Source organism: Plectropomus leopardus, chromosome 5, assembly GCF_008729295.1.
Source record: "Plectropomus leopardus isolate mb chromosome 5, YSFRI_Pleo_2.0, whole genome shotgun sequence".
In the NCBI taxonomy this organism is placed as follows: Eukaryota; Metazoa; Chordata; class Actinopteri; order Perciformes; family Serranidae; genus Plectropomus; species Plectropomus leopardus.
The window spans coordinates 12,971,461-13,043,549 of record NC_056467.1 but is presented as its reverse complement, the minus strand read 5'-3'; the positions used below and the strand labels follow the sequence as shown (position 1 = coordinate 13,043,549).

Here is a 72,089-nt window from a genome sequence, read left to right as displayed (position 1 = left end):
CACATAATTATTCTCTCTGTACTTTAATGATACAAATGAATAAAACACGAGCTACCTCCTTAATTATAATTTTCCTTATTTTCATGTGTGTGAGCATTGCTGCTACGTGTTGCACCTCTGGCCACGCTTCAACTATGATGTCAGAATAGGTGTTTCACCCGCTGCTGTCAGAGGGCAAACTGGGACTTGTTTAACCTAATTTGTTGTTCCTGACCACATTGCCAAATGAGGGACTCCCTAAAACTTGGTATTTCCTTGGAAAAGTGAGGTTTTGCAGGTCAGAGCAGTACACGCTTTGGCAAGCTCTGTGAACACCTGAACACGGGCACGTTCACACTTCATATGATAACCTCTGTGTGCACCTTTGTACGAATACAGAGCAAAAATCTTTTCGGTTTGATGAAAATGAGAAGTTGGACTGACTGTCAAAACTCCTACAAAAATGAGATCAGTTTATTTGATACATGTCAAGTATGAAGGCATACAGAATGCACTGTTCATGTTTCCTATAATTTGTATATTTAGTGTCACATCTATGTGCACTGACATTAATAGTCTGCTTTGTAAACCTGTTTGGGTATCTATTAATGCTACATTAGATACTACATTAATATCAGATACAGATCCCCAAACTAAGAAGATTTTTGTTTTGAGACATAATTTAGTCCATCTAAATGTCAATATGAGCCTGTTTATACCTGGTTTTAGCATGCATTAGCGTAGTGACCTCAACATAACAGACCTGTTTTCCTCCACTGGCTCCTCCCTGTTGGTTTTATGATTGATTTTAAGATTTTACTGATCACTTTTGAAGCTCGTCTGGGTCTGAGCCCAAGCTACATTACAGAAATGCTCACCTCATATGAGCCATCTCTCGGGTTTGGAACGACCTGCCCGATGATGAAATAAGGCTGGCAGATGTGACTTCTTTTAAATCACCCATTTTTATAGACTTGCTTTAATGTGATGTATATTTGAATTCATTCATTTTAGTTTGTCTTTCAATTAATTTTTTAATTTATTCTGTCTCAATCTTGTTTAATTCTATTATTAGTTCTATTATTTCCGTGTTTACTGCTAATATTCTTTGAATTGTATTTACTCCTATTGGTATGTTTTTTTTTTATTTTGTAATTTTTCCCCCTACTACTTTAATTTTTTTTGGCCTTAGTTTGGAATTACTGTTTGGCTCTAATAGTTATGTTGACCCTGCAAGAAGCTCTTTTTGCTTTGTAAACTCTGTTTTAAGGGTGTTCTATGAATAAAGTTTTTATTATTATTATTATTATTACAAGCGGACAGCCGAGAAACATCACCATTTTGTCACCAGTAGAGAAGATCAACTATGGCACAAGTCGTTCTTCTCGTGATTGTTCTGTCTGCTGTGATGTGACCACATTAATATAATGATCTGTGTCTTCTTACCCACATCCTGCTCATATCAGTTAGATCAGCCTTGTTCCTCATGGAGTCCTTTATCACCTGGAGGGACGGCACACAGAGGACAGAAAGAGTTAACGAACTGGACTCATCACGAATAATTACCTAAATGCAGATGAGATGTTACATAAAACAAAGGATGAATCATTAGCAAAAATTAACTGTGTAGGACAGACTTTCAATACAAGAGAAACAGACGAGAGATCAGGTCTGTTTCGTGATATGAGTGGAAATGGTTACAGCATTACTGCCATCTCTACGTACGTTTGGATGGCCGTCTCTCGCAGCAGCTTGTGGAAGACGTGGCAGAACTTCCAGCAGAGCACGGCGTTGCTGGAGAGAGGGAGCCGGTTGACCGCCGCCCAGAAGGTGTGGGCGCCTTTCTCATGATGGGTCCCCAGGATGCAGGGTGACGGGGCCGGTCAAGGGTTAATGTCTTATTAACGTGTGTGACATTTCTTTGTCTGACATTAGTCTGGCTCATGACTCATGTTACAATTGATCATCTTGTCTTTTTTATTCTTTTCCTAGTTCAAATTTATCTTTGCCAATCCTCATCCAGAAAAAAACATGTTTTCACAATCAGTTTAAAGTGATTTTTACTGAATTTTTATGTCCTAACGTAGTAGTTTCTCTTGGTGCAAGAAGACAGAGATTACCAGGTTACATTTTAACTTATTATAACGTTGACAGCTCAGACAATGCTGTTACGTAATTGAAAATAAAGATAAAAAACATAAACGAGCTGCTGATGATGTGCAAGAATCTGTTACGATAAAAACAAACATGATTAAACTAGTGTTTGCTCTGCAGATTATATTTTTAAAAGCAAAATTGCATGTTTTTAATATTCAAAATAAGCAAAAAAAAAAAAAAAAAAAAAAAACAGAAACCAGAAAACCAAAAATAATGAACCCTAGATATTTTGTATTTACTTTTTCCTCACCCTGGGACTCTACTGACTCCAGACAGCACTCCTCTCTGTCTGTGCAGCTTTGTGTTTTGTCTCACACATGACTAAATTAGCTCTGCAGCAGGACCACATGTAGACGATGGGGTTACACTAAGTTTGTTGTTTTGATCTTGCACTAACGTAACCCTGCAGCCGCAAAAGAACAGACACAACACACACACACACACACACACACACACAGAAATCAGGATAAACACACTTCCTCTCCTCACACACACACAGACAATATGAGGATATTCCTGGCATGCTTTTCTTTGACAGCGACCTCCTGTGTGTTGATGGCCTTATTGATGCTGACAGCCTGTGAAGAGGAGGAGAGGAAGGGCAGAGGAGAACAGAGGAAAGAAACAAAGAAACAGAGAACACAAATCAGCTTTTTTCAAACTGCTTACAAAAAAAATATAGATTCAAAAACGGTTTCATTTTAAAACTTGACACCCCTCCAACTTTCAGGAAGTTACTTTCTCCTTTTCTAACCACCTGGGGAACTGGAAACAGCAGTGTTTTAAAATAAAGGGTGATTGACCCATTTTCTGCAGCGTTAGTATTCAAGGCAGCAGCTGAGAAGCCCGAGTGCTTTTGAGGAGCTCTGCAGACGCACACATCTGTCTCATCAAGTGACACCTATGCCATCACATCTCTCCCTACGTGTCCCACCTGCAGAGCAGTCACTTGTTTCAATCAGGGAGAAACGACAGATAATGTTAAAGGGGAGACTTCAATATTTTACAAACTGGGCCACTCTCTCTCTTTAGAAATGGTACAATCGCAGTGGAGGTAGTAACAGCACTGAATGTACAGCTGTTGGGATGTGTGTGAGATTTTGATGTGTTATAGGTGCAACCCACCGCTGGAGATTTAAAAGCAGCTAGCTCAAAGAAGAACAGCTGCCTTAAATGTCCACAAATTAGGAAAACAATGAGGTCAGGAAGCTCCTCCCAAATGACAGGGAGTTGTATGTCACACGAGAGGCCAACGGTCATTTTTTACGTGTCGTGCCTGTCACGCCTCTTGTTCCAACAGCGTTCTGTCTGAAATCCATGGCTGTAGCTCACTTCAACTTATGTCCTTTGAATCAGATGCGGCCGTTAAATACAAAAATTCTCTTTCTTTAATATAAAGTTTTATAGTTTAAACAGGGCTCAGTGGGACGTTCAGTGGCAGCGCTAAAAACAGGTCACGAATGTGCAACATGTTTTGCCGACACTAGATATCAAATAAAAGCCAGAGACTGTATCGTATTAAGTTGCTGTGAGCTGTAAATTCACCACCTCTAAGCAAAAGATAGAAGATTATGTTATTTCGGAGCCTTACAGTGCAGAGTGTCTCTTCCACTGTGAACGAAGAAAAGCCTGACAGTCAAGAGCTCTCACCCCGCAGCAAAGTCTGGGGACCAAAATGTCCTCAAGGGCACACTGCACAGCACACTGACTAGCAAAAAACCCAAGTAAATGACTTGACTTGACTTGAAGCTATTTCAGTTAACTGAGGGGTCTCTGACTGATGATTCGAGTTTCCTACTTTCAGGGGCAGCCCCACTAAAATCCCACACTGGAGAGGAAAGATGTCGCTGTTGTTTGGTTCTCTGTAATATTTCAAATACAACTTTGTAGCAGTCCTATCGTGCGATTTCTGTGTAAAAAGGGCTTAAGTGACTAATAGAGACAACAATTTTTGAAACTGGTCCAGCATTGAGCAAGAGCGCTGCAGCAGGAAACTGTGAAACAGGCTGCAATGCAACTACTCGGTGCATTTGTGCACCATCAATTTACATCCAATAAAAGTTGTTGTTTTAGATAACACTAAGGCAAGCTTTCCAAACTCCAACACAACAAAATGTTCATTTCACTGTTCTCTCCAGTCCCACCAACCCCAGCTTACTGTTGTTTTCCTGCATCAAGTCACCTCTTGCAAGAGTCCAGCGTTTATTTATTAGTGCCAAGGGGTAAATTTGATATGCTAATAGGAAATTCAACATTCCAAAACAAGACATCGGAGCATAAAAAATTAAAGGACATTAAAACTAAATACATCAAAACAAGTATTATCTAGTAACAAAGTTTAAGAACTCCAACGGACGAAACTTGTGCGAGACTTTGTTGGACACAATAAGAAACAGACCCAGTGAAAAGTGAGAAAAACGGTGAATATCTCTGTAAGGTTATTTCCATCATGCTGTCAGACACTTTAAATAACAATCTGAGCTTGTCAGTGGCAAAAACAAGCACTTTGAGTGAATGTAAACGAATAGTACCAAATGCCACAAGTGGTTACATTGCATTGTTTTGCAGCTGCTGGCTACAGCGGTCTCTCTCAGTCCTGGACTAATTTCAAGAGTTGTTGTCTCTATTAGTCACTTAGACACAGAAATGTGGGAAAATAGGGTCCAGGTTGAAAAATACCCAGTGTAAGAGGGCAAGGGTTCAAAATAATGTTTATGATTCCTCTTCCTCTGTTACCATAAAAACCCACTTCCTGTTCCAGGCTGAATTACAGGATTTGGGATCATAAAATAAAAAAGAATAGAAACAATCATCATCTCTATAGAGAGCATGAACAAGAAGCAGTCACTGAAACCAACAGACCTGAGCCACTTCCAAACCAGAAGCCTGCCTTCACATTTACGAGGAACGAGTTTGGACTGTGAGCAGGCAGAATAAATGAGACAGCACCAGCACTCACGTGTGGATGATCAGGGGAGTATCTGTCTGTGCTGTGAAATCTACTGAGGAATGTGGGCCAGGCTAAAAATGAACCCCGTCCAACTTCAGCTCAAATTAAAGTATCATCTAACTTGTCTTACAGAAACATTCGAGACTGGAGTTAAAGATGCATCCTAGAGGCTGAAGAATTCCTGCTGATATATGCAGTTAGACAGCAATCATGACAATTACAAAGTTGTTTTGGTGCTGGTTTTTTATCTCAACAGGCTGAAATACAACAGGCTAGTTGGTTTTGATGGCTGCGTTTGCTGCTGTAGAGCAGGTAGCGTTGACAGTGATTTTCCTCAACAGGCATTAGTGTCAGTTGCTGGTTATAACCCCCCGTCTTTTTATTCATTCATTAGATAGAAAGAAAGGAAAACTGTCTGGTATTAAATATCACAAACAAACAATCTAAATAGGAGGATGAATGTATTTATAAAAACTGCAACACTGCCACAAATATTTGATGCACATCGTTCATAGCTGGACTTTGAACGGTATTAACTTCGTCTGTAGGCTAAAGCTCAACAAAATATTAATACTAAATATTACATAGCCTGCTGACGTATAGATTATAGAAGCACAAATACCAATTATCAAAATCTACAAATTTGGGCACGCAAAATGCTTCGTTTCTGAACTTGCACCTCTTAACAGCCAAGCTTGGGAGCGAGGAGTCAGCAGTTAATATTTTTATTACACTAAAATGGGTGTGTGACTGTACTAGAGGACGTTAAGACTGCGACTCTGCCCCCTGGTCCCAACTCTGGTTCGTCATGGCTTTGAGCCTCTAAAAAACTCGGCCAGATTCCCAGAGAGGAAAGCGGCTCCATCCAAAGTGGGATGGATGCCATCCCTCATGATAAACCAGGTTTTCCCCAGAAAGTATGCCAACTATCGAAGCCCACATCGTTTGCTGGACACCACCTCGACAGCCAGCGGTTGAATGATGACACGAATGATGTCATCACTGGTCAGATCGGGGATGGGTCCAGAGAAAATAACGTACACACCAACTATATGTTAATTTTGGTAACTTTAGATTGGTGTAACCGGATGTCATTACCACCGACGTGAATAACAATCTAACAAAATCTACTCTTAGCCAGAGTCAGCCGTTTCAAATTTGACTTGATGTCGCCCGCTCCCCCAGGGATACATTTGACTATGGCCGCTGGTGTCACTAACTTCATGTTTCGCAAAACAGAGCTACCAGTTACCAAAGTTGTGTCCTCAGCGAGTGTGTCGCTGAGCGGGGAGAACTTATTTGAAACGTGAAGGGGGGGTGGGTGGTAAACTATACTTATTACAAGTACTCCTAACGCTAAAGGAGGTCGAAGAGTAACTAAACATCTGACACACCGAGCAGGAGAGAGCAGCAGAGGAGGGAGAAGAGGAGGAAGAAGAGGAGGGAGAAGGCATCGCTAACCAGAGAGAGGAGAAGGATTTGTCCATCCAATAGTTCTTCTGACAATTTCACTAAAACCACAAGTATTAACCTCATGGAGGTACTGAGGTAAAAGGCATTCTCTGGGGATTATAAATATTTGTACAACTTTTCAATGCAATCAGTCTAAAAGTTGTTGAGATTTCTCAGAGTGGACTGAAGTGGTGGGACGACCAGCTGACAGACACTGCCATCCGTTGAGCCATGTTGCTAACATGCTTAAAAATCCTGTCCTCCTTCTTTCTTTTTTCTCTGTGTCCCATCAAAGTTACGTTAGGCAGCCAAACAGGAAAGCTGTATGATGAAAAAATGTTCCTGCTATAAGTTCCAGGCCCACGCTGTTTGAGTTAAAGCCATTTCAGATGCTTTTCAAAACAAGGTGTTCTGGATCGGCATCTGGCTGACACATCAGTTGCACATGAGGGGGAAATCAAGCCAAGAAAACGCCTCTCAAAGCAAAACCTGCTCCTAAAATACTGTCTTTAAAACAAAATCAAGCCAAACATGCACTTTGTCACTATGATTTGAGTGGTAGGTGAGTGCGGTGTCTGGGGTCAGGGGAGGACTTAAGGCCTGTTTCATAATCTCACTTCCCACAGATGTCCTGAGTCTGCTCCTCCTCTTCCAGTATGCGAGCTGTCAGGACTGGAAGTTCACCATGATGAATCATTGGAGGAGGAGGAGCAGGTCAGGAGGGGTGGGGAGAAAAGGAGGCAGGAATGAAGGAGAGAGCATTAAGGGAGCACTAGTAGATATCAGTGTCCCTTGGCTGAGACAAACCCAACACACTCTGCTAAAATCATTAGTTAAATCTCTGAACCAGAACATCAGCACCCCTCTGGATCTTTAAGTATGCCACCAGCCAGGTGTCGCCAACTGTTTTAAATCTAAAATGTCTAGAGAACATTTTATTTATAACTATAATCCCTTCAAATGCACAGCTCAAAACAAAAAACTAAACTGGGATTAGAGGAAAAACAATCTGCTCAAACTTCAGCTGCTGAACAACAACAGAGGATAGACTGCAGCAGCATCCACACATCACATCTGAATGACATATTATCACTCGCTCGAGTGAGCTGACAAACACAACTATTGTTTACTCTGAAATCTAATTTACGAGTAAAATTCAGATGAAGTCACGGGAGAGGTTCACTAAAACAAACTGAGGGCTGGTGGAGGAATGTGGAGCTGCTGTTTCAACGTCATCCACCCTTCTGCGTTCAGCTCGTAATCCTGCCAATGACGAAGAGAAGCCGCAGCGTGCGCCGTAAACACAGCGACGGACCACGCTTCCACTCCTGTCATTAAACATGCACGATGTTGATTAAACATGAGCACCGGCTACAAGTGCAACACCTGTCCTGTTGCATCAGCAGCACAACCTGAGCCAAGACTCTGCTGGCTGTGTGTGTGTGTGTGTGTGTGTGTGTGTGTGTGTGTGTGTGTGTGTGTGTGTGTGTGTGTGTGTGTGTGTCAGTCTTGTAAAGGTCAAAAACAGCAGGGCTTACGCTGCCCTGTCCAGGCTGTGCAGAGAAGAGCAAGAAATAAGACTGCCACGGTTGAACTTACAGTCTGTTTCCTCTGATCGAGACCACAGGGGAAAGGTCACTGAGCTAAATTTGAGCATCTGCTTCATGAGATGTCACACTTCCTGTTTACAAATAAACTGCAGAGTTCGTCAATATAGAGCACAAACTCACATGTACTTTTTTTTTATCTTCACAGCTGAAGAGCACATAAAACAACACCTGCTTCCTTAAAAAAAAAAAAGTCTTTTGCATTAAATGGACCTAAATTAAAGACTTAAGGTCCAGTTGCTATTTTTTTTTCTGGCGATTTCAACCTAATTATGTCACCAATGTACTATAGTTGATCTGATATCAATTTCAATAACGGAAATACCTGTGATAAAATGCCTAAAATGCTGTATCAGGTATCAAGGCTATGTGAGATTCGATAAAGAAGTTTCACACCCAATTACAACATCACTGGTAATTATTCTTCGTTACTCTAAAACAGCAGCCTGTGCAGCTACTGACAATTACTGTTTAAGAGCAGAATAATAATTGATTAGCTACGTGTACAATACACAAGGCTTTAGTTTAAAAGGTGGTATCAGCGTTGCCAATTTCAACACCAGCAATCTTATACAGCACATACATCAGAGTTAGTAGTATAGAGCTGTTAAATTATTATTTGTTTTTTATGCAGTGGTATTGGATTGGTCCTCTGTAACAGCTGATAAGTAATTTCAGATACTGGAATCCCTATTGGGAAAGAAAATCTGAACATCTCTACTAAGTAAAGAACTTTGACCATGAGATGTTGAAAGATTTAAATAAAGTAAGTGGACCTGGACTTAAAATAATTTTGCCATACTTGTATTTCTAACGTCAAGAACACAGACAACATTTAACACTCTGTTGGTTTCCAAGCATGAAACACGAATGTCTTTTTAAAATCAACATAATGTTTCCATTAACTCATAAAACTGCATATTTTAGAGCTGGTTTCTGTCCAAGTTTTGCTCTCATTGTCAATAAAAACTATAAGTTTGATGATGGTGTAGAGGCCCACATTTAGCATGATGCAATCATTTCAACATACTGGCTTCTTTTCCTCCACAAGCATTCAGCCAAACATTTTTTCAGTGTGAGGGCTGCATATTTCCTCCCAGACACTGCCTCTCTATCAGAGGTTGTATTTCCAAAATCAAATCCATTATACGGCCAAGACATTTTGTTCATACTCTGGTCACATCTGCCCTGCATTAGTAAAAAAAACAAGGCCTTTGTGTCATTTCCTGTCACTTTCCTGGTTGCTAATCTGTCAAAAAAAAATCCAGCATTATCTTGTATTGTAATCAGTATGAGGGTCTCACAGTAAAAATGACACCAGTCTTTAACTAGAACATTTTCATGATTGATATCAGCTGTCAAAGTCACTTTTAAATCACAATAAAAGCAATTTCATCCCTGATTCTTCCAGTGTCATGTCATTTCAGCTTCCTTTTTCCTCTCTGTCACTCACACCCAAAAATCAAGGGATGATTGAGAAACTCCCAGTGCAACTGGTTCCCACATGAGGATGACCCAATTAGCCCACAGTGAGACTTTGTACTTTGTGTTTGGGTTGAATGAGGGTGCCAGCTGCCTGGGACTCCTGGCATTGGCTGCTGGCATCGATGCATCATTGACCTATCAGCTCCTCGCAGCGCAGCCGCGCAGACCAGCTGACGGAGTGAAACCGTGAGAAATGAAATCAGAGGTGAGAAGCAGACGATTACGAGGATGAAGGGCAAACATCAGCCCTGAGGGAGTCCTCTTTAAATCAGAAACCTACGCAACTGCATCCACAGGGGGCCAACTTTGACTCTTTTACTTCCTTTCATCCTTCCTTCATTTTTAACCGCAAAACACAGAACTCTTTTTTGCATCCCGGTATCTACAGAATTATCTTTTTTTCTCTCTGCAGCTTTGCTTTCGAACAAAGTGTTATTGATACAGTGTTGAAAGCATGTTAAGTTGAGTCTGGCAAACCCCAATCAGCCCTTCTGCAGAAAGCAGGGCATTGATATGCTGATCGCAGCCTGGCCGTGTCCACTGAGGGGTCAGTGCACACAGAGCCCAGAGAGAGGAAGCATCTTATGCTTGCTAAATCAAACAACCCTCGCTCATTGACTCATTTCCCCACCCCGACTCCTCTGACGGATTCACGAGCGCATGTGACTAATGCATGCCTCGGCAATTCAATGTCCACGTTAGTCCTGGAGATATGTCATCGTATCGTGGTCACCCCATGGTGGTAGCGGAGAAAAGACAGCGCTCTTGGTTATTTTTGTCTTTGCTGTGGCACATTTCATGTCAACATTAATGATGAGAGGAACCCGCAGCCGGTGTTCAATCATGAGAAAATGACTGTGGAAAACCTCTCCAGGGCCAAATGATAGGGGGCAGAGTAAATTCAGAAACACTTGCTCTCAGTGGGTTTAAATTCTCATGGTCGAGGAGGTGGAGGAGGTATGTGTGACCTCCATGATTTAGTGTGGGAGTGAAGAGAGAATAATCAGAGTTACAGCGCTGTGATTATATGATCATTTAGGTCTAGAGGGAAGACGACACAGAGCAGGAAGCACACATGATAGACTGAGCAGTCGTGTTATCAGATCATCATTTCTGACTGTCCTGTCTTCACGAGAGAAAAACTCAAAATTAGGTCCAATGCAGGTATTGGCTAGGTAACGCACTCCACACATTTATCCCCAGTATTTTTGCACCATTTTCTTCCCCTGATTTATCTTCAGTTTTTGTGATGTGCTGTGATTAGTCCATGAATCGATTAAACAGTTGACAGAAAATTGAAGAGCAACCATTTTGGTAACAGGCAATCACTGTAGTCATTTTTCAAGCAAAACAGTATAAATTATTCAGTGGTTCCAGTGTCTAGAGGATCCTTTGATGATTTGCTGCTTTTCTCTGATTTAGATTATTGTAAATCAATATGTTTTAAATAAACAAGTCATTTGAAGATATCACCTTGGGCACTGAGAATGGTGGATGGACATGTTTTGAACAATTTTATCTGAGGTTTTTACTTACACTGCCAAAAAAGAAAAGAAAAAAAACAAAACAAAACAAAGTAAGATAGTTGCAACCTTTGTTTAGACCTTGGAAACTCTGCATGCATTTCCCAAGTGTACTTAAAAGAAAAGGTTAGCATGCACAAACATCCAGGAAAAAAAGTGCATTACCAAGTCATTGTTATGCAAGTCAAAAGTAGGTCTCAAGTCTTTGCGGTCAAGTCCCAAGTCAAGTCCTGGCTCAGGGCTGACAATTCCTTGAAGCCTTAAACATGTCTTAATGTGCTCTTTACCAAATGCAATGTCACTTTAACAAAAGAGTAGTAATACATCAAATTTACAAAAATCATCAATGCTTTTTAAACAAGTTTACTGGAAGTTGTGTCTTCGTTTCAATTCAATTTTTTCAATTTTCGACCTGCACATTTTATATGGATTAAAAATTATCTGTTGCATCATTTTTTCAAACTGACGCTCAATCACTTAACTTTAGTTCTTCATGGGTCTCTCCTGCAACTTGACTTGATTCTGCCAGATTGGTTCGAAAAAAGTAGATCTGAGGAACTAATGGCGACTTGCTGGGAAAAACAGCATTCGTGTTTGGTGACTTAGAAAATAAAGGTATTAAACTGACTCATGGAATACTTTTTAAATAAAACATTCTGAAATCTGTGGGCTTGGAGGAAGATATTTTCAAGTGAAAAGGCTTAAGTCTCAGTGAAGTCACAAGTCTTTGGTGGTAAAGTCCAAGTCAAGTTGCAAGTCTTCTTCGATCCCGCCAAGTTGAGTCTAATGGCATCAAGTTTGTGATGTGTAGGTCATGTGAATCAAGTCCACACCTCTGCCTATGACCCTCAAACACATCAGTAAACTCCATTTGTAGCTTAAGTCCAAATTTATACCTACAGGATGTGTATTTAATGCTCTAGTTAACACCGTTGCAAGGAATGATATTCTCTTTTATCAAGCACTTGTCCCAATGAAGAGAGACTGTAACTTATAAGTAAACACTTGCAATGGACCCAATTGTCCTTAACAAAACTACATTACTGTTAAAAAAAACTAACCAAACCCAGCTAGGGACAAGGACATGCAAGCATCAAAGTGCTATCTGACTTTCTATCTAGAGCGTATAAAAACACTCTTTCAAGGGATGTATGGTATAACATCTGTATGTCATTGGCATCTGCAGATAAAAGCTTTAAAAACAATCATCCAGGCCTTTAAATAAGGATAAGTTATACAGTTTTGTATGAAAATGTTAAATAAAAATAAATATGGCATGCTTAACATGTAACCTAAGTAACCTAAGTTTCTGATTTTGCCCAATGACTGTGCCTAAGAGTAGGCATAATTACATGTTAGTTCCACTTGATGTTGTCTGCAACAAGGTTGACAAAAATATGTGCATATATTGGCATCAATAATTGGCCTACATGAGTTGAAAATACTTGCATATTTGACATCAGCAAAAGTATAATATTGTGTAATATCGTACATCTGTAATTTTCACTCTTTTCTTGAGGTTTCAGAGTATATGAACGGTGGTCTGGGTGCAATGTCGCAGCCACAGGTGGCAATACAGGGGGACGGGTATACAGCGAGGGGCTGGAGGGAGGAATGAAAACAAGAAACATACACATCTGTCTGTGAATGCAGGAGTACTGTTATGCTGAGGTGCGGCGGTGGAGGCACGGTCATTGTGGCTGACGCAGAGGGGGTGGAGGAGGTGTTAGTGGTGGAGAGGGGAGGAGGGGTACAGGCGCTCAGTCAGGCTTCCTGTCTTGACACACCCTGCACTGCCCATTTCCTGCCTGCCTGCTGAAAAATGCCCAGCTCCATCCCCCTTTAGCTAACCCTGCTCAGTCGACCCAGACAGTAAGTCAGGCCGAACACTTCATTCCTTCGACCCTCTCACATTTCCTGCCAGACTCTTCCAGGTGTCTCTCAAGGAAACCACAGTTCATAAACAACTTGGGTCTCATATTCGTAGCTCTAGTTAGCCACAGTCCTGTAACGCAGGGTGCATGTTCTTCAAGGGAACACAGCAGCTTCATCTATAATTGGTTGGCAACATTAAAACTATGTGAATTAACGGATGGCTAAGTTGCACTTTCGCTGCACTTGCTGCTCTGCTGCTCCATCTGTGCCCAGACTACAATCTGCAATGAGAGAGTGAGAGAGAGAGAAACACAGCTTCAAAGAAATCTAAATGTGTTGGCAATGCTGTGTGTGGGTACCCCTGAGAAAGAGGAAACCAAAACAGCCAAGTTGTGGGTCGTAAGACCAAAACAATGAGCCGAAAGAGACTGAAATGCACCATAAAGCCAAAAGGCGCAATAATCACAGGCAGCCTCTCTCTCTCTCACACACACACACACACACAGTTATTTGATCCAGCTGTAATATTAAAATACAAAAAATAGCAGCTTTAAAGTTCCCTGATACAGTTCAAGGTTTGTTTACATCACAAACTACTTAGTTTTAATCCTGTGTGTGAATATAACTGCAATTCAAATGATCCAAAAATGACCAGATGGGCCTTAAATCTCAGCATTTCTCATGTACTGGAATGGTATCAGGCTAAAGCAAGGTTTGACCGACTAAAAATATATGTGCATTTCCCTGAAACTCCCCTCACGGTTCAAGAGGCATGACCAGAAATAAGCCATGTAACTGAAAGTCAGCCTCACAGTGTGTTTCACACAAACGCACATCCTCCTTCACCATGAAATGGCATTTTTTTATGAACACTTTCAAAAATCAGATAATAAATGGAAAAGCAAATGACCAAACATTTTTCCAGAAGTAACTCCACCCGATTCTAAAGGTCACTCCTCTGAACAGAGCCCTTCTGTGTTGCTTGTTTAAGGACTAGTTTACGTGTTGGATTTGACATGAACATCCGCTCTCATACAACAGTCACTCCACACCTCTCAAAAAGAGCCTGGCTGGCACTGAGGAGAGTTGTTTTTTGAGTGCCTATTTTTCCTGTGTACACGAATGCAAGCAGGAAGGAGGAAAATAACAAACTCATAGAGGTCATGTTATACCAGCCTCATTTGAGGGACGTGTTGTCTGAATATTGATCTGCATTATTATCAACAGCAAACCCAATCTGCAAAATTCTTCTCAAAAATGATGGTGCAACTGCCAATCTATGTTGCCTCAGCATCTATCAGCCTAATCAGAAAGGCTGACGGGCTGAAATTACTCTCAGACTGTAACCGGGAGCTTGTTTCCACAGAACGCACTGAGCATCTTCCAGCCCATTAATAACAGAGCATTTGGTGATGCAGATAAGCCCAGTGGGATGACAGTGTCTCTAAAGAGCCCATTAGAAAGCATGAAAACATAGCGCTTCAAGATATTTCCAGTGTGTGACCTCAGTGCACCGGGCTCCTGTTCCTGAGGCCAGAGGTGGAGGGCAGCAGCTGGTTAAAGACACACACATATGCTGAAGGCCAGGCGGCAGCATAATTAAGCTCTCAGGCCCACATCCCCATGGCAGGTTTATGAGCCTCTCCTAACAGGATGGCTTTCTGCAGCCTTGTGTGAAGGAGCCTTGGCTCTAAAGCTCCACTTCCTGCAGGACCGGGGATGTCATGACGGCAGATTATAAAAGGAACATCTGTGCAGCTCAGCGAGGCTCCTCAGCCCACTTGCTCATTACTCTCCAACATTGAACACGCATGAACATCACAGAGTTTGTCTGCGTGGGTTCGTTTTTCCTGAAGGACTTGATGATGGCTTATGTTGTGATCTGACACCAATTAAACCTCCTGCAGCAGACAGACTGTTGTCAGTGGGCTTTAAAGAGCCGCAGTCTGTTTGACTGACAACTGCCAGCTCAATTTGTTAAATTTGTTCAAGAAATCTTTTATTGAGTATAGTTACAGACTTTACTGAAGTGATGTGGAGGCAAAAATAGATATGAAAATCAGGGATGACAGTTTGCTCCTGTGTACATACATGTGTTTAAATTTAGTTTATCAGCATCAAAATAATAATAAGAATAATTAAGGGTGTAGTGGTTCACTAAATTCACTGTTCGGTTCAATATGGTACTGTGGTATCACGTTTTCGGTACAGAAAAAAAGTAGAAATGCAAGAGAACTTTCCTTAATTTTAAATTGTTATATTTCATGCTACTTAAATTCATATATTTATTCAAACTAACACCATAAGGTATGGCATTTTTTGACTTTGAACAATGATGGAGCTATACCTGAACGACTTGTCTTCTCAGTAACATAAAAAAACAGCTTCTTATAAAATACAAATTGTAGTATTGTGCTTAATGTCTGATATTGCCCTGTTTTGATAAGTGGATGACAAATCTGATGCTAACAAATTAATCAGGTGCTTTTGTTTCATTTCTTTCTTTTCTGTTTGCTTGTGACATGTGGAGCTGTAACTAAAGATTATTTTCATTATCAACGGATCTGACGCTTATTTTCTTGATTGCTGAATTGTTTGGTCAGTAAAACGTAAGAAAATGCACATATATTTTCCCAGAGCTCAAGGTAATGTTTTCAATGTTTGTTTTGTATGACCAAAGTCCCAAACCTAAAGATATTCATGTTACCAATGCTGAGGACAAAGAAAATCAGCAAATATTCACATTGACGCATTTTTATGGTCTTTTTTTGCTTTAAACATAACTAAAATGATCAATCAACCATCAAAATTGCTGCCAAATAAATGTTCTCATCGCTGTGAATGTGATCATTTCAACTCCACATACAGTATAAGTCAGTTCTTAAAGGTGTACAATGCATGACCCTCCTAAAAACACATTCATAGACTCTTACAAAAGTAATCCCTCTTAATCATCACTTATAACCCACTCTTACTGTGTGGCGATGTATTTATCTGCAGTGACTCTGCCCTCTGCCTGTATTTTCTGGCATGTGGTAGCGACCGCAAGCAGCACACATCTAAGGGGAAGCTACGACAGTTGCGGTCACACACCGAAAGACACGCAAATATAGTTAGGCAAAACACTAAGCAGACAAAAAATGTTCCACAACGAAAGTGTATCTGGGGCTGGCTTTCACTTTTACTGCACTGATGAAGGAGAGGATGACAAACATCATCAAGATGGCCTGTTTTTTGTTAGAGTCTGTGTTGGCGGTTAGCTTCATTAGCTTGGTTAAGAATCAGCTTTTCCATTGCAACAAAAATAGTGATGTTACAGTAGCTTGCAGTAGTGTTATCATAATACTCAAATTCAATATTCAATGCAATTTCCAATCCCAAAGTGAGAAAAATGGATATTGAGGGCATGAAAGTCAACATTTTTATTAAAAGATAAATATAGCAAGGCCATAAAATGACAATGACAACTTTTCTTTTCTTGGTTAATAGAGAACAGCAGAATCACTGTAGTAAACATTAAGAATAACGGAGAGAAGGATGTGTATCAAGACTACAGGAAGTGAGTACTGAAACCTTTTCAAATATTCAGAGCTGATATGTGCTGATAAAATGACATTTTTGACACTATCTTGCAGCGCACATACAAGCAGTGTAAAGAGGAGGAGCTGAGCGGCCAACAATTCCTGCATAGTATAGGCTACCTTTAATCAGTTCATATTTCATGCTCTGCATATTTATACAACTGTACTATTAATTGACAATTTTGCCATTTTTTTTATATTTACAAAAAAATTGTTACAACATAGCGGTCCTAAATGCATCACATAAGTTGCAGCATCCTTTGTTCAATTTTAGCAGGGGACTTTTTGTTGATTCTCACTTTCCTGACATCTCAGAGTTTGGTGGCACTAAAAAATATCGAAATTTTGTTTTTTAAACCTACAGATGGCCCTAATAAGAAAACCCTACCACTGCAGCTTCAGTAGGGAAATGAAAATTTGCAGTAACACTAAAAATAATCATTTATAGGACATCTTGAAAAATTTCAACATCATGCAGCTACATAAATCTGTAATCTGTCGTGCAATCAAGTTCCTCAAAACTCTTTAAAACCAGCAAGAATTTGGCTCAACTTCTACGCAGCGTTGGAATGTAGAGTCCACTTGCATCTATTTGGACTTTGTTTTCATACCACTGTGTCTCACTACACGCCAAACAGCCTAAACATAGTGGCAGAGAGAAGAGGGCAACCAAGGAGGACAGCCTTGAGGAGCTCTGTTATGTCCACTATACTGAACATTTCCCAATAACATCAAGAGGTTTGTCTCAGATAACCTGCAAAGTGCAACTAAATGGAGATCCACAGGAAGAGATTTTCCATCACTACACCTACGCCATGTCTGCGCTACATGCCCCGACTGACTCCATGTGGGCAGCTGGGATTTATTTCAGAGATTTTTCCTGTTCCAGTTATCAAAAGAAACTGTCTGTACCGCTTCATACATTCGCTACTGTGAATGTGCACCATTTCTTTGTTTTTCAGAGTATTTCCTTCAGGACAAACTTCTCACAGTCTCCATTTAGCTGAGGATCAGTGGAAAGAGGACTCTGGTGTGCTTTTATCACCCACCCTCCCCCACACCTACTATACAAGGGCTAAAAGTACACCCATCCATCCATGTTGGCAGTGAAAGGCCGGTCTTGTTGCTTTGGCTTATGTGCACCTGCTCCAGTACACGTTAGCCTGCCTGTTAGCCTCGACCGCATCACTCTGAGCCAAAAGGAGAATAAATACACTCAAGATTCGAGTTTGTTTAGCTTTTGCACTGCTTAAACAGAACATACCATCTAGTCTGACTTTAAATTCACACCTAGTGTCTCTTTAATTTGTGTAACAAGCTGAAAGTTATACAAAGACACGCTCTGTCTCTAAGGTTTCTCTCCAACAGACATCAATACAATCTGTAATTGACATTCATGGCACACTGAAGCTGTGCTTAGCTCAACTTTTTTCCCCACTAACCTGCAGCTGGAGACTGAGCCGTGTGAAAAGCAGAACTGCTCTGGGCAACAGAGGAGCACATCTCAGACATTTTCATGTCTGGACCCCAAAATAGACTCGGTTAAAGCTGCAAACCCTTTCCACAACATAGGATACAGTTTTGGTGACTGTATCATCCCTGTTTACAGTCTTTGTGCAGTGTAAGTGGATATAAATGTGTGATCTCAGTGACTTATTCTGATTATTTCCACAATAAAGTGGATTTAAACTGTCCTTCCATTCAGCTGGGACCCCTTCAAGGACCCTCTGCCCCAGATTATTACTCAGACCTTCATGCCTTTTCCTCCACAGTAAAAAAAAAAAAAACTTCCCACGGTCACATTTAACTGCAATAAGACAGCAACAAGCCCCTGCTTGCATGAAGCATAACTTGCATGTAATCGCGCAAACAGCCCCGCGTGTGTGTGTGTGTGTGCGCGTGTGTGCAACAGGACTTCTTAGACACCACCCCCACCTCCACCTCCAAAAACCTCGCAATTCCCTCGTATTTTTGTTGCTGTGGGTGATTTTTTTTGTTTGTTTTTAAGAAATCAGTTCATCAGCACTTACGATTTTACTGAGATCCATGATCGTCCCACAGAAACGGTGATCCTCAGAGCCGGAGAGAGAGCGAGAGGAGATCCGCTGTATCCAAACGCGGAGTAATTAGTAACGGGAAAGCGATTGAGGCAACAAATGCATCTGAGAGGAGAAGAGGGGGGGAGGTGGAGCGGGTTAGCTCAACATGTGTCCCGATTTGGTATTAAAATGCTCCCCTATCCGTGCTTCCTTCCTTTCTTCCTTCCGCGTCCCTTCTGCTTTTTCTCTGCGAGCCCTGCGTGCTCCCTGAGCGGCGAGGACTTCCAGCATCCGACCGCCGAGGAGCCGAAGCTGTCCGGGGGGAAAACACAAGAGGACTACCGCTGATAATACCCGCTCATTTCAGCTGCACATTAAAACCCACCCTGCTGCTGTGTATCTGTCCACATAGCGCCTAACAACAAGACAGTAGGCTACCTTTATTTTGCAAATAGCCCGCTCTCTAGTTAGACAATAGTAGCATGGAGCCTGCAGAGAGGGATGGCTTAAACCCGGTGGGTCTCAAGCTGGGGTCCGCGGACCGACAGGGGTCCTACAGGAAGGGAGGTGAAGTCCAGGAAATGAGAAAACAGCTGCATTTTCCACTGTCTTTTGTATTGTAGGTGTAGGTAGACATTGGTGGTTAGCTTCGCTAGCTTGCTAAAATACAGACTAACAAAAATACAATATCTACAAAACAACCATCACAACAACCTGTCAGCGGGAACTAGTCTCCTCAAAGCTCACACCCTGACTTGTTAATTTAACCTACTTTTCTTTATTTCTCCACATTTGCAATTTTGTGTTAAATCTTTTTGTTGTTTTTTTTCCCCAATTCTAAACAAACAACTTTTCTGACATTTTTTTGTTCCTATTTATTTATATATTTATTTTAGTCAATGCATTTTGTTGATGATTTTAATATATCATTACTGAATTGTATTATATCTGATGCTTTGGCAATATCATTCAAATAACATTCATGCCAAAAAAGCAATTTGAATTAAATTGATTCAGTTTTTCCATGACAACAAATATAGCGATGTTACAGTAGCTTGCAGTAGTAATTATTGTCATAATACTAGAATTTCTAACTTCAATACAATACCTTGAAAAATATGAATTTTCAATACCATTTCCAATCCCACAGTGAAAATATTAATGTTAAGGGTATAAAAGCTAAAACAAAAATATTAAAAGCTAAATACAAGGCTGTAAAATGACTATGACAGCTTTTCTTTGCTTGGTTAGTAGAGGACAGCAGAATGAGCGTAAACATTAACAATAAGAGAAAGAGAGAGAAGTGCAGCTGGCAGATGCATATCAAGACCACAGGAAGTGAGTACTGAGACCGTTTCAGATATTCAGAATTGATATGTACGTTTAAATTATACTTTGCTTTCTCCTTTAGTAAAACACTAGCTTACAGTGTACATACAAGCAGTATAGAGAGGAGGAGCTGAGTTTGAATGTTGTGTTTACAAACAGTAGCCAACAATTCCTGCATAGTATAGGCGACCTTTAATTAGTTAATATTCTGTTCTCTGCATGTTTATACAACTCTGCTATTAATCGATAGCTTTGCCATTTTCCTTTTTTGATAGTTATAAAAACAAAATGTTTTAACTTGAGACAATGTGACAACCAGTATCAGCATAAAAATGCAAGAACCTACCCTACAAAGCGGTCTTAAGGTGTATCGCAATACCTCTTGTACAATTCTAACAAAATAAGAAAAGAAGAAATATTTATATCACGATAATGGCAATATTTCGACGTCATACTATCATACAACTAAGTCATTTAAATAGATGTACTTTTTTATAGCATGGCGTCTACAGGTAGACACTTTAATGCCTTTTAAGACCTTTTCAAGATCGTTTTTAACCAAATTTAAGTCTGATTTTTTGAGGAATGATTCTGTTCTTATTCAAGCATTGCAGGTAGGTATCAAGGTTAGTAGTGTATATGTGGTCCAGTGCAGAGGTAGGTTTTATGCAGAACCATGGTTATAGGAGTGAGTTTGGTTTATCTACATTTTACCAACAGGTAAGTGCAATTATAAAGTAAAAGTTAGATTCAGCGGTAGGTTTAAAGATATATAACATCATAAATACTGGCATATACAACTGTAACCATTATTTTGTTGCAACTGCATTTTCTTAAAATTATTAATAAAATATTCTCAATATTTTTGCCATATTGTCAAGATTAGCATTATTGCAAAAATACCTTGAAATATTGTGATGTTATTTTACAGCCATACTGCCACCCTTAGTCATTGCTTTATCTTTTTATTGGTTCACCTGACCTGCAGCAGGGGACGTATGCTGCATTCCAGTGCTCCTTGGATGGTCCTATTTCCAGAGTTTAAATTTAATTTAATTTAGTTTTCATATGTGAATTAATACAGTTAATTACCATCAACTCAACATTTACTTTCCTCTGCCATGTTTCTGCATAAAAGACGGCAACTCGTGAACCAAACTTTTTAACAAATTTCCAAGTTGTGTAACGACCTGAGGGGCCGTGTCAGATGAATTTTCCCAGTCAGGAACTTGTTTTTCGAAATATTCCAACAACACACAAACTCAGGGCATACACTACAAACTATTACTACAAAATAAATAATTAATTCAAGCAATAACAGTATGTGCCCTTGTTTTATGTCAGTATTATGTCAGTATTAACACTCATAAAAGTGTCATTTGCACGACAATATTTTGGAGACTTCTCTGCCTCCTCTGCTGCCCAGTTTGCTACAAACACCACAATAAAGACACACTACATACACAGAATAAGACTACAAGTGGCTATTGTTGTAACACGGCTAAAATCATACCGATTTAAAAGACACGTCAGGCCTGTACATGCTCAAATGTTTTACTAAGTTTTTTGTTTGTCACAATGACCTTGGGTCTTATTTTTGTGTGTGCAGATATGTTTATAAAAAAAACACAAGAAACCTTGAAAGAAAGTTTCAAATGGCAAAAGGGGATAAAGATCAGTTTCTACCATGAGAGTAATTCTAGGTAACTGATGCCCCCATCTGGTTTCTTTGAGACTGCCAACCAACATCCTCTGTCTTCCAGGCATTACAGCTGTGTTTGTGTTTGATGTGAGCCTGATGCATCAGGTTTTACTACAATTTTACAGTAGGTGTTTTTTTTTAATGAGACATTTTGACATGTAGGAATAGCGCAAAGGTAAATAATAATAGGTATAATAATAATAATAGTAAATAATGTGCTTGTTGGCTTACTGTCGCACTGACATGACTTACTGGGTTACTTTAAATTGTTGTTGACTTTATTATTATAAAACATATAAATCTAAATTTAAATTCACATATAATATAATAATCCCAATTTTTATAAATTAATGCAGAAATCCCACCGGTTGACCATAATTGCTGCAGTCCTATCCTGCTATTTTTGTTTTACAGGTTCCTTAAAATCTATACAAAAGAAGACATTTTTTTATTCACTGATTTAGTCAAAGAGATGTTTAGTAAATGTGAAACAAGCCACTGACAGAGAAATGTCTGACACTTCTCCTCCCACCTCCTCAACCTCTTCACATTGTTTTCTCCGTGGAGGTGGAAAGTGTATAGCCATCACTCACATCATCTTTTCTTTCTGCTGCATGTTACAAATGCTGGATGCAGGGGATACATTTGTGTTATCAGTTATGATAAGCCATAAATGTCGCTACTTTATTAGGTACACCTGTAAAAGCCATATAATATCAGTTTTCACTGTCACCGTCAGAGAGGTATTATTCATTCAACTTTATGTTTGTTATGGCTGCAGTTGTCAGTGGTGTTACACTGGACTGCTTTATATTGAGTGGTGTTTCACATATTTTGCCCACCACCTTTATAAACTGTGAATATTAGAAACATATCTCAATGATGAAGTCCAGTTCAATACCACCACTTACTGCAGTGATACTCTGAAATCTGGCCTGCAGTAGGGTGCCAGGTGGCCCGCTAACTATTTTCTAGTTCACAATGAAAATAAACTGATTCAGTGCCAGAGTGCATGACAAAAAAACATTACAACAGAGCTTGGACACTGACAGTAAGCTGGGGTAAGCCTCAAATACCTTTAAATCCTTCTGTCATTTTTCCAGAGCGGCCCCCAGGCAAAGCAGGAAGAGTATCCCCAACTTATGCTGTGTTCTCACTACGAACGACACACCAACAGGCTACGAGTCATTTTAAATAGAAGCCGGTGACATGAAGCGACAAACTGGTGCACTGCAGATCAAAGATGAGCTGGCCTAAACTTTTTTCAGTGCTCCAATGATGCGGTGAAGCAATCGATTATTTGCTTCTAGCTGTGATTTTATTTACCGTTTTATTTGGTTTGATTACGTGACACTCACTAGCTTTATGTGTATTACAGTACACAATTAATTGTTTAGTCTGCAAAATGTAAAAAAAAAAAAAAAAAAAATGAAAAATGTCAACCCCAGTTTCTCAAAGTTAAAGGTGATGTCTTTGGATGTCTTGTTTTGTCAGTCTAAAACCCAAAGATATATTTAGTTTAACATGTTAAACAGAGAAAGACACATTCAGAGGCTGAAAACAGTTTTCTGACAGTTCTGCATGACAATTTACTTTCATGATTAATCGATAAAAAATAATTGGTTATTACTTTGAAGACTGAATAATCTTTGCAGCTATAGCAGCAATTTCTGAGGATAGTAATGCTACTTTTGTCATGTAGATCTAACAATAAGCCCACAATGTTCATTTTTAAAACCAGACCACTGTTTTAAAAAGGCCTTTCTATAGAATCGCAGAACATCAGCTGATCGACCGAGGCCAGGCCAGCCACCATAATCAATATGCTACTCATTATACGATCGGGGCTGCACATCATACCTCCAGGCCGCTCGACATAAACAGTCTGTCTCCAGACAATGCCGGCTCTTTTCCAAGGAGTCTCTTCGCTTCCTGGTACGGCGTGGGCCCTTCGTTGTGAGGGCAGCGTGACAGAGCATTTCTCACATACAGCGGTTCCACTCTGTCTCCGCCTGGCTTTCACTCAGCCACCCAAAACCTCTTCTCCTGTTTCTAAAAGTGTTCATGTTAAAATATGTCATCTCATCACCTTCTTTCCAATTAAAAACCATTTAATGAGTATCATCCTTCCTCATCACAGATTCATGGAGTGAGTGATGAAAAAAAGTGAAAATCATGCAGCAGGTTTTATCTGACTCTGTCTGACATACACGAGCAGGAGACAACGTATCAAACATTACAATGTAATGGTGACATCACGTGATCCAAATACCTTTTTAAAAAATTTTAAAAAATCATTTTATCCTGTATTGATCCTACATTTTATTATTCATTCATTCATTCATTGTCAATAACTGCTTATCTTCTTAAGGGTCATGGGGGGGCTGGAGCCTATCCCGGCTGTAATTTGGGGCGAAAGGCAGGGTACACCTTGGACAGGACTCCAGACTATCGCAGGGCTGACACACAGAGGCAGACAACCATTCACTCACATTCACACCTTTGGTCAATTTAGAGTCATCAGTTAACCCGATCCGCATTTGGACTGTGGGAGGAAGCCGGAGAATGTGGAGAAAACCCACACTGACAAGGGGAGAAGATGCAAACTCTGCAAAGAAGGGCCCGCCCACCCGGGGTCCGAAACCCGACACCGAACCCGACCCCAATTCAAACCTGGGACACTCTCGCTGTGAGGCCACAGTGCTAACCACTACATTATTATTATTATTGGTATTATTATTATCATCATCATCATAATCATCATATTATTATTATTATTATTATTATTATGTGTTAACTGCTTTATTCTCTTTACTGCATTTACTTTGCTTTTGGTATGTTTTAAAAAAATGTTTTATCTCTATTTCTCATAATCATTTGTCTTCTTTCTGATAGGTTTTTGCATCTTATTTCTTGTTTAATTTGACCTTATTTCTGTCTTGCTTTACTTCGGCATTACTGTTTGGCTTCCAATGTTATATTGCCTCTGGCGTATCTCGCTTCTGCTTTGCTTTGTTTGTTTGTACAAGCACTTTGTAAACAGTTTTTAATGGTGCTATATAAATTATGTTATTATTATTACTATGAATGATGGATTTCTTACACAAATTAAAAGCGACATTTAAGTCTGCTAAGCACTATAGTCTCTGGATACCAAACAAATCAGTTATTAAACTAACAGATGAACGACTCTTAATGTTAAAAATAAGCCTAACTGTGGAATTATAGATTTAGTGCACTTACGGCATTTACAGCTGACATCCCTGGTGTGATAACTTTCGATCTTACATTAAAAATGTGGTTGCAGTAATAAAAGTAAATCACATTAATGCACTTTGAACTAAAACATGGTCTGAGCACAGGGGTTAAAGTCCTCTAACGCTGAAATCTCCTCCCATCACTAAAGACTGACTGAGTTAACGATGTGTAGTTTTTTAGGCTTACTGTCCCAATGCTAAACCCCAATACAGGGCTGATCCAGCATATGGTACAGATGTTTCTATCATCTGTATGTACATGCTATAGGAATCTTACATCGGTCTGCTGCATCAAAGCAGGTTTGCAGAGCATATTTGGGCTCAGACATCTATCAGACAAGAAAAGGTAAAATCCTGCTTGTGTCCTTTGTGCTTATTTAAGCCATAACGAGGTTTTCACTTTCATTCTTCATCATTAAGCACAACCTCTGATGTGCGATTCATGATTCTGAGCCAGAGATCTTCAATGTTTTTCAGGCCAAGGACCCCTTAGCTGAAAGAGGGATGAAACAGGGACCCCGCACTACATATATAAAAATTGAGTTGCACATTAAAAAAGGTCTTCAAAAGCATGCATGGCGGTCTAAAGTGCCGTGTATAAGCATGCCTTTATATGGTGCGTACAATACTAAGCTATTAAAAGAATACTTATTGACAGATTCATATACTCATCTATCATAGGTCCAACTGACAATGATTCATGGGCAACCTTGTGTTTGTTTTTGTTTGTCTTTTACAAATAGGTCAATTTATCTTGACTTATGATATACTGGATTCATCTTCATGTGTTTTTTAGACATCTATTAATTTCTAGAAGATAAAAAAAAACCAAATATAATTTGGTGCCCCCTCTGCATAAACTCCGAGGACCCCCTTAGATGTCACAGACCCCCTGTTGAAAACCCAAGTAAGTAATTAATCAGAAGCTTACAAATTCAGCTCAAGTTTTGTTTTTATATCAATGAACAGTTTCATCTGTTGTAATGTAGAGTGATGGGACAAAGTTCATCACACTGTAGACCCCTTTTATTACTTCATGTGTTATTATATTGAGTTATGCCATAACAGATATTAGAAAATATCCACATTAATATAGTCATATTTTCTTTAGCCAGCATAGTCAGTGTAGAACATATCACATGGCTGATGACTGTATTGTGTTTGAATGATAAATTTAAAATGAGGCCACTCATGTTGAAGCAGACTGATTTGCATACCGCACGCTTACACCGATGATGTAGGTTTCAGTCTGACTCTTGACCTTTGCTGCATGTGAAACCAAAGACAACACTCCATCTCTGTCTCTCTCCCTTTCCGCTTTACTGTGCTGCAAAACACAGACGAGAACTCCAAAACAACCTGTAAATCAAAGCCATTGTTAACGCCGCCAGGAACTCATCGGTGCACTTTGTTCCACTTACTGACCTGCCACTCATGTCCAGCTCTATTATTCTACAGCCAGTCGGTGCAATGAGGCCACAAACCGCCGCCTGCTGTTTCTGCTGCCTCAGTGCTTTTAATGGTCTAGCTTTCATGCTTGCATTCTGGTCTGTGTGTCTACTGCATGTTTGCGGATATCCCTCTATAACTTCCTTGCATTTTCAACTGCAGGATGTATAGGAAGCGAAGGAAGATTCAAGACAATGAGCGATGGAGGGGAGAACAGCAAGGAAAAGAGAAAGACAAAAGACTGCGGAGGAAGAGAGGCAGAGAGACCGGGTGATTAAAAAATTCTTGTCTACGTCCGCCCTGCTGAGTCCTGCTTGTGCCCGAGGGCCACAGCCCCGCTCCACCCCTGAATTCCACAGCTGCCAGGGCACCAAACAGCACTAAAAGAGGGTGCAGGGCAGGAGGACGAGGAGTGTCCATTAATGCAGGTCCACACATACAGTGGGACGAGTGAGTCCCAACCGGAGGTACTTGTTCAAAAGGGGTTACTTGTGCAGTTGCTATAGTTAGGTGGGGAAATTATGGCGTGATCTACTAATGTGATTCAAGGGAAACTTCAAACACAAAATGATCCTTTCATCAATTACTCACCCTGTGCTACTTTAAATCCGTGAAGAAAACTTTGCTTTTCTCACATGCTTCTACATGTTGTTGAAAATATTGATTCAATACATATCAACTCACTTCGTTTTCATTTTCTGCAATACCAACTGTGCTTTTTTTGCTTGCTCTACCGACAATCTGCTGTTCTCTGCTACTAACCAAGACAAGAAAAGTCATTGTTGTCATGTTATAGCCTTATTATATGTAGATTTCAGTAAAGATTTTGAATCTTGCGCCCTCATCTCAAGCAGTCAAGTCATGCTCAGTACTTCCAAAACACATGCATTTTCGCTATGAACTACTTAATTTTAACTTTTTAGTATACAAGTAGCGAACCTGAGCAAGCACGCACATTTAAACACATTTAAACCCTGTTAATGCTTCCATCAAGCAGAGATCAGAACAAAAGAAAACTCTGCAACATGTATTTCCAAACAGGTGCGTTGGAGAGGGGCGAGCAAAACACAACCTAGGGACAAAGTTTGCCTGATAAAGGTCTGGTACCAATACATGCTTTAAAGTACTGATTTTTTTTTGCAAGTTAGTCAGTGTGCAGGAGTTTTTTTGAGCAGAGATCAAAAGCACATCCTTACCCAGGTGAGCTGTTTCTACGTACGTGACATTGTGTTTTAAATGGAAGAGTTTTAGTGAAAATACATATGTGTGGGAAGTATTGAACATATGACTGGGTAAATATGAGTTAGATTATAAAGTTGTGTAAAAGAGTTTGTAAGCAGATGTTATGGTATTGTTTTGCTATTGTTTAATGCGGTCCACCTTTACTTTGATTCATCGTGAGTTTTCCCTATTTTTGGATTCTTTGGATTTTTTGAATTTCTTTTTGTATTCCTCGTATATATATCCCAGGTTCTTTCGTAGTACTCCAGCTAGCATATTCAGGTTTCTCATGAATGGAGTATGTTGTTTACATGCTCAAACACATCAACGGGATACTCCAAAAAAAGGAACATAAACAGATTTTTCATGTTCAAATAAACACTTTGTAGGCTGCAACACACCGAAACACTGTTACGTTTGAGACTGCATAACTGTTGAAATAGTTAGCTAAAGTAATGGATAATCAGTTGAAAAGTTGTAGTAGGACGAATGCAAACCAACCACAATATTGACGGCACAGTGAGATAAACAGTTTAACTGTAACTACATTGCTAGTGTACAGCTTGCGTCCAAGTTTACTTCCTGTCAGCTGAAGAGATCCACATACACTGGAAAAAAATCCAACAGGAAATAAGAATGTTTACTTTGGTTAAGTCAAAAACCATCTATAGAAAGATACCAACTACCAAACACACATGTACTCAAATACAAACAGGGCTGACCTTCGTGTGGTCGAGTAAAGGAGAACGAGTCTAATTTTATGGCCTTAATTATGTAACATACAATGTGGTGTCAGTCACAGTCACGCTGTATGTCCCAGCTGAGGAACTGGTGCCCCAGAAGTTTTCCACAAGCACTAATTATGGCTCATATGGGTCCAGAGATTACTACCTACACCAGCTTTCAAATGAAAAACCTCTCCTGGCCTCTGACAGCTCAGAGACTCGGCATCTCTGACATTTTGGAGCTTCACGATAAAGATTATAACATATATAGTGTCTGGTGCCAACCTGTTATTTACTTGTTGGTGTTCTTACTGCTATTGTGAATAAACAGAACAGCAAAACATGCAATGACGTTTGAGACAAACACACCAAAGAATAAATCCCCCCTAAACTCTAAATTAAAGAGTCAGCTGCTATTATGAGGCAAAACATGTCATTAAAAGAAAGCGCTGTGAGCTATCCGGCTGCCCTGTTTCGTTCTTTTTATAAACCAGTGCGGACACTGTGACGGAGAGGATTTTGAACACACCCTGGTTGTTTACCCAACTCGACAAAGAGATAGGCGAACACTTCTCAGAATCAGCGTTTTACACAGCTATGGCTTTTAAGTAGGTGACCCTGCTGTCTGCAGCGCACACTGCCCATATTCATGTAACTGTTGCACAGTCGTCACTCCAGACAAACTATTCTACATGTATTAAAACCAAATAAAAAGTTAACCTGCTCTGTCACAAACACACTCACACTTACAGGTAGCAACAAACTTTAACAACAGCAACGTTTCTTGCCTCAGTCTGTCCAAATAACATGGAAGAAATTCATATATGACACTATATATAACACTATACTATATATAACTTATCAATTGATACAATAAGCTTTCACTGTACTTCATGGCTAAGCAGTGGCAATCCTAGACCCTGAGGGGTCACACGTGCCCCCATAAAAATGCATTCAGTCGATTGCGCTTTGCGTGTAATCAAACGTCATAATCATTGTAAATAAAATTAACAACACGATGCACACACATACACACATCTGAGTATTTGAGCTGTCATATAGAGGGTAAACAAACTTCTCCTCTTTTTTTGTTTTTGTTAATCCTGTGTGTTTCTTTTATCATTCTGTGTCCCCTTTCAAAATTTGGACGTTTTTGTGAGTCCGTGCACTGCAGGCAGAACTCGTCATGAGTTCTGTCAACAGCAGCTTGAGGAGTTTGAGCTGTGTGTGTGTGTGTGTGTGGGGGGGGGGGGGGATTGATCTGTTGATCCGATCAGAGCTGATCAGATTAGATCGATAACTGAGAGGAGCAGCTGCTGCAGAAGTGAGTGACAGCAACTTTTAGACCCGGTGCAATTAACAGTTAGGTTTCAGTTTCAGTGCACCTGGTGTTCTACTGCTCTGTCTGTGTCAAGACTAGGGCTGCAACTAACGATTATTTTGATAATCGATTAATCGGTTGATTATTTTTCGATCAATCAACGACTCTCCTCCTCCCACTTTCGCTTTCGTTTTAGATACCGCATCATAACCGTCGTGCTTGCATGCCATGCCATGTCTCTTTTGCATTTATTGCAGCTCCCAAACTTTGGAAGTTTTTGTACGAAACATCCTGTCTGCCCCGCCATGTGTCTTCAAAACACCAGCTTCTCTCGCATGCATATGACGTTAACAGTCCCGCGACACAGCGAGTGACGTAATAATCGCGTGACACAACGAATAATGATTTTATCGATTCGTTGCTCCAGCCCTAGTCAAGACTATGCTCTGTGCTCAGAGAGTGTGGTGCAATCAATAACCAAACGGAATATATATTCCAGTAGTACTCCTTATGAACGGTCCGGCTCCAAAAATATAAAATCAATACCTGGCGAAAGATGTTTAATTGTGGCAGGCCACCGCAAATAAATGAATTTGTGGGAATCCCTGAGAATACCGCCGCCTGCTGCTATGAAGAGTTATTTCCCATCATACAGAGCAGACGCAAATTGTACATACTAGTTGACTAGGTATTTTGGGCTGAACTAGTTGGCCGAGACACAGGCGACATGCGGCAACACAAAGTCTGCCTTTGTTGCCACTTGTTCTTTGATGACAGTTTGGTGTGTCTGGGCCTCGCGGGGCTTATAATTGTCATTGAAAAGTGTACCAGCAACATCTTTTCCCAATGTTTTTGGGGGAGCGCAAACATTTGCCTGGTTTAACTCTCCTCCCAGTGAGCCCCTATTGCTAAAAGAGACGGCTGCAGACGACAGACAGATATGCAGACAGACAGATTTGCAGACACAGACAGGAGGTGAAAGCCACCCAGCAGATTTAGGCAGCTTTAGAGCACAACAGATCAGATGAGATTATCTCTCGCTGATCCCCTGTAAAGTAGACAGCAGATTCATTGATTCCTGCACCGCCTGCCACGGGGTCCGGTCAGAAATCAACCGCACGAGAGAAAAAAGGAAACACCAGGACTACAGGGTAACAAATTGTCATCAGTACTCCGTGTGCCAACATAACTTAAAAGAAGAGAAACTGGCAGTATTGCTATAAAGAACATAACAGCTGAATGCGTCACCCTGTGTCTGGACATGTTTGAACACCAATAAATAAAAGAAAATCAAACTTGGGCTTGTTTCATTCTGCACAAATATTTTCACCCTCCTTAATAAAAGCTGATGAACTGCAAAGCTCTATGTTTCATTAAAATGATCTGGGCAAACTCTCCTGGACACCATTTTGCCCTGACACACTTCCAGAGGGTGTGATCTCAGGAGCCTGACAGTGACCTAGTGACCAGGCTTGGCTCGGGACACACAAAGCCATGCATGCGTCTCTCCCAGCCTCTAATCTATGCGGCTACTGTCCCGGATGGGAGAGGCGTGGGGGTCTGAGAGGAGGAGGGGGAAAGCAAACTGTATGCGACCATCCAGACACGGACTGGCCAAATACCTACTGTCCAATTTAGCAGCGGCTGTAAAACAGGAGAAGCACGTTGCAGCACGACAGTTTGTGCTGCTTTGATTCATCTGACCTACTTTCTGCCCCCTTTCCCTCCCCTGTGCCTGGTCTGGGGAGAGGGGAGGGGAGACCACCAGGCAGGAAGCAGCAGGCTCCACAGCATAACAGCAGCCTACATACATATGCTCTCTGGGAGAGCACTTCATGCAAAGTCAGATGTTGCTCTGAAAGCTACAGAGCATTCATTATTCACCAGCGGAGATAACAGACACAAAACAAACAAGGAAAAAAACATTCCCAATTAAGATCTCATCACCATCATCATCACATGTGGGGCCTACAGCAGGCACTGACAGCCTGTCATACACATGACACAGCTCCACCAAGCTTCACCTTGCCTCCCTCGTGTCTGGTGTGTCCCACAGATAGGCTAAACAACACAGTTATCTGAATTCAAAAGGCCATTGACCTACATTTCAACAGCTCTTTTGTTGTACAGTGGACTCATTGGTATCTCTGCTGATCACACACAGACATCAGGGAGACCAACGCTGGAATAAACAATTATCTGGATCAAGCACAGGGACAGTGGAGCATCAAATTTAATGGATTTTCACCCCAAAATGATAAAACTTTGGTTACTCTGTGTCAATTTCTGAGCTCTGAACAAAATCCCACAATGCATAGTTTAATTCAGGAGCTGACAGCAAACATCCTGGCATGACTATTATCCTTTCACCGTATAAAGCGGCTCTCAGCCAGCACCCTTATCCCACGCTTTCAGGAGAACAATGTTATTACAGTGTGCCCCCCACCCCGTGCTCCATACCTGCCCTCTCTCAAAGTTTTCCTTCTCCAGCTCCAGGCTGTTTGCCCCTCCAGTCCGTCGGATCACTTTGGGGATAGCGTTGGGTACTTGCTGCATGGAGCTTTTCACTCGATCCATTGTCGTCTGTTTTTCAAAGCTGCAGCGAAAGAAAAAAAAAAACTTTCGCTCGATAAACAGGCTACACTGTAAAAAATATGTATAAAAAATAAAAGCTGCGCTAACTATGGCGGGCAGCAGTCCATGCTGTGCTGGACTCGTCGCCCCGCTCACTGGATCATTTGGCGTCTCTGTCCACCACCCCAGTCAATGACAGGAGCAGCCTGAGCGGCACCAGTGTGAAGTAAGACACGCTTACAAGAAGAGGACACTTCCGCTTTTCAAAATAAAGGCCCGTGCTGCAACTATGGACTGTATAACAGTTTAATAAGGTAATAAGGGGCTGTTTGCTGTTTATCAGAGGAGGGGGGGTTGCCTGAGATGTGACTTTTTTTCTTTATGTTTTTTTCTTTTTTTTTTATCTTGGCCTTCCCCGTAGCTACAAATATTACACATATAGCGTGACATAAATAATTGACACTATTCAAACTTTGTGCAGGCCATCTGACAAATATAATAAAGACATTAAAAATTAAATGCCCATGAGCCATGTCCTGCTTGGGTAAGGCAATACCACTTGGAAAAACCACAAGCAAAAATGCAGTCCACCATATTATTGGAACCACTAATGAAATTAATGGCAAATTGTTAAGTTTATTATCATGATTAGGCCTATATTTGCTAAGCATTATTTTCGGACAGTGGTGAATGGTCGTCTGTAGAATCGCTTTTTTTTGTTTATATTTTTCATCAATATATTGGGGGATACACTTTTAATATGCCTTTTTGAATACTGGGTGGTGTGGTGGTGTGTATTATCAATACTACTGTGATGCGATACATGGTCAGTTTTATCTAAAAGATTATATGAAATATATTTTGCAAACTCTCACACTCTTAACTCGAGACGCTCAACAAAAACCAGAAGTGCTGTGTGCTACAAATTGTGTGAAATTTACAGATCGTAAAATCTGTCTTCAAAACACTCTGTTCTGCAGCGAGCTGCAGAAAACACACAGTGTGTACTGGAAGCCTTTACACCCAGAGTCCTCACAGAGACATGCCTGACCTTCTGCAGCAGGTATGAGGACACACCCTTCAGCTGCATGCTGATGAGCTTTGTTGTAATTTTGATATTTTCTCTGGCAACTGTCACTGACTCCTCCCAGTGCTATCAGCCACTGGCTGCAGCAGGTTCCCGCCCACACCATCAATAATATGTTGTGATTTTTGTTTTCAAGCTTTGTCCAAAAAATACTCCTGCAGTCTTATCATACAGATATGACATATGAGTCTTTACAAAAATATGTCGGTGGAGTCAGTCACTAATATTCAGCCTCACATGATTCAAGTGATGCTGTGATGCTGGGAAAATATGCTGTAAGGCTGTTGCTGTGTGTTTTATTGCAGAAGTTATTTGAGACAAAAAAAGACAATAGATGTAAAGATTGCATTTATCATTGATGTAGAAATTATGCGTATTGTTGTAAACAGTAAAAATGTATGGTATACATCAAAATCCCTGCCTTTTTGTTCTGGTCATAGTAATATAATGTGGAAAAGGTTTTATTTTAATAATGTCATCAGGAGCTTCAGCATGAGGAGCACAGTGGATACTGACACAAAGGCACAAGCTGAACCTTTAGAAGTCTGAATACAGTTTAATATCTTATGCATCATGTAACATCACATTTTGCCGAAATTCAAAGTCACTAACAATATAAAACTTAATGCTATATGCTCTGCAGCAAATGAAGACATTATTTCTCTTGTGGTGTCCTGATTAGTGCCAGTACAACTTTTCAAAGAACAGACTGGCACTGCACATTGTCAGTGAAGCGTGCCACTATCAGAAATATCTGAGCAGTGATAAAGAACAGTATGTTATCGAGTATTGATTACTTAGTGGGAGAGTTTATGCTACGTCTTTGTTCCCTTTTTGTCACTAAACAACATTTTATTCGAGCTTTTCCCTGTGGCTATACAAATGCAAACCACACTCAGATCAGTGTAGGTAGAGCCACAGCAGTTTGCTACTTAAAGGATACATGCAAGCAATGGCTGATCAACTTCCGGTGATCATTCTTATCATTAATAAATCAAAACTGCAGCAGACTCAAACACAGACTGTAAAAACACACAACCATAGACTTTGCTCTCAGTCTGAAGGAGGAGCCTGTTTGCTCTGCACGACGCAATGCTGCCATGTACTGGTCAAACATGAGAGCTACAATTTTTACAAAGATTTTTACAGTGGAAAAGGTAAAGCCAGAGTTTCTTGTCTGCAAAAATACAAAATAATAGATAAAATAGCAAAGAAAATAGAGTGATCATTCTAGTACCCACTAATATACATCACAATCAAATTGATAAATAAACATTAGAAAAAGTACTCAGGTTTTGAAGTAAAAATAGCAGTACCACAATGTAAAAAAATGAATGAATGAATAAATTGATGTAATGTCAAAATATCAAGAAAATGGATCAAGAAAGATGTCAAGCAGCTTCTCCAAGTGTCATCAAACAGCCTGAGCTACTCGACCACCTTTACCGGTGGCAGGCCATATAAAAAATTGCCTCTCCCGTTAAAAACATGACTAATATCACAATTGCAATATCTGGTAATTATATTTGCAATTTTTTTCTAATGTATATTGCACAGCCCTATTTTTTGTACAGGACAAACAGGATGGGAATCATTAGTTGATCAAATATTTTGTATTTAATATTTTTAGTGAAGATGAAATACAAAAAATTACTGTAATTTGTAACGCAATCGCAATATCTGTCAAAATAATCACTATATGATTTTTTGTTGTCCACCATGCAGCCCTTATTTCATTGTACAGGGCCACAGGCCAAAAATGATGGTTACATACTGTATATATAGTTAAATAAATAGCACAATATTGCTGAGTTGTAGTGAAGTAGTTGTACAGAGTAGCATAAATGGAATTACTCATGTAAAATAGAAGTACTTCAAAATTGTAAATGTGTACTTCACTATAAAAAGCAGTGTTGGTAAGATTCCTTTAAAATGTATGCGGTTACCCTGGAGAAAAAAATCAGTAATGTAACAATTTTAATTAAGTAATGTAACTTATTAGACTTGATTAATTTTAACAAATTTTTTAAATGCTGAAAAATGTGCAGTTACAGGCTATGCCAAAAGAAGGCATTTCTGAATGGAAGGAAGTTGGAAAACAACAGAATGAATGTTATATTTTACATCTAGCCTAAACTTTTTACTGAAAAGAATATATTTTGAAGAAACTGCCTTTGTAATCATCAACATTTTGATCAGGTACTGTTTCTTTCTTTAAGTCTCCCCAGGAGACTTAGGGGATGTTTATGTTTTCTGACAGAAGTATTTGTCACAGGTGACGTGTCCAAGGACTGTCAGAAATTTGAAAATCGAACAACAATTTCTGTTTCTTACTTTTTCTGGCCATTATAAATTGTGTAATTTTGATGACTTATAAAAAAAATGTCTGTGGTAAAATAAATACAAAGTCTCCAAGCACTTTTTGTATTCTGTGAAATAAAAAACACAAGTCCCTACACAGCGCTTAAAAAATGATTAAATGGGGCGCCCAGTAGCTGAGTTGGTAGAGGCTATGTCCTTGCTGCCGTGGCTGCGGGTTCAATCGTAATCTCAATCCTTTGCTGCATGTCATCCCCTCTCTCTCCTCCTTTCATGCTTAAGCTGTCATATCAAATACAGGCAAAAAAAATCCCAAATAATCTTAAAAATATATAAAATTACATTTAATTACATATATATATATATAATTCCTCTCCCTTTTTGCACCACTTCCTTCCCTCTTATAAATAAAGAACAGTCCCTAAGCAACAGTTACAAATACATGATTTTGTACCACCGATGAATTTTGAACAGCTCCAGATTAATAAATAATATATCAATATTTAACTAAGCGGCCACAAATCATTACAGTAGCCTACATACAGTATGAACATACTGAAGAGGATGAAGCCCAAAAAAAAGAGAAAGAGAAGAAAGAAAAAAAAATACACGGAAATCTCGCGAGACTAGCGCTGTAACGGAGGACTGGGGCTTGGTCTTGAAGTTTTCAGATGCATCTGTAGATGAATCATAACAGCATCAAGATGTCGGGACGATCAGGCCGCGCTGAGACCCGAAGTCGGGCCAAAGATGACATTAAAAAGGTCCTGGCGGCCATCGAGAAGGTGCGCAAATGGTATGTAGGCTGTCTGGGGGACAATATGGAGGGAAATGTATTAGTAGACTGTAGGCTGATATCTGCTGCGTCGCTCAACAAACTTCAGTCGGAAAAGTTAGATGATTGACAGCGCTGCTGACCAATCAACGCCGCGGGTTGACAGGAGAGGCGGAGCTAGCCGAGTTTTTTCCGCCGAGAGCTGTCAATATGGCCACAGCCTGACATGCCGCGCGCCGTAATGTAGACGACTGTCCCGGAGTCACATAACAGTGAAATCAATGAACCCCTCAGGACAAGTCCCCGCGGTTTTTACACGCTCGTTCAGAGTAAACGATGGCTGTGAATAAGCCTGATAGGATAGTTGATCAGCTGTCATCCTTGCTGTGGACAGAGAGGACACGAGCATGTATCCTATTGTGTGTCATGATATAGATTAATGCTGTTAGAGCAGATGGTGTGGTGTGACACCTAAACGGAGCTCATTTCCAAAATAAATCAAACTAATCTCATCCCCAGGGAGAAGAAATGGGTGACAGTTGGAGACACATCCTTACGCATATTCAAGTGGGTGCCGGTAACAGAGACAAAGCAGGTGGGCGCCTCTGCCATGTAAAAAAAATAAATAATAAATATTATCGCCTTTAAGCATTTACTAAAATCAGTCCTGTCTGATTTGCAATCCCCTCTTTTTTTATCAGATATATCGCACCAAATCCACAGGTGGAGATGCTAGAGGACTGAAAGATGTGGTCCTGGAAAACACTAATTCTTTACTGGATTTCACTGGTGAGTTTTGTGACGGTATATAATACAATACTGGAGCCATTGTATGCATATCATTTTTTTTTTTTGCATTTGCATTTGCATTTTAATTAAATTATATAACAGTAACAGTAACCGGAGTTACCGACCACTATAAAAAAAAAGAATAAAAACTACAGAAGGTAAAAAATACAAAACACATAATATAATACAATAAAATAAATAAATAAATGTAACTGGTATATATATGTAAGTTCGCATTAAAAAATTAACTGGTTACACAACTTTTTAATTTATAAAGTATAATTCACCAATAACAAATATATTAAAGCAACGAGATATATTTGGCCTGCATAGGACATGACAAAGGGTACTGTAAAACATGCATACACACAGACACACATCAATATGTGTGAGTGTGCCTCCATGTGCATAAACAAAGACATTAGTACATTTATCTTAGTTATGATATCTAACAAAAGTCATTGGAAATATTACGTGTTTTATATGTCATCCATGTTTCTTAGGAGATATAGACCTGGTTTCTAATTTCAGTGTTTGTTTGTTTGTTTTTTTCTGTTTCATTTAAAAGATTCTTCCATTAAGAATGAATCAAGTTTTCATTTTTCTAACCTGTTTAATTATTGCTGCCCTTGTGATTAGGAACAAATGTGTGTCTGTCTTCTTGATCACATACGATTTTTTATGTCAAAAATATCACACAGTCAAATAAAATACAAACTAAAAACGTGCAACTTGATATTCAACTCTTGTGCTCTCCGTCTCAGATGAAAACAGCAACCAGAGTTTTCTGTCAGACGTCTACCAGCCTAAAATGGATAACAGCAGCAGCACTTCCAGCTCGCAGCAGGTCAGCCCTCCGCATACCTCCAGCCTCCGAGCCGAGGACTCTCAGCCACCAATGCTGGGCCAGGAGAGTGTGGACGGTATGTGGATGGCTTTCTCGAACATGTTTTCACAAAATTTTACGCATTTTTCCTGTAATTTAAAAAAGGTACACGTAAAAGATGTAGTGGAGCATGGACACTCAACTCGCTTGTCTATTAAGAGGACAGCTTAAGCGAAAAGGGGGGAGAGAGAGGACGTGGTTGGAATCAAACCTGCGGCCAGCGAGGACACGGCCTCTGTACATGGGGCGCCTGCGCTACCAAATGAGCTACTGGGCACCTGAGCCACATTCGTTTCTAAGATTTTAGTATGTTTCTCGGATTTTAGGATGTTTCTACGATTTTAGGACGACTATTGGATTTTAGAATGTTTCAAGGACTTTAGTGCATTTGTAGGGTTTAGGATGTTTCTATAATTAAAGGACATTTCTCGGATTTTAGAACGCCTCTGTACGATTTAGGAAATTTCTAGGATTTTAGGACATTTCTCAGATTTTAGGATATTTCTAGGATTTAAGGACATCATTTGATTTTAGGACTTTTCCAGGATTTTTGGATAATTCCGGGATTTTAGGACGTTTTTAGGATTGTAGAACATTTCTAGGGTTTTGGCACATTTCTAGGATTTTAGGACATTAGGGGCTTAGCTAGGCCCTTTGTCGGGGGGTACAGGTATCCTCCACTGGCCCTTTTTTTAATAAAAAAAAAAACTCTGTTTTGATGCTGTTTTATGCACTCTGGCACCTTATATATACTAAAAGTAAAAAATAATTCCCAGTGTGAATCACTTTATTTTTATTTTGAATTAGAAAATGGATGGGGCCCACCTGGTACCCTATCGGGGGCCAGATTTGGCCGTCGGTCTGTAAATTGAGTATCACTGTATTAGAGTATTAATTTGTATAAATCCTCGAGTTCAGTGGTAACAATCTTAAACAATTACTCTTGATTATTATATTATTATTATTACTTAATTACTCTCAAAGCTGCGTTAATAATTATATATTTCCACTCTATCCTCTGAATGCAGAGCCAATTCATTCAGGACAGGATGGAGCTGATGAGCCTCCCACTCTCATCAAAGAGGACCTTCTTTCATCGGGAGCTGTTAGACGGAGCGCCCCAGACACACAGGTTCACTTTCTGAGAACTGATTCAACTAAGACCAAAATATTTTCTTTGATTAAATAATAATTTCTATCTCTGGGGTCTGTTGTTGCATGATGTAAAATTTATATGAATTTGAAGTGCTTTAAAAATGTTTCTTTTTAATCAACAGGAGGAGCCGGATGAATCAGGAGCCCCTCCTTTAAAGAAGATTTGCACAGGAGAAAATCCTGCTCTGAGATAGCTCATTTGTAATAATTTTGTCAAAATGCACATGATTTCTGTCTTCAGATTAGCTAAACTTTCAAGATTATTCTAAGGTTCTCTTGACCTATTTACGCAAATATCACATTTCAGCAAATGAGGAGAAAAACTTATTTACTGCAAAATCTTTGTTCACTTTTAAAGTTCTTTAAAGTCTGCTGTTTTAAGTGATTTCTGAAATGAATTGAGAGATTTTTTTCAAAGTTGTGTGGCAAGTTCTGGCTATTGCAGGGAGTGTGTATTGCAATTCACATGCTGGAAATGTTTTGGGCAACTTACTGTTTCCAATTTATGCAGTTGAACTTTACTTTTGCATGTTTCCATATCCTTCTGCTTTATTTGTTAGGTTTACAGGCCATTTTAAAAATGTGTTAAATGTGTAGCTTTATGCAGATTGATGTCTAGATGTGCCATTTTATATTAAATATGATGCCCTTTCGGGATCTTAGATCTTAAATTGGCTTATCACATGCAAGCAAACAATGCTTTTTAAAATATTTATAATATAATTTGCCCATGTTTATAACTGACAACGTTGTAAACCATAATAAATGCTACTTTACAATTCCAGTTCAATTCATTGATGCTGTAAGATCGATAAGCATTCAGAAAATTGCCTTGTGGCAAGCACTGTATTGCATTATACACGCAGGACCTATTGTTTAACCAGACCTGTTCAAAATGGAGTCCAGACAATGGGTTTAGTCATTGATTTGACGATTCAATGAGGAATTACTCCACCTCAGTTTTAACAGCCTTCATACAAAATTGTTTTAGTATTTATCAGGTAAATATTTCATAAAATCTAGCCATCAGCTGACCTCTAGCCTCTCATTTCTATTCGATGAAGGCGTGGTGTATTTAAAGAGGTTGTTCCATTTTGACAAAAGACAGGCTATATCAGCCAATCAGAGACCGCATCAGAACAATTTAATGAAGGCGCGCTCCTGAGGGAGCCAATCAACGTTGAGAGGGGGCGGGGCGTGCTAGCGACGCTGCCTGCTGCCGGGGAAACGGAGTTCCGAGGGTGAACGGAATTGTGCCGGCGACTAGAAACTCCCGCCATTTCGACAAGGAATTAACCTCTTGATTGATCAACGATACTTTTTGTTAACACTTACTATTTCCGTTATCTGATTAAAAGAAGCTCCGACAAGAAGGGACATGCAGCGAATAAAATTGACGAAGCGAGAACAGGCCTAGTTTGCAAAGACTTGGGATTGCACTGCGCGCCAGACCTCCTGCTGAACTGGCTGTTGCCGCGAGTTTGATTTCGGTGTGGTTTACATCCTTTCATGTTCATCCGGAGGAGCTAAAAGTTTACTAAGTATTCAGGAGGACAAGTCCGGCAACCTGTTTGACATCTAAGGCATTGCGTAGAAGCAGCATGGTATTGTTACCAGAGGAGAGAAGAAGGATGCGATGAGGCGGGTGACAAGAAGCGCACTGTTATTGTTTTGCAACGAGATAGCAATCCAGCCTGCTAGCTAGTCAGCTAACTTAGCTGCTACACGTTGAGTGCCGGGCCTGCCGGCGGTAACGCGAGACGTGCTAAGACGTTTCGGGACGCTTGCATACATGCTAAGGACATATTATTGCATATTATTGTGCTAGTTTGTTGCGAGAAGATTTGATTTTCACCATCGGCACCCGTGCCATCCGTGGATTTGATATGGCACCGCTTTTAGGACGGAAACCTTACCCATTGGCTAAGCCGCTAGCCGAGCCGCCAGGCCCGGGAGAGGAGGTGTACATCATCGAGCACACCAAGGAGGCCTTCAGGAACAAAGAGTATCCTTTAACATGATGCTGATGCTCAGCCTTTGCTCACCGAGTCAGCCGGCAAGCTGCATAAGTGGCTTTGTCTACCTGGCTAACTTAAATCGTTACCGACGTAGTCACATGCACAGGGCTGTAGAGCTGACTAACATATCTAATTTGCTCTAACCTGACATTTTACCTCCATTTATCTTTCCCCCCCCGCATGTACACAATGTACTCTGGATGACAAGCTAGCTAGCTAGTGTTCACGCCGCTTTGCTTACCGCCTCATTGTAACCAGCTGGCTATTTCGCCAAGCCAGCAAAACAAGTGCATTTTATGCGTTTCACAGATCAATTTACATGCTTGGATAAATACAGAGCTGCTAAAAGGCGTCCTTTCACTTTTCACTTTCACGGCCCCGCTGACAGCTACCAAAGCTAGCGGGGTTAGCTAGCAAGCCGCTCGGTATCCCATTATGTGACAATAGCCGCCTGTTCAGGCTGAGGATGGTGCTCCGCTGCTGTTAGCCGTTAACGTTAGCCTCTTTACAGTTAGCTAGCCTTAGCTAACGTTACCGGTAAATTTGTGCTTTTGAGTGCGTCAAGAGGAAACAACAAATGCTTTAAAGACATAAGACCGCATTTTTTGGACGGATAGCTTTGTTTTGGTCTAATAGTTAGGTAACTTTATCCGGTTGTTTTGATGTTTGTGTGAAAACTTAAAACGTCAGAGGTCCGTAACTGTCAGCACGATTATGACAGCTCAGTGTGACACACGTAGTACGAAAAGTGGACTTTTTGGTCTTTATATGTCTGCAAAAGTTGTTTTAGGTTTTGGTTGGTTTGGATTCGTGCACTGACAGAGCTGTGTTTTTCACTTGAGTGTTTGTATGTATATTTTAACATCAACATCTATCATCGCTGCCTTAGGGACAACTATGCGAAGCACAGGCCTCCCTTCTAACTTTCCTTGCTATCGCATTTAAAGTAACAGAGAATTTACTTTTGTAGTTTTTACTTTCATCAGAGGTATTACAGTCAAAGTTTACACCCCAAGTTTTCCGTATATCTTAAATAGTCAGGATTTTTTGTCAACCACACTCACCAGCATTATTCTTTACAACCCTCCTTACTTTTTCAGTTAGCATATTTATAGGGTTACCATAGTAAATACTTCATATATTTATATATATGTATATATTTGTACTGTTTTTAGATATGCCGCATTGCACATTACACACCCTGATTTTTGAATCTTTATCATACATTATGTATAGTTTTTAATTGCTTTATCAATAAGACTTGGGTTCCCTAGTCATTTTTTAATGCTTTTGTGCATAGTTTTTTTTTTTTAGATGTATATGTTTATCTGTCTTATGTCGTGTTTGATTGTGAATGTAGCTGCTGTATAAAATAATTTCCTGTAAGGATCAACTAAGTATCTATATATTGCTAATTACACAATTTGTAGACTTTTTTGTTAGAGTAAAAGGGCATTAAGATTTTGTTATGAAGTTATGTCTCTGCACCTTGGCCTGAGCCTTTTTTCATATTACTGACATCAGTGACAGTTTTTTCAATAAACCTTACTTGTCTTGTAATCAGTAAGCAAATGATTTAACAAGGAGGAACAGTTTGCATGTGACTATTGAAATTTCCTTGACCAACTCCCTACAGAGAGTATGAGGCACGCTTGACGAGATACAGTGAGCGCATCTGGACATGCAAAAGCACTGGAAGCAGCCAGCTCACACACAAAGAAGCATGGGAAGAAGAACAAGAAGTCACTGAACTGTTAGTATTAAATCTTAAATTTGCATGTGCATGTACACTGTTTTAATTCAAGAATAAGAGCCATCAGTCTACTCTGATTATCACAGTCTACGGTTACAGTTGAGCAGATGGGAGTGCTTTGCATTCAGATCCTCAGTAAAGCTCTGGTTCTCACTAATTTATATATCCCTGGACCTATGACTATTTAGATGCCTGAAAATGCAGATTAGCTTCTCTAACAGCAGCTTAGTAGTATCACGAAGGAGCCATACTCTCTCAGTGAAGGTCACAAGGCTTGAAGCTTTGCCACCATTGGATAAATCTGGTGCTCCTCCTCTTATTCTATTTAGAGGGTGTGTGATTGAGTCATCCGTGAATCTGCAATTGCATGGTGAGAGTTCCTTTATCCTGGTCTGTTAAAAGCAGGAACACGCTCATAAAAAATGTGGTATCGCTCAACTGATCGTTGTCAGTCCACATATTACCATCCAGGTGAACATATACTCTCTGTATATCTGCTGTCAGCAAGAGGAAGGTGAACCCCACTATATGTGTGGCCCATGGAGATGTCACAGCAAAGACGGGGCAGAGCACTGCTCAGCTGCCCAGAGCTCAAGTCACTCAGGATCACACTGCTGTACTTAAGCTCTGTCTAATTATAACAGCAAAGAGATTTTACTCCCCCTGCTGGTCACTCTCATCCCTTTGTCTCTGTTATATAATGCTCTGGTGCTGGTGACGAATGCATCACAGAAAGCCAAACAATGTGAAAGAAATTATGACGTGAATAGTGTGCCTCACACCCATGAACAACCTCAATTAATGTCTTGTTTGCTGAGCACCAAAACATTAACAGCAGTGTGTACAGAAAAAAGTGGAGCATGTTTTGACAGGATGCAAAAACTATAGTATACTTAATATATTGTTAAATCGTATTTTGCACTTACTATTTTCTATGTGCAGGCTCCAGGAGGAGTATCCTAAGTGGTTTGAGAAGCCGATCCTGGAGATGGTCCACCATAACACAGTGTCTTTAGACAAACTGGTTGAAATGGCCTGGGTGGAAATCCTCACCAAGTATGCTGTGGATGAAGAGTGCGATTTCCTGGTCAGTGTGACTTTTTAAATTTCTAAACTTGTCTGTTATGTAGCATTTTTAACCATTTAGTTACACATTAATATTATAAATATTATCTTTAGTGTACAGTAGATACTGTTTTACCATTGTAAATTTGATTTACCATAACTTAGATTAGATTGTTTAGATCGATGTCAGTTGGTTTCAGTCCTTTAAAGATGTAAAGAAATTTAATGCACTAATGTAAAACTCAAACAATACCATCCTCAGTGGTAAGCAGGTGCTTAATTGATTACTTTCTCTTGACTTCTTAATTTCAGGTGGGGAAGGACAAAAGTTTGCAAGTGAAAGTGGTGAAAATTCATCCCCTAGAAAAGCCAGAGGGCGAGACGGGGGAGAAGAAGCTTGAAGGTGCCTGCGACTCTCCATCCAGTGACAAGGAGAATGCAAGTCAGGAGAACCAGAGGAAGGAACCTCCTCCCCGAGAGGAGGAAAACAGGAGAGAGAGTCTCAGTGAGTACCACTCGGTGTATAAACAAAAGAGTAGTGAAGCATGTATACTCAGAATAAGTGTTTTTTGCTTAGATAAAATCTTCCAATGTTAATAGCCTCCATTTATCTCTCTATTATTTGTATATATGGGGAAAAAAAGAGTCTTATTTTTCTTACTTGATATTATTTTACTTCCTATCAGGTGACAGAGCTCGACGTTCACCACGGAAACTTTCCACCGCCATGAAGGAAGAGAAGAGGAGATGGGTGATGCCCAAATTCCTTCCTCATAAGTACGATGTGAAACTCATCAATGAGGATAAGGTTCGTTTCCTGTTCTCAGCAGTCAACACAAAATGTCCAAGCTTCTTTTCTTTCTTGAAAAGAGAATTAGTCTTGCCAGTATATTACTCTTCTGTATTTTTCTTTAGTGTAATTTATGACATTTGGCTGCTTGATCCACAACCGATCTCTCAAACTTCCATGTTTGGTTTATGATCTTTTGAGATCTACATAGAGTTTGCGTTTTTGAAAGAAGATGACATCGAATCTTCCCCATCGACTTGTCTCATAGGTGATCAGTGATGTTCCAGCAGAAAGTCTCTTCAGAACGGAGCGACCTCCTACCAAGGAGATCATGCGCTACTTCATCAGGCACTACGCCCTGAGGCTGGGCACGGGGGAGAGTGCTCCATGGGTGGTTGAAGATGAACTGGTGAAAAAATTTAACCTGCCCAGCAAATTCAGTGACTTTCTTCTTGATCCACACAAGGTATATTACCCATGGTAATATTTTTTCACTTTACTGGATTTTAAAAAATGTTGCTTGTTCTTGGCTGACAATCTTTTGTTTGTCTAAAGTTTTTAGCAGAGAATCCCTCCACAAAGCGTAAGAGCTTGTCATCTCTAGAAGGTAAACCTAGCAAGAGGCCAAAGACCGCTGACACGCCAGGAGAGGATTCAGGCAATGAGAAAGGAGAGAAGAAAAGGAGGAGGAAGAAGGACTCTTTAGGCATGCCCCTTAGTCCGACCATTTGGGGCCACATGCAGGTTAGCTGGCTTGTATGCCCATTATGTTGTTAAGGTTTTACCTGATAAATATGGGGTATTCCTTTTTAAAAAACCTGAGCTTTATTTATTGAGCTTTTGTTATCTCTATTTCAGCAAATAAAAATGAATGGCTCCCCGCTCAATGTCAAAAACTCGGGAAGTCCAAAGAAAGGAGAAGGCAAAGGCAGAAAGTCTGGGGACAAGAAAGAAGGCAAGAGAGGCAGGAAGAGCGGTGATAAGAAGCTCAACGTCCTCAAAGCTTCTAAAAAAGATGGTAAAGCTGGTGCTAAAGCAACAAAGATGAAGCAGATGACTCTGCTGCATCTTGCTAAGAGCCCCCCTGCTGGGAGCCCTAAGAAGAGAGCCCGTAGTACTGGCCTGGGTACACCCAAACTGGGAAAGCCACTGCACCCTATGGCTCTTCACCTCCTTCGTTACTATAAGGAGAACAAGGGCAAAGAAGACAAAAAGAACTTCCTGTCCTCCCTCATCTCCAAGGCCGCAAAGACCTTGTCCCCAGACGATCGTGGTCGGCTGCCAGAGGAGCTCCAGGAGCTGGTGCAGAAACGCTGGGAGCTTATGGAGCAAAAGAGGAAGTGGGCAGCCATGAGTGAAGAGGAAAGGCAGGAAGAGATGAAGAAAAGGCGCGAGGAACTCAAAGAGAAACTGCGAGAAAAGGCCAAGGAGAAACGAGAGAAAGAGATGCTGGTCCGCCGCGAACAATCACGCAGATATGAGGACCAGGAGATTGAAGGCGGCAAGACCTTGCCGACCTTCAAGCTTGTAGACATGCCAGAGGGTTTGCCCAATACCCTGTTTGGTGACGTGGCTATGGTGGTGGACTTCCTTAACTGCTACGCAGGGCTGCTGATGCCGGATGACCAGTATCCCATCACAGCAGTAGCCCTGATGGAAGCACTGGCCGGGGAAAAGTCTGGCTTCCTCTACCTGAACCGCGTTCTGGTGGTGCTGCTTCAGACGCTGCTGCAGGACGAGCTGGCGGAAGGCTACAGTGAGCTTGATATGCCCTTATCTGAGATCCCCCTCACCATGCACTCGGTGTCGGAGCTGGCACGGTTGTGCCTGCGACCATGTGACGCTCATGGTGAGGAGAGCGGCCAGGGCTCGGTGGACTCTGGGCCTATGGGCGGCTTTGATGATGTGGTGACCAGTGAGTTCTTGGAGAAGCTTGAGACAATCGAGGTGTTTGAGCTGAGCCCTGAGGAGAAGGTCAGCCTGTTGGTGGCACTGTGCCACCGCATACTCATGACGTACTCTGTTGAAGACCACGTTGATGCAATGCAGCAAAAGTCAGCGGAGGTGTGCAGGGAGCGTCTGGCAATGCTGAAAGAAGTCAATGACCGCAAGAAGGCGGAGAGGCAGATGCGGAAGGAGATGGAGGGCAAAGGTTGGTCAAGATCAGCAGAGAACAGCAGTTTTTAATGAAGGAGTGAAAATACTAAGATTTAAAACTCCTACACCTGCTTATTTCCCCATTCATTAACATACTAAAAAGTGTATGTAATGCCCATAAAATACCAATACCACCATTTTGATTTGTTTTTCCTCTGGGCTTAAAGGTGAGAAAAAGAGAGAGAGCGGGGCCAAGAAGGAGAGCAAAAAAGAAGTAAAGGTGGAGCCCGAGCCCGAGCCCGAGCCCGAGGATATGATCAGCTCTGTGAAGAGTCGGCGGCTGATGGTCATACAGGCCAAGAAAGAGAAGGAAGAGATGGACAGACAGAACAAAGGTAAACTGTGTAGTGGAGTGGAGCACATAATCTGTATTAAAATGCACCATTTAAAAAATGTAATCTGGTTAACTGACAAGCTTAATAGAGCATGTAATATTTTGTGACTCACTTTTTTAGATTTTGTTTTGTCAGTACTTAGTGTCTCCACCACTGAGCGCCTGTAGTAATGAGTGTCATTTAAAGTAAAGCCAGTTTATCATTTCTACTTACTGTGTCATTTCCCCAAAGAACGCATGGAGAAGGAGGCTGAAGAGGAGCGGATGCGTAGACAGAGGGCTGCTGTAGAAAGGGCCTTTCAGGACGGTATAACCAAAGCCAGACTTGTCATGCGCAGGACCCCACTGGGTACAGACAGAAATCACAACAGGTTTGTGCTGCGCACCAACGTTTCTATTCAGATACATGTCATTTCTTCAAATAACCTAATCATAACCGCGGCTGCTTGGTGTTTTTGTTCAGATACTGGCTCTTCTCTGACGTGGTTCCTGGTCTGTACATTGAGAAAGGCTGGGTGAGTGAAAGCATCGACTACAGCTTCACTCCTCCACCGGAGGAAAAACCAGCCGAGCCCGAGGTAGACGAGGAAGAGGATGCCGAGTCAGCCGCTACAAATGATTCACAAGGTACCAGTAACTTAGTTTGAGTTATCCCCATCAAATTGTGTTTGTTAAAAAATGAATATTGGCAGATATCAGTCCCAAATATTGGTATTGATTTCTAAATGGGTCCCTGTAACCCTTTTTCAAAATGTATTTGCTTGTGATGAAGGTTTGTGTTTGACTTTCTTTTAAAGAATATTAATTACTGTTTTAGGAGCTGAAGCTGGAGCTGAAAAGGATGATGGCAGCATAGACGGTGCCATTAGTGAGGGAGCCCAGCAGGGAGCAGCAGCAGACATCTGCATAGAAACCACTGTTCCCAAACAGGGACAGAACCTCTGGTAAGAGAGCTTTGTGTCTATCTTCTTCTCTTTCATTTTGTTTATGTCATACTTTTCTTTTTACACAGTCTTTGATTCTATTGTTTCTGTCTCTAATTTCAGGTTCATATGTGACACCGTAGCCGAGCTGGAGGAACTAGTGGAAAGTCTTCATCCTCAGGGGGTCAGAGAGAGTGAACTGAAGGCGAAGATACAAAGCCGGTGCGTGCACTCATTATAAGAGATGATTACTTTAGCAAACGCGTGACCATCCCGTCCTGCTGCGCTGCTAAAGCATTACCTGTTTTTCACAAGCTGTTAGGTATTGGTTGGTGTGATCCAGTAGATGCTTTTCCCTCTTTTTTTTTCTTTTAAGTTGCTGTTTATACAAAAATGCCTTCATTTTAAGATTAGCCTATGATGTTTTGGAATGTAACACTGCTAAAGCATCTATAATAAAGTATGAACAATGATGTTAAAAAAAAAAAAAAGAGGCAGATCATATTGTTTTTAACAAGACAGCAGCAGAGATGAAGTAAATATGGAGCTGAACACAAAGCTGTCCCTTACCTGTTTCAGGTACCAGGACATCCTCCACTCTGTCCATCTAACCCGTAAAGGCAAACTGGGCCTCAGGACCTGCGATGGCTACACAGAGCTGCTGAACTACCTGCGCAGTGACATCCAGGAGGTAGCCTCGCGACTCCAGAAGGGAGGCCTGGGATACCTGGATGACAATGTAGACATCGAAGAACAGGTGATTAGTTTGTCTGGCTACTTACAATATCAGTAGCCCTGAAATTTCAACACTGGTGATTACTAAAAATGGAGAAAAGTCTTCATCTTTTTGGTAGAATGATGGTGTACAGCCTTCTGTCATCACCACCAATTCATAACTGTTTGTTTCATCCTCTACTCACAGCTGAAAGACATGGAGAGCTTGAAAGACTTTGGAGAGTGCATCATCACCATTCAAGCCTGTGTAATCAAAAAGTTCCTGCAGGGATTCATGGCGCCCAAGCAGAAAAAGAAGAAGAAGCAAGGCGGGGAGGAAACCAGCAGCAGCAAGGCTGAAGAAGTAGACGAGGAGAAGAGACTGGCAGAAGAGGCCAGGGTAAGAGACCAGAGTTGCAATGTTTGTGCTCACTGTTGCATATTAAGTAATTTAAGAACCAAAAATATCTGTAATGAAAACTGGAGCTTTGTGCACATACTGAAATAAAACTGCAAACTAAAAGTGTGCTTACGAAATACATAGATAAGTAACAGAAAAAGATTTGTATACAAAGAGAGCTAAGGCAATTTAAATCTTCATGTGAAATTGTGCTGAGTTTAATCAAAGTCTGGGTTTTTTTCCTCAGGTGGCAACTGCAGTAGAGAAGTGGAAGACTGCTATCCGAGAGGCCCAGACCTTTTCCCGCATGCACGTCCTGCTGGGAATGTTGGACGCTTGCATAAAGTGGGACATGTCTGCGGAGAACGCTCGCTGCAAAGTCTGCCGCAGGAAAGGTAAGGATAGCTTACAGATGCTGTATTACTTCATTGGTTTCATAAAAGTAATTAAAATGCACATCGCATGTTGTTTGCAGCCAATGAGAGCATTATGTCTATTGACAAACGGATACATTTGTGTTTTATATGGCTTTCTTTGTTCAAAAACCAATAACAGGAAAAATAACATAACCGCAGATCATCTAAACAAAACAACAGCAGCACCACAAATGTTTTTCCCCACGAAGAAACCGTCAGTCCTCACTTACAGATGTGCTGGATTGATGAGTAGCAGTTTGAGTGAAGCAGTGCTGTATTACCAACCTTCTGCTCCCTGTTTAGAGCTCAGACAGAAGCCATTTGTGTTGAAGCTGATGGAGTCTGGACCCAGATCCAAACAGCACAGCAGCAGCAGGATCAGGGCAGCACAGACTAGTATTGTCAGGCAGGTCTACATAAAGAGCCAGGAGGTCCGCAGGCCATCAGGTGAACCTGTAGTGATAAGATGACACCAAGTTGGTTATTTGCACAGACGCAGACAGGCATTTTCAGGGAGTGAAGACTGGAAACAAAAATGTGGACCTACTGAATACATTTTCATTAAAAACAGAATTTATTTTTTTAAAACACCCTCTGTAGCTAAATCCTATGATGTTAATTGAACTCTTTTAGGTGACGATGAGAAACTTATCCTCTGTGATGAGTGCAACAAGGCTTTCCACCTGTTCTGTCTGCGACCGGCCCTCTACCGAATTCCTGATGGAGAGTGGCTGTGCCCGGCCTGCCAGCCCACTGTGGCCAGACGTGGCTCCCGTTCAAGGTAACTGTTCACCCCCTGAACCCAATATATATGATTTTATTCTTTCCTAAATCCTGCCTCTTCTCTAACTATAGACCACGTTTTCACGTCCCTGTTAAGATGTTTGATTGTTAACCTTTACATTGCAGAAACTACAACCAAGACACAGATGAAGAAGAGGACGAGGAGGAATCTGAAGAGGAGGACTCTGACGAAGATGAAGAGGACGAGGAGGAGAATGACTACAAAGCCATGGGCCACAGCTGTGAGTATCAGTGAGAGTAAATCAAGCCCAGGTTTTAAAAAATTTGTCGCTGCTTAATGGCTATTTTCCATTAAGGTTTCAACCAAGATAAGTTAAGAATAAGTGGCCAGATGTTTCAGTCACTTTGGATTTCTGTGTGTCATTTCCAAACTGAATCATTGCAACAAAAACCCATGACGCAAAACAAAGACAGAATACAATAAATATTTCGAATTGTCCAAAAGGAGGTCACCGATTGTAGTTGGTTTTGAAAAACGGGGGGTCCTTGGTGTTGAAGGTTAGGAATGAGAGGAATGCCGACCGGGAATTTTGGCTGCTGTCCTCTCCCTGTCTCTATTGTCTGTGTGTTGTCATGTAGCACAGCTCAGGTCTGGACCTTTGCTTTGAAGCCGTGTCTCACTCTGGCTTCACTCGGAGTATGTGGCAGGATGATCCCCTCTGTCAGTTCCAGCCTGCATGTCAAGGATTATGATAAAGAAGTTTTTGCATTGATGCTGAATAGTTCAAGAGATGATCGCAGTGCACCTAAGAACAGATTAGTGTTCTCATTTCTAGAGTGAGACTTTGATAGTCTGCAGTATTACGGTATTGAGAGTGGTTTGATACAAATTTAAATAACAAAACTTTAAACAATTAAGCAATAACAAAAGCCTCATTACAATAACTGCCTATCTGTTAAATTTTCATTGGTCATATCCAGATTTTCTTCCGTCTGCCTACAAGAATACTGGTGTTTCCACAGTGGTTGCTTGTTGTCCTGATCACCTCATTATTTCTTTACAGTGAGACCAAGGAAGAAAAATAAGCAGTCTTCATCCCGGCAGAAAAGTTCAAAAAGTAAACCCAAGAAGCAGGCATCTTCGAGTAGTCATAGCAGCAAACAGAGGACTGGACCCAACAGCCCTGCAGATATTGATGAACTGGTAAGAAACCACTTGGACAATTGTACACAGAAGAGACATCAATTCTTAGAAGAATTAAAGCCGGAGATTATTTCGATTTCCGAAACCAACAGACACTGTTTTGTTTCTAAATGTGTGTATGCTTACTGCAGGTGCGACAGAGTTCCCAATCAGGAGTGCGCAGGCAGGCACTGGAGCTGGAGAGGTGTGAGGAGATCCTCAAGAAACTGATGAAATTCCGCTACAGCTGGCCTTTCAGGTGAGCGAAGGACTTAACCTTCATGTTTGAATGGACAGTCACTTTATTAAGGAGTCTGGAGCAAAACAAACTACGTACTTGTGTGAGACAAGACACGTTTCTTGCATTGGTAAAAACCAAAATGGTCCTTTAGGTTTAGTTTGTCGTTGTAATTTAACATTTCCTGCGACCTGAATGACTGTAGACATCAGGAATTATGATCCGTAGTCTAACGTGGCCCTCCTCACGCGCTCTGCTCCTCTCTTAGGGAGCCCGTGTCCCCAGAGGAGGCAGAGGACTACCTGGACATCATCTCCCAGCCTATGGATTTCCAGACTATGCTGGGAAAGTTCAGCCAGGGCTCGTATCGTCACGGCCAGGATTTCCTGGAAGACATGAAACTTGTCTTCTCTAATGCAGAGGAGTACAACCAGCAGGGCAGCACCGTGCTCTCCTGCATGGTCAAGACGGAGCAGACATTCAACGAGCTGCTGCAGAAGCTGCTGCCTGGCCTCAGCTACCTCCGCCGGCGATCACGCAAACGCGTCAGCCAAGCCCCTGCATCATCATCTGAGGAAGAGGAGGAAGAGGAGGAGGAGGAGGAAGAGGAAGATGAACCGAAGAAGAAGAAGATGCAGAATGGCAAATCAAACAGGAAGAAAACCAGATATGTGAGGGGACGGAGGGATGAGGAGAGTGAGAGTGACGAGGAGGAGGAGGAGGAGGATGATGACGGCAGGAGGAGAAGTAAGCGGACCTCTGCCACCTCAGGCAGGAAGGATTATAGGGAGCAGGATAGCGATGGCGAGCGGGACACACGGAGAACTCGTCAGCGGGGGGGCCGGGTTGACGCTGGGGGGGCGAGCAGCGACGAGGACCGGTCCAGCCGGCAGCGACATTCCAAGAGACAGAAACGCTCGTGAAGTCCAGGGTGCTTTTTGTTTTGTCGTCTCTTTGCTTTAAAATTTCTGTCCCGCTCTTTGAAAAATGATCAAGAGTCCGTCTCCTCCTCCTCCTCCTCCTCACAGCCAGCAGGACTTAATCCTCAGAAGGACTTTTTTGAGTTTATTGAATTTCTGTTCATATTTTGAAAAATGACGAAAGAAAACTGATTTATATTTGTATCATGTTTGATATTAGTGATGTTTTTTTCCCCAACCAGGAAAAATGAGACATTTGAGAGAATGGATGGGTCCTCGTAGCTCTTTAAGACTCTTTGATTTGAACTTCAGTTCCAAGTTGACAACCTCACACAAACACATACGTACAAGTGTAATTTGACTCAAAATGTTTTCCTGTGAACTTCTTTCCCAAACACCAGTACAGTGTAATCAGAGGTCTGTCTTCACTCTTGACACCCATAATCCAGCCATCACTTTACTGAGGTGTCAAGCTGTAAAGTGTTTGTCCTACCCACATCTCTGTTACAAGTCATGGTGTTTTCATTGACTAATAGTACTTCTTTGTAGACATGGTGTCCATGTAGCGGAAACCCTCTGGGAAATCTTTCTTGGCTTACAAACAGCTCTAATGGCTGATTTGAACTTTTTCTGTCACCGCTCTTACTTCTAAGCATCTTGACACCAAGATTACCTTTGGTCAAATGCAAGTCTATAGATAACCATGATAGGATTTTCACTTATTTTGTTTTTTTTTCCAGCCCAGGTGCAGATTCATTGTCAAACTGGGTCAAGACTGCAGATCACAGATATATTTGCATCACGTTAGTGCTAAAACACAACCTTCACCTCAGCTCTTGGTGCCAAGATGTTTTTAAAAGCAGGGACTTGGTGTCTAATTCTTGGCGTGTGGAGCTGACCAGCCTTTCCTCCTCTGCAGTGCCCTGCCACTTAAAAGAACCGGTACCTCAATGCTCCATCAGTTTGCACTCCTTCTGTGTAAAGTGCACCTATAAATGCCAGCAGCTGCAGGACCAGAATTTATTGAAAACATTTGTAAACAGTGTTTAAAACAACAAATGTGATGTTTGTTAGGAAAATGGGCATTTTTTAATATTTGATATTTTTTGCACATTTTATTTGGTATTGTAAATGATAAACTTGTTGATCTTAATCACTTCGAATAAATGGTAAAGCTAAACCAGGGCTCTCCCAGTCAATGCAGAGAACATGTCAGAGTTTTACTTTTCATTGTCGCAGCAGAAATAGTTGAATTAGTCACTTGTACATTTTGTAAGAAACATCCTTAAAGCCACTAATTTAAATGGATTAAGTGACACAAACTATGGCTCCTGAGAGGAAAATGGTTTCCCTGCATTTTCTGGTTCATTCACCAGGTGGTGCTCTTCTCCTGCAGTCTAAATACTGCTGTCACATTCAAGCAATTCAGTGACAGTGCTGAACTTTTGCAACTCTCACTGCTCTGTGCGCTCACTGGTCATCAGAGGACAGTGGTCATCATAGTGCTGGTGTGTTTTTGCTTGTTTTGTAATAACCTCTACACGGGCAGGAACGCTACTGCAGCAAATTGATCACATTTTTAAATCAGACACAACTTAACAAAAACCATTTCAAAGTGCAGATGTTTCTGTAGTTTGTGTCAAGGTTTTCCAGAAATGTATATGTATACATATATATATATATATATATTAAACTGATGAGGCAGCGGTTGGTTTGCCCTCTTCTGTCTGTACTGTGCTGTGTTGTTCTACAGTGTTTTTCTAGTGCTGTTATCATCAAGACCTTACTGATTTCATTTGGCCACTGACTGTTTTACCCCACTTTATTATTTTCTCTTTAAAATTGGCCTTGATTCTGACATAATGTATTTGATAAAATCACTTTTGCAATTGTTTGCCATTTCAACGAACAAACAAAAACGTGACTTCCCTTCTCAAGTTGAGATCTGACTGTAAATGCTTTCTTTGTTCTTGGAGGAACTGCAAAAAGTCTTTTACACTTCCTTTTTTTTATATATATATTTATAGTCTCTAAAGCTGGGTTTGGGCAGGTTCAGAGGATTCACATGTAAAGAATTTCCAATAAAGGCTATGGACGACGACCATAGTTCTCCCTGTTTTATTTGAGTTGAGCTGATGAGGGTCTCCTGGTCGGACAGACAGACATCACTGCCATCTGTAAAACCTTGTGATAAGACGATGATCGGGGAGGAAAACGGGTCAGCGGTTACCACTGACTGTCTAGTTTTACTTTTTAATAAAATATCAAACAGTTGTCTCTACTCTGTGGTGTGGACTCTTTTCTCAGAAATATTTGCATCTTCAAATAGAAGCCAAATTAGCTTCAAATACAGGTATGTGTACCGAAGCCAGAAGTGACATTACGGAGAATAAATGGTTTCATTATTCACAGAGAAAGATGAGCAACTTGGACTTAAACCGATGAAATCATTTCAAGATGAAGCTTAAAGGGACAGTTCATCTTTAAATCAAAAGTACATATTCATCCTCTTTCCTGTTGTGCTATTTATAAATCTAAACTGATTTAGTGAGAGTTGCCGAGCGTTGGAGATATCGGCCTAAGAGACGTCTGCTTTCTCACAAAAATAATGGAACCAGATGGCACTCAGCTTGTGAGGCTCAAAGTACCAAAAATATTCGAAACAAAATCAACCACTGCATACTGAAGAACTTTACTGAGACTTTATTCAGAGCGAGCAACACGTTTCGCCTCGTGTTCGCTCAGTGAAATTCTGAGTGTCCACAGGTGTGACACATACACAAGTCACATGACTAATGACATCATTTTTGTTTTTTCTAATATTTTCACTATCAATAACTTTATGAAGTGAGCATAATACAAAAGACATGGTAATATTTACAAAATATGACAATACAGCAAGATTTTCATATATTTACAAACATTTATCAAAAACACCAAATGTGAATATTTACATGTTATTACATTGATTATAAATCATGGTATATATATATATATATATATATATATATATATATATATATATATATTTTTTTTTTTTTAAGTATGTTTTGTAAATATTGTCATGTTTTTAGTATTATTCTCACTTTAGAAAATGTTACTGATACACTGAAAAATTAGGAAAAAAATGTTGATTATTAGTCATGTAACCCATGTATTTATCACACCTGTGGACACTCGTAATTTCGCTGAGCGAACCTGAAGAAGCCACGGGCAAATCACGTTCCTTTCTCTGAATAAAGTCACAGTAAAGTTCTTCAGCTTGCGGTGGTTAACTTTGTTTCTTACTTTAAATGTTTCCGCTATCAACCGGCACCTGATGATTACACTGTCTGTGCATGGGGGAGTTTTATTCATTGTTTCACAAAAAAAAGAGAAATTTGAAAAACCTTGTGAGTAGTTTCATGTAGGAACTATTTTCTTTCTCCCAAACTACACCCGCCAACTGAATCACCACGCAGAAGCCCAGCCATGGAGGACGCCATTAACACCTCGTGCTGTCAGGGGCACGGGCCTCTCCTCCATGAGTAGATACACGCTTCCTTCTGCGTGGTGATACTGTTGGTGATACAGTTCTGTAAAAAGAAAATATTTTGTGCATGACACTGCTGACCACAAGCTCTGTGGTTTATCTTGAGTAACCACGTCAAGGATTTTTTTTTGGGGGGGCACTTTGAGCACCACAAGCTGAGTGCCATCTCCAACCATCTGCAAATCACACCACAACAATCCAGACCACAGGTTTTTAATGTTTTTCAGGGCAAGGACCCTTTAGCTGCAAGAGTCACGGAGCAGGGACCCTCTACTACAGAGATACTCAACTTCCTTCATTTGGGACCACTTCTGCAAAATGACAGGAGACGAGGGGCCAGTCACAGCAGCCCCATACACGTTTCTAGGATTTTAGGACATTTATGGGATTTTAGGATGTTTCTGGGGTTTTGGAATGTTTATAGGATTTTTGTACATTTACAGGATTTTAAGTTGTTTCTAGGATTTGAGGACATTTATAAAATTTGAGGACATTTATAAAATTTGAGGACATTTATAGAATTTTAGGATGTTTATAGGGTTTTTTTTTTTTTTTTGTTTTTTTTTTTACATTTACAGGATTTTAAGTTGTTTCTAGGATTTTAGGACATTTATGGGATTTTAGGATGTTTCTGGGGTTTTGGAATGTTTATAGAATTTTGGACATTTATAGGATTTTAGGATTTTGGACATTTATAGGATTTTAGGATTTTAGGACATTTATAGGATTTTAGGATTTTGGACATTTTAGGATGCTTCTAGGATTTTAAGACGTTTCAAGGATTTCATTGTGGCTCACATTGTCTGTACACTTGGAATAATGATAATACAGCTAATTGGGCATTGACTGATTGATTGATCGGTTAATTGGTTGGTTGCACAAAGATTCAATGTGTATTTTTAGATACATTTTAATAATTATCAAGCAGTAATTTGGCACTACCCCTGCATTAACTTTAAAGAGCCAGAATCTAGACTGAGTAAAAGTCTAGATTCTGGCTCTAGACTGAGTCTGTTTTTATTTGAGGGTGACTTGTCCCTTTAAAATGGTTAATTTTGGCCTTACTCAAATAACTCCAACTCTTCAGTTCACCTTATATTAACTTTACAGCACAATATTCATATCCTCATTTTATTCAGTTGGCTAAGGAAGTAAAAAGAGTAAAAAAAAAAACAATTCTTGTTTGGCTGGTAGAAAGCTGTGGATACAAGAAACCATAGATATTTACACAAGGCTGCTACAGCGTCTAGACTGCCATTGATTGTGGCCTCACCAATTGTTTATGGACCAAAACAATGATTTTGCTGCACTCAGTAAGCCGGTTTCACCGAGAGCTCTCTCCACAAAAATGTGCGCGTACAGGTAAAGGCAATAATAACTTCCAACTGGAAAGTCCCACAGTTATATATGCACAATAAGGAGTGTTTCTATGATGTATGAAGCAGAGGAGAGTGCAAGGAGGACAGCAAGATCTCATGAAATATCTGCTGAAGTGCTGACAGCCCCTGAGCCATCTGTAATTTGGCAACAGGTGTAGAGGCTAAGATGGATCAGAGAAAAGGTCAGAGGTGTGAAAAGTCAGTGGAAACGTAGCACTTGATTAGTGACCGCTCAAGCACAGTGGCAGCTGCATTTAGCTATAATAAACTTAAATGATTTTCACTTTGTTTTATTATCCACAAATAATATGATCTAATTTAGAAATAAGAACATATTTTACCTGTCATTTCTTATAGCTTGCTATTTCTATCTATCTTCCCCAGAAATCTTTGTTACCTCAGTGTTTTCAACCATAAAAGAAGAAAGAGGTTGCAGGTCCGTGATCTTGACCCACAAGAAACGGAGTTAATGGCAGATTGAGGACATTATGAGTTACAAGCCTCGAGGCGTTGGTGGGAAATCGTAGCTTTTTGTCTGTTTTGATGTTATTTCTCAGACTTAATGCTGACTGAATCGCTGTGACAGCCGGTTTTGGTGGCTGGCTGTTTTGGGAAATGGAGCCAAAACCAACTGAACATTGTTATGCACCGAAATGAACTCACTTGCATGACTTGAGTGAACTTCTAATGAACTCTAGCGTCTTTAGCATTCAGGAACTTGTTGTTGACTTGAATTAAGTCATGATATATGAACTTTTAGGAGTCTGTTGGATCTATCAGGGTCTTTCCAACTCATGACACGTGCTTCAAGTATTGTTCATTCCTCACATGGTGCATCCTACGCAGTGAAATATAGTTGACACGTGCATTAATCATCCAACTTTTACTCCCTGTTGAGGTAAAAAGATTTTTTATGGGTAACAGAACTAAGAAACTGTTCAAATGGTAACATAATATGAAAGAATCCTATATAAAGTGCATAGCTGCTGCACAGGTGCTAGACCATTCGAAGATTATTCTAATACTTCATAATGATTTTCTTTCCTATGTGAACGCCCTTAAATGCAATAAACGTAAAAATGCAACAAACTGTTAGGCACAGTAGCTAAATGTGATTTACAACAAAAGCCCCATATTCATTTCTTTATTCAGATATCTTTTAATACATTTTACATGCTGCACCTGCCCCACGACAGAGCAAAGGCATCTTTAGCCCCCCAAAATTCTCACTTTGAGTAGTTATTATCACTAAAGTAAGGATACTCAACTTGCTCATACATGTTTCTAGCACATGATATTAAGGACATTTCTCAGCTTTTAGGACATTTCTAGGATTAAAGGATGTTTCTATAATTAAGGACGTTTATCAGATTTTAAGACTTTTCTAGAATTAGCAGGTTTCTGGGATTTTAGGACATTTCTCAGATTATAGGCCATTTTTAGAATTATAAGGTGTTTCGAGGATTTTAGGACATCTCTAGGATTTTAGGACATTTCTCAGGTTATAGGACATTTTTAGAATTTTAAAGTGTTTCTGAGATTTTAGGACCTTTTTGGATTACAGGAAATGCATTGAATTTCAGGACATTTCTTGGGTGTTAAGACATTTCTAGAATTTAGCAGGTTTCTGGGATCTTATGACATATCTCAGATTTTAAGACATTTCTGGGATTTAGTAGGTGTCTAGGATTTTAGGACATTTCTCAAATGATAGATAATCTATTCTCTATAGATTATAGATTATTGCCTATATAATTTTGAGGCATTTCTGTGATTTTAGTACTTTTTTGTGGGTAATTTCAGAAAATGTATTTGATTTTAGGGCATTTCTAGGATATCAGGGTGTTTCTAAGATTTTAGGACCTTTCCAGGAATGTATGACATTTGCAGGGGGGGTGCAGGGGATCCTCCACTGGCACTTTCTTAAATAAACAAGCTCTATTTTGATGCTGTTTTATGCACGCTGACACCTTATGTATACTGCAAGTACAAAAACAATTCCCAGTATGAATCTCTTTATTTTTTATTGTGAATTAGAAAATGGTTGCGAGCCCACCGGGCTCCCTATGGGGGTCCAGCATCTCAGGGGCCTGTGTGGTAGCGGTCTAGCGTCCCGCATCAAAACTAACGGCAAACTTTTGTGAATGAAAATATGCTACAACAAACAAGAGAGACAAAGAAGAAGTCCCTACCTCTGTCCTGAAGCCGTCCTGAAGTCCGGGAACAAGTGTCCATTCCGCGATTATTTATATTCCTTTAGTCCATAAGAGTCCACATGTCAAAACAATGAAAGGAAGCTTCCACAAAAAATACTCCAAATTTTGAATATCGTCGTGTAAAATCCATTGCTAACCACTTTTATAACCAAACGGACCGCAGTTCAGTAGACATTTTTCATGGCAGACATGTTGACATGATAGCAGGTGCGCAGGTGTGTTTAATAACATTAATCATGGCTGCATCCCATTTAGTGGAGGTCCTGGTATTGTGCATGCAAACTTACTTGGTGATTAATTCCACCTGAGCTTTTACTGTGACAAGAAAGGCCTTTTTTCCCCTTCAGACTTTATTGAAACATTCAACACACACACATACATACACTATTTCTTTTAAAATAGAAGTTGTATAACAATATTTCATAATAAAAATACATAAATTGCATAATAAATAAAAATGTAGAGGATATAAAGATACAAAACAAAAATAAAAACGTCAAGGGTCTTCTAAAAGTTGGAATTAAACTGAAATGTCTAAAAGTAATTTTTTTTAATCAATTTATCAATTTAAAATTGATGAGTTTTAATTTTTCAACTGTCAAGTGTGTTTTAAAGTCATTATCTCTAAAATATAAAAGAAGGGTAGTTATTTTTCAGCCAAATCGTCATATATATATGATATTTAGCTAAAATGATTATCAAATTAATTTTATACTTTTCATCAGATGAGAAATTAGGAATTGGGATATATATATATATATATATATATATATATTAAAAGTTATTAAAAGTATCTTTGCAAATCAAACCAAAAAGAGGTGACATAAAAATTATCTATGAAAACATGTTTAACAGTATCTAAACCACAATTTTAGAAACATCTGTTGTTCACATGTTGGACAACAGATGTTTCTAAAATTGTGGTTTAGATTCTGTTAAACATGTTTTGGAAAAAAGGACAAATATTGTTTGTGTGTGTGTGTATATGTATATATATATATATATATATATCTTGAAGGAAGAAACCACCCAAAGGGATTGGACGAGAGGAAATGCTGTTCCATAACTGCTGGATGTATGTGTGTGTGTGTGTTAGTATAACTTCTTGTAATAGCAGCTGTGTGTGGTTTGACAAGATATCATACAGTTATTAAATTTTGTGTGTTGCCTCTCTATTATATCACAAACTATGACCTGACAGGTTGAAGCAGCAGCAGCAGCAGGTGTTTTCACTCTATAACAAGCAAACACTGGCCATGCGCAGACTAATCTTTGAACCCTGTGCAAACTGACAGCAGCAGTGTATGACTGAGTCATCCACACAGTGTGTATGTGTGTGTAACAGCAGCGCGGAGCAGCCCACCCTGCAAATATTTACCCCCAGTCCAAGTCAGTGCAGAGGGCATCTGGCAAGGAGCGAACAAGTGTGTTTCTCTCTCTCGTTCCAGCAGACATGATGTTCTGCACGTCTGTGAAGTGACATGTGTGACCACATTAAAGGACAGGTGATGCGTTTACTGCGGTACAGATTGGGTTTACTGCTCATCAGTGTAATACTTATTCATGAAAATGTTTAATAACACACAGTGTGTCAATAATTCATGAAATGTTAAATGAAGTAATTTATCATTTTGTCCTTTTTTGTCTTATATGTTAACAGTCATCTGTCTACTGTATTTTTATCCTCTGTCATATGTCTGTATTTGTATTTGGCTTCAGTGACTGCATTAGATGGAGATAAATAAATGATTTGTGCTAAAATCATTACATCATCTTAATGTGAACCTGACATCCAGACAGATCTCTCATGCATGCCATGGTTCTACCTGTTAAGGTTTCTCATTTCTCAGTTTATACATCCTCAGTTCCTTTACTCGTCTTCTATCCTCGTTTATTAGTCCCTCCCACCTGAGATGCGAGCAGAGGAGGCAGGGATGGGACGCCAGAAGACAGGAGTTGAGGCAATAGGCATTTAACAAAATAAGACATCTATGCTTCAAAGCCATTGTTTTAAAACAATGTTTATGAAATATGACGTAACACACAGTGTTGTTCAGCCTTCAAGAATATTCCAGCTATTAGGCCTCTTCTGCACCAACCCTTTGCCATTTGTTCTCCTAAATGGGCACTTTCTGGAGATCCCCATGTTTTTTGAAACATCAAAGCATGTAAACATGTTCTAGCAGAAACTAAAAACACAAGTATGAACCTGAAAATGACCTTAATAAGTTCCCTTAAATACATGGTTAAAGAAATGTATTAACAGGAGATCAGTCCTCACACGTAACATTGCATCCTGGTACAACTTTCTCACCAAAAAAAGCAAGACAAAACTCACCAGGATCGTCAAACATGCAGCTCAGATCACCGGCACCACTCACACCCAGCTCTCAGAGCTTTACAGTCAGGCGGTAAAAAGGAAAGCGGACAGCATCACTGAGGACCCCTCACACCCCCTTCACCACTTGTTTCCTCCCTTTGGCCAAACGTTTCAGAGCACTCCCGGCCAAAAGGAAAACTTACAAGAACTTTTTTATTGCCATTGCAATATACTTTTTTTTAAACAAGGCAAGATAGTAATTTCTTTGTAATGTAGCTTTGCAAACATGTTTTTATTGATCTATAGAACTGTTCTGTAATATTATGTGTCATGGGTGTGAATGGTTTTTCATGTTGTTTGAGCCCCCAACTGAAGGCAATTTTCTGTCACTATGTGAACAGCAATAACGTTTTTTGAACCTTGAATCTGAATCTTGAGATGCGTCTGTACAGGGCACGAGGGGTCACTGGACGGTTACAGACACATTGAAGCTGTTCGGGGGGGTTTGTGATAGCCTAACACCACTCTGTGCTACTAAAACGAGAACTGTTCTGGATTTATACACTGGGCACTCCAGACCCTAAGGGTTTAGACGAAGAGTTTGACATCCATCCATTTCTATAAAAAATGTGTGTCTTAATGAATGACTCATGGTATCTGAGAGTGCTGGTATGTCCTGTTTTCTCTGCAGTTATTTATGGTGTTTACACTCTCCCTATATTAATCTATTATATCTATTTTAAAACAGAGGTGCCTCTGATAGATAGCGTTACATGACAGCTGTTCAGCTCGAGTACTAACGATTATGAGTTGCACATTTTTGTAATTTTGTGTATTTACACGATACGCCCACATGTTTTATTGTAAGTGTGCTGTTTTTGTGCACAGACACAAACCTACAAGAAAATATTCATGTAAATAACTGTATAATATACATACACACAGTCCTCAGATGATACTTATTATGTATAATAATACAAATAATAATACAAAGTGCATTTTCACTTTGATATATTGTATATTTCTATTAGGTACCTCATTAGAGGTTCAAGGGCCTCAGCTCTGTTGGGTCACGTGTATATGTATATTTAAGATGGCCACTCACGAGTAAATTTGCAAGTCTGAGGAAGCGCATACTGGCTCGAAACGTCACTTGTTTTGCAGAATAAAATCCTTTAATGGGAGCTTCCCGGTGTGTGGATCTCAATCTCTTTATAGCCTGACACAAAGGCACTTTCTTAAATCTGTTACCTGTTTGTACCTATAATAGCTACTGCCTTAAGATGACTCTAGAGATCAAATCTTTATAAATATCTCTCTACATGTCGAACAGGTCTTCAGCTTGAGATGAGGTTATACTGAGGTTTACTTGCTGAATTTTTGACACCTGTCCCACTGGTGCCGTCACATTAAAATGACACAGCTAGTCAAGCTCTCCTGCTGGAGTCCGTGTTGTGGTGCATGAAGGGAGTTTTTGAGCTGGTAAGCGTAAACTCGATTTGTGTCATATCATGGCACGCTTCAGAATGAGCTCAGTCAGTAGTCTATCACGCTGGCAGCTGCAGGAAAGCACACAGAGAAAATGAGGACAAGGGGGAAAGAGACAGAAAAATCCTGACAGTCTGCCAGAACAGAGAGAAGAGAAGTAACACAATCATTCACAGAGCATAAAGGTGACCTGAAAATTGAGTGCCAAAACCAACTTATATGACCGCAGCGGCGACATGCCCTAAATTTCTCCCCGCTTTAAGTGCAAGTACAAATGATTATTAATGCATTATTCACAAAACAGAGCCTTCTCCCCCAATTTTCTCCACTCAGTACGTCCTCTCCCTTTGATGATATAACCAAAGTAAGAGGGGAGGAAAGCGAGGGAGTGCAGAAACGGAGGAGTTCAGAGGATGGCTTTTCTCCTGGGAACACAGAGCTCTGATCCCAAAGGGGATCCTGCACTCTTCTGAAACAGTCTGAATCTTCCTGCAGACCAAACAGCAGCATTTACATATCAGTCATCTATCCTCTTTGCCATGACTGCAACCAGACACATCAGTGCAAAGATACACATTTGGACCCGTTTACTCCGGCTGGCTTTTCATCAAACAGGTAAATGTAGGGTATCCCCGTACATGCTGCTTCCTTTTTTTATCAATAATACAGTAATTTAAGATTTACATGAAGGCACAAATCTGAAATATGTTAAAGGCAATCTGAAAAGCGACCGCAGAGAATAACCTCAAAATCACCCAGGGTTTTCTTTGAACTCGGGGATCCAGATATGGCAGCAGCAACAATTGGATGAGCACGCTACGGGGAAGATGAAAGGCAGTCAAACTTGTAGATGTAATAAGTGGGCTGAGGCCTTTCATGATTTATACTGAGGCTTCATCTTACCGTTCAGTCAAGCTAGTGATCCCAAATGTTGAATAGGCTTATATATATCTCTGGATTCTTTGTAAAGCTTAGCAGTGGATGATAGAAAGCCAATTAACTTCCTCCTCACTGTTCTGAGTGGGCACGTAGTGCTTTTTAAAGAGAAATGCCCAAACAGTAATGAGTTCTCTCACAAAACATAATTCTATGATTTCTGTTTCACCATCTAATTTATGCTGATAGAAAATCTTTTTACAAATGTTTTCTGTTAAAGGTTCTGTATGTGACATTCGGAGCATTAATATAGCAGCAAATTACCATTTGCCATGTAAAGATAAAGTAGAAAAACGGCGAAAAAAAGGAGAAAGTAGACCCAGCCATGCCCACCTGCCCTCTGATAACCGCTCTAGATAGTTTAACCACATGATCTGCTTCTCCCACTTGCTAACCTGCTCCCCATTTCTTTCATGACCTCAGTGGTATAAACTTCCACTAGCCTCGCCAGCATTCCCGATTTACCTCTCTGATCCTGCCCGAAACCCTTTTTCCAGGAGTCTGATTCCTTCACTTGTCACTATTATTTTAAGTTTTTTTGGTATGAATTAAACGAAGGAGATAAACGTGTTATGCTGCTTTCACATGCTCCTCTGATGGTCCCATTTTCTGATTTGGGAAGTCATACTTCTGACTTTGGTGATGTGGAAACAACATGGATGCTACAAAGAAGAAGTACTGTATTTTATTGCTCAGAGCAGTTAAACACGTTTAAAATAGTTTGAAGCGTCATATTACAAAGTGATTTTGTCTCAGAATTGTTGCCGTACCAGTACATCCCCAAAAAATACTAAAATATTGCTTTCTCTGATCAATCCTATCAGATAAATGTTCAAACTAATCCAGATCACTCACAGCTAATCGGTACCTTCTACCATATTACAAATTATATGTGAGCAAATTTGCAATATGTGATGTGTGATTTAATAGAAAGTTTATCACCATCACCATCATAACTTTTGTCCGCCATTTTTCTGCATATAAGAGGTCAACTTTGCACCTTGCTTTTACAGCTCAATTTTTGGTGACTTTTCTAGCTGCTCTGACTTGAGGAGGCATTTCATGTGAATATTCCCACACAATAACTAATTTTTTTGATTACTCTGACACTACATGAATGCAGGATAAATTACTGAGCTTTAGATTTAGAGAGAATGCTCTATCCAAAATGAGAAAAGCTGCTTCTAACAGGAGTCATTGTGAAAGAAGAGAGAGATATAATGTGTTAATTAGTGAACTCTAAAGGTGGACCGATTTCGTCAGCATCGGACAGAGTCAGGCCGTGTTTTAATCTAACTCTCGGAAAGAAAGCAAATGAGCTTTCAACATGTCAAACTATTGCTTTAAAATTATATTTCCATGTGTCTGACGAGTTTTTATCAAACATCTAAATCCCTCATTCCTCTCTGTAAAGAAGTTCAAATCTTAATTTAATAAAAGAAGGGAACTAATGTAGAATAATTGCCTGTCACACCAGATCTTGTCTCCAAAAAGCTTCTTTTTTTTCTTCCCAGAATTAAGATCACTGCACCCTGATCATGGATCATATTGTTTTTTGACATCAATATTTTATCTCCACTCTCTCCAAATCAGATCCATCTAAAGTTACATGATGGCCGCGCTGCTGTCATGGCTCATGTGTCTCTGGAGTGTGCATATGCCCAGTGAGGGGGATGTCAGCAATAAATAGATTAAAGTGTGTAATGGCCCAATAACCACGCCTGCACTGCTCCACCATGCACGGGTGATTCACTTAAAGAAAAAAAAAAAAAAACAAGAAGGCTGCAGCTGTTGGGGCTGACTTAAGTTCAGATTTTTGGTTGAGTCAGAAACTAGAGGTGAGCGTGTGCATGTGTGTGTTCATATACTGTATGTGACTAAGTGCAGGGAGAGAGAAAAAGACAGCACATCGTTTATGGAAATACCTATTCAAAGGTAGGCATGAATGTAAATGTGTGCATGAGTACAAACCTGTGTGCACTGTGTGTGTGTGCATACCAAGGTGTGTATGTGTACCCAGTGTGCATGTGTCTTAATAGGAAGCAGTCACAGGGCTGCTGACGGCTCCATAAAGGAGCCTTTGAATGGCTTGGCTCTGGTAAATTCATAGCAGATGTGAGGGAAAGAATATCCACCCAGGTTGAGTGGCCCTTCACTGCGAAGGCGACAGGAGTCCAATCCAGGGGAGGCAGACGGACGGCAGACAGGAGCCAGGAGAGGCACACACATACACACACACATACACACATGTTGGGTGAACTCCAATCAGCCAGGAGGGAACTCTGCACGGCACTAAACAGGAGACAGGAGTTTTTCTTTGAGCCACTCCGGCTTTTAAATTGAAAATAATTCTCCCTTTTATTTCTGAAAGAACAGCTTCCCTGTGTTGGTCTCTGGGCAGGTTTTCCATTCAAGTGTACAAGTTCAGGCCAGGTGTGTGCTTCGGGGATGGCCTCCACACACTGGATTATGCCTCCTGGTTCCCTCTGGACCCACGGAGTCTGGAGCGCTCCGAGGCCAGGCTTTATGCCACCTTTCCTGGCTCCAACTGACGGCAGAGGAGGGGTGGGGAGAGACTGGCGCCTCACTGCCAATTAACATCCTCTCACACTGAGAGCACAGCAAGGTAACACATGATAGGCCAGACTCTTTCTAGCAAAGAGCCTCGGCAGACAGTCAGGTGGGGTGAGACTCATTAACGTATGCGCTGGACATCTGTTGGTGATACTACCCGAGGCGAGTGTTGTCTTACAAAGGGTGAGAGTCGAAGATGGAGATAGCTTAGCACAAAGACTGGAATCAGGGTGAAACAGCTAGCTTGGCTCCATCCAAGGGTAAAATGATACCTGCATCTCTAATGCTCACTGAGAGTCAACACGCTAAAACTCATGTGTACAAAAGATGAGCCTCAAGAGAGTCTCTGCGCCCAGGCAGGAAGTAACCAGGCACAGAACGATACGATACTTCACGATACGATACGATACGATACGATACGATACGATACGATGCAGTGATTTTTTAAAAAATGGGATACAGCATGCTAATCAATGAGATTTATTATTTTAACATTTAACACAGACAGAGCCTGATTAGCTGTTTGTCCCGTTTCGTGTCTTTATCTTCAGCTAACTGCAGGCAGTAGCTTCAATACATATTTCAGAATAAAATAACTTCATCAGGCTTTAAATTTCAAGTATTTAGTGTGACCTCCCTTTCCACTTAGCATGTCTTAAACTCTCATGTGCAGACAGTATGAGAATTACAATATTAATCTACGGGTGTATTTACACCAGGTTTCATTCAAGACATGTCCAAAGCTGCATACTGATTGTTTGAGTTACCTTTTGTCATACGATTCCATGTTTCACACTAAATATTGATTTCAGTCTAAAGAGAAGCTGTTTTGCCCAGACTTTTTTGGTGTTTTAATGCCTTGTACATGTTCCCTGTATGTTTGTACCTTAATAAAGACACTGAGAAATATGCCCAGTTTACACAGTCACAACTTTATTTATTTATTTTGAGATTTTGTTTGCTACCTTCGGATAGATCCAAGCAAGATGTTTAACTGTTTCCATTCTCTAAACTAAGTTAATCAGCTGCTGGCTGTAGCGTCATATATACTGTACCAGTACGAGAGTGGTGTCTATCCTCTCATTTAAGCGACAAGAAAGCAAATCAGTGCATTTCCCCAAATGTCAAACCAAGGGGCCCTGTGTGTAAGTGTAGTGACTGATTATTATAAACTAAGTCAATAAAGTCTCATCTGGACTACATGTATAAATTTGTATTTCTTTTTAAAAACTAGACAAATGTGTGAAAGTGCTGCTCTGAGTCAGTAAAACCAGCCGCGGCTTTAATTAAAAGTAGCCTGGAACATTTATCACGTGGGGCCACTGAAGCTCATTCACACACTCTCTGCCTCCTAAAGGCAATTACAACTGATAGATGGAAGGTTTGGCTTTATTACCTGTGTTGCTATAAACAAGGTGTATGTACAATGAGCTTTTTTTAGTTTAAAGTGATGAGGGAATCCATGTGCCAGCTCATAAATGAGGCTCCAGCACTTTATATCCGGAGGCGATTGGTAAACACAACATGAGCTCAGTCTCACTCGTAAAACTGCTGCTCCAACTGTGACCAAGATGCAAAGGCTGCAGCAGTGTCGGGATTTACTTTAACCAAAATATCTTGCAAAAATCCTTCCAAAGACAATTCCCAAAATCACAAAAATTACAAAACAGGATAAACAGATTACCCTCTAGTTTGGTTCTCTGGTTCTGGGCTGTAAGGGTCCTTAAAGTGCTCTGAGCCAGTTGACAGAGGTGATCTTGCATGCAAGGGTGCTTCGGGAAAACCAGACTCTGGAGAATAAGCAGATTTTTCTGTAAGCAATACGCCCTCCTCTGTGTGTGGGGGCGCAACGGGCACTTTGTCTGTAATTCAGGCTGTTCCACCCGGCTGCAACTGAAAACAAACAGCGAGAAGGGAAATTTCACACCCTGAGCACCTCCTGAGCAGATAAATTACTCCATATCTCCTGTCTGCATCTCTTCTCCTACATGTCTCTGCATTTGTTTGTCTATTTGCCATCTGTCTATCTCCTCTTCTCTCATTTTGCTTTGCTCTCTTCGTTCCACGCTCAGATGAAGCTCAGGGGATAGACAAGGCTTGGGGGGGGTTGGCTGGCGGGCATGGCTTTCGCTTTTAATTAAAACTTCACACCCAAATAAATGTAGCTGAGTATCACACCCACTCATATCGCCCTATGAAAAGAGCCCGCCGGGGCCAGATGTTTGCCTTAGCGAGGATAAATATCTAAGTGGCAGCTTTCTCTGTAAGGGAATCTGCTCCCTCTGTCGTTTTGTCGGATTAGTTGGGGTAGGGAAAACATGGGGATCGTGTTCCGTGCGTTTCCCACTCTCTGGCTGTTCAGCATAAACACCATGAGTTTTTGGCCTCCCTAACATCCGCCTCCTTAGCTGCTCCGCCACTCTCCTCGGCCCCTGGGGTTCCAGCGCAGGGTTTGTTTTAGTAGCATAGCCCCAGAAGAGTGTTTGGTTGTGTTGTGTGTCACACTGGGTGAGTGTTTGATTATGTCGAGTGTTACATGGCGCGGGTGTGCATGAGCACAGAGGCGGGGGATGCTAATCCCTCTCTGCTTTGTCCTCTGCTGCACAGCTTTAGTCTTTGCAGGACACTTCACATTGGAGCTGTGGAGGAATTCATGTAGCTGTTGCTGAGAGAAGGGCCTGTGGGATGTGAGGGTCTCGCAGTTATGAACACACACAAAAATGAACAAGGAGGGGCTACTTGTCTATGCGCAACCAGAGAGAAAGGATGAATCAAGGACACCTCAGTGTGCTCAAACTGTTTTCAGTGTCTGGTTTGATCTGCATTTTGGGGCCATGCTCACACTATGCGCTGAACTTCCTCCAAGGCATGACGTGGATGGAGTCTTCTGTCTGTACTCTTCGTTCACTGCTTCTGTATTTGTACATGTTTTCTAAGGGCTCATTTATACTTTACATACGAAAATAAATAAGTCTGCTTCAAATATTGTAAATGTCACTGCCCTCATACTTCCATGAATCCTTCATGATAGCAGACAATACAGCTAATGGGGTGGCACTAGAGAGCAAAGTCAAAAGTTTCAGACGACAACAAACGAGGCTAATGATGGAAGAGGTCGTAATAGTGTACTTTTTTAAAACGGATAGGTGGCGTTGTAGACGGCGGTGGTCTGTGCAGCCATTATATACATCCCGACATGTGGACGCTGAATTCTTCTATGCTGCATTGCCTCCGGGATCTCCATTGAGAGATCTAACGGTGAGCATAAATGAGCCTTGAAGCTTACAGATAGAGTGATTTGATTTTCTTTTTTTTTTAAGGGGCAACAAGCTATTTAAAAAAATACATCCCAAAATTTATGAAGAAATTACTAAAGAGTAAAGACAAAATTACCTAAAAACAAGGACACAAAAAGGCTAAAAAAAAAAAAAAACTGCTGAAAACTGAAAAAAAACATATATATATAATTATAACAATTATGAATATAGTTTTCTTGACAATTAAAAAAAAAATCCACTGTTTAAAAAAATATTAATTTAATTAATTATTTTCCTGAACCCAGTACACAGCAGTAGTTTTGAGCATGATTAAAAACTTGAATTTCCATTTTTTAAGAAATATTTTTTTAAAATGAAAGGGCATTTATTAGAAGCTTAAGTCAGCTAAAGTCCTTTTGGTACATTTGTGATACATCTCCTTCTCCTTCCAAATGTTGAGCACTGCCCAAAAAAAAACACATGGAAACTGAAGCGAACCCGACCTGAATTAAGCCGGGGGGAATTTGAAGACATTATGACCTGGGTCAGGTCGGGTCCATTCGGGTTCTGGCACAGAAATTAAAGCTCTCTGTTTCCTATAAGCCTGCTAAGCTAAGCTAAATGGCTGCTAGTCGTAGCTGTATATGTAAAAGTCCAACATGAAAGTGGTAATAATCGACTCATCTAAGTCCTGGGAGGAAAGCCAATAAACATATTTCCCAAAAAGTTGAACTACACCTTTAAGAGTGAGTAGGACCCACGACCCAGTCTTTAACAGAGGAGTGATTTTACTCAACCAGACTGTGTAAAGGTATAAAAGTCCTTTGTGAACAGGCTCAAAGGTTTGTATGGAGTGATGTAATTGGCTAATTAAGGAGAAGCTGTGTGTGCGTGTGTGTGTGTGTGTGTGTGTGTGGGTGGGGTATGTCATCGTATCACCAATCTTTGGTCATGCTTTCTGCTTGCGGTTTCTCCAAATGAACACAATAATTAACTCACATTTGTAGTTTTATACAGTGAGTATCTGCTGAGGTTGTCCAGGCTTGTTTGTATTTTGTGAACAAAATGAGACAGAAAATCCAATGGGACATTTCGGGGGAAGTTCAAACACATTTGGCCCAAAAATTTCCTATCATCAATTAAGCCCTTTTTTTCCGGCCAGCACTGTTGACTCAGGCTGATCACTGTACATTAGCCAGTCTGTGTAGTAAAGGGAACCAGCTGGGGCCACACTCACTCTAACACTGGACCTTTTGTCAAGGACTCAGCCCCCCTACAAGTAAAATAAAAACCTTGTTGCATGAGAGATACTCTTTGTGTGGAAGCAGACATTGTTCCTATTGTGGCGTGTCAAAGCTGACATGCCAGGTCCAACACAGTGCTGAATAAACTGTGGTTTGTGTACATACTGTAACTGTAGGCTGTGGAAAAGGAGCGAGGCAGCGGTCTGTGATGATCTTGGCGGCCGGCGAGGATTTGGCATGCGGCGCAAGAG

General features: G+C 40.5%; 3 protein-coding genes across 3 annotated transcripts in view; 2 read left to right on the top strand and 1 right to left on the bottom strand.

The window, feature by feature from the left end:
- hip1 (huntingtin interacting protein 1) overlaps nucleotides 1-32,396 on the bottom strand; it is a 64,158-nt gene extending 31,762 nt beyond the window's left edge. The window contains 5 exon segments of the mRNA XM_042486192.1: nucleotides 1,426-1,482; nucleotides 1,705-1,722; nucleotides 1,725-1,849; nucleotides 2,651-2,714; nucleotides 32,113-32,396. Coding sequence (XP_042342126.1) covers nucleotides 1,426-1,482; nucleotides 1,705-1,722; nucleotides 1,725-1,849; nucleotides 2,651-2,714; nucleotides 32,113-32,229 — 381 coding nt within the window. The 5' untranslated portion in view covers nucleotides 32,230-32,396.
- A 3,884-nt stretch (nucleotides 32,397-36,280) lies between these two features.
- bcl7bb (BAF chromatin remodeling complex subunit BCL7B b) lies at nucleotides 36,281-40,021 on the top strand. Its single transcript, XM_042487101.1, has 6 exons — nucleotides 36,281-36,428; nucleotides 36,927-37,002; nucleotides 37,109-37,196; nucleotides 37,961-38,119; nucleotides 39,111-39,214; nucleotides 39,360-40,021. Exons 1-6 carry the CDS (start codon nucleotides 36,316-36,318, stop codon nucleotides 39,429-39,431), a joined length of 612 nt encoding a protein of 203 aa, XP_042343035.1. The 5' UTR covers nucleotides 36,281-36,315; the 3' UTR covers nucleotides 39,432-40,021.
- Nucleotides 40,022-40,478: 457 nt separating this feature from the next.
- baz1b (bromodomain adjacent to zinc finger domain, 1B) lies at nucleotides 40,479-55,173 on the top strand. Its single transcript, XM_042486365.1, has 21 exons — nucleotides 40,479-41,242; nucleotides 42,892-43,008; nucleotides 43,951-44,095; nucleotides 44,386-44,578; nucleotides 44,760-44,881; nucleotides 45,132-45,329; nucleotides 45,419-45,607; nucleotides 45,722-47,015; nucleotides 47,188-47,355; nucleotides 47,587-47,725; nucleotides 47,818-47,981; nucleotides 48,172-48,298; nucleotides 48,401-48,499; nucleotides 48,857-49,034; nucleotides 49,200-49,391; nucleotides 49,639-49,786; nucleotides 50,441-50,588; nucleotides 50,717-50,832; nucleotides 51,616-51,755; nucleotides 51,887-51,993; nucleotides 52,241-55,173. Exons 1-21 carry the CDS (start codon nucleotides 41,124-41,126, stop codon nucleotides 52,893-52,895), a joined length of 4,758 nt encoding a protein of 1,585 aa, XP_042342299.1. The 5' UTR covers nucleotides 40,479-41,123; the 3' UTR covers nucleotides 52,896-55,173.
- Nucleotides 55,174-72,089: the final 16,916 nt, after the last annotated feature.

Bases quoted from the DNA above. Each gene is read 5' to 3' on its own strand.
- bcl7bb (XM_042487101.1), top strand. From the start codon at position 36,316: ATGAATCATAACAGCATCAAGATGTCGGGACGATCAGGCCGCGCTGAG. The intron at 37,003-37,108 runs GTGGGCGCCTCT...TTTTTTTATCAG, and splicing joins CGGTAACAGAGACAAAGCAG to ATATATCGCACCAAATCCAC. The intron at 37,197-37,960 runs GTGAGTTTTGTG...TCTCCGTCTCAG, and splicing joins TTCTTTACTGGATTTCACTG to ATGAAAACAGCAACCAGAGT.
- baz1b (XM_042486365.1), top strand. From the start codon at position 41,124: ATGGCACCGCTTTTAGGACGGAAACCTTACCCATTGGCTAAGCCGCTA. The intron at 45,330-45,418 runs GTATATTACCCA...GTTTGTCTAAAG, and splicing joins TTCTTCTTGATCCACACAAG to TTTTTAGCAGAGAATCCCTC. The intron at 48,500-48,856 runs GTGCGTGCACTC...TACCTGTTTCAG, and splicing joins AAGGCGAAGATACAAAGCCG to GTACCAGGACATCCTCCACT.